Below are 72,089 nucleotides of genomic sequence, written 5' to 3' on the forward strand. Positions count from 1 at the left end.
CCTCATAGTTACTCCTTCATGCTTCACACACATACTGTGTAAAGCTAATATCATCAGCTCCCTCACAAGCGACGTGTTTAACAGAGTCTGTTTTGAACCGACAAACTTTTGCCAGGTGTCCGACCTTTCTACAAACGTGACACCTGTACTTGCAGGACTGTCCAGCGTGTACCCGTTTGCAGCAGGAATATGAAGATGTGGTGTCTCCCACATGACCGGACGTCTGTTTGGTCGTCGAAGCTCGTAGACCCTTAGTTGACTTATGACACGTTTCTCTTTTTTGTTGGCAAACCACGTTCACGTCGTCGTCTTCTTGTCGGCTATAGACAACTCTTGATGACCTGCAGTAGGCTGGAACGTAATGGTTTCCTTGCATGCGAGCTCGATGCTTTTAGCAATGTCACACGTGGCACCAAACGTCAACGTCGTCTTCTTCAACAAGTTGGACTGTGTTTTCCTGTCGTTTAATCCCGCGACGAACCTGTCGCGCAAAGCATCATCCAAGAAATTGCAGAACTCGCAAGTCGGCGGGAGCTTCGTTAGCTCCACTGAGAAAGTGGCTACCGTCTCTTCTTCCTTTTGGTATCGATGGTTAAACTTAAACCGCTCGGCTATCACCACCGGCCTCGGAGCATAGTGACGTTTCAGAACCGCCACCAACACCTCCCAGCTTTTCTCTTTTTGTTTGACCAGATGGAGCGAAGTCTTAGGCGTCTTGTACAGTTTCTTGCCAATTGCAGTGACAAAAGCAGAGAGCCTTAGGGCTTCGCTTACCTTTGTAGCCTTTAGGTAGTGTTCAAATCTTTCGACGCAAGATTCAAAATCTTTGTCGCCACCTTCCGCAAATGGATCGAACCTTCCCAACCCTGCCATATTCATTCTTCCATGCCATGGCCCTGCGGATTCCTTCTACGATGCCCGTTGCAGTCATGATGGACATTCCATAGCTCGTCGCCAATTATGTTTTGGCTTACGGAGAAAAGACAAGACGAGGTGCAGCCGACGTAGCCCCCATAGCGGAACGCTTTATTATCTCGTGCTCTCGTACCATGTTGCACATCGCATGCGTGCGCCCACCTCTTTGCACGTCGCCTCGCGCATTTTATTATTGAAGCAATACTCAAATACAACAGATACCATGGGGCCCTGAGGTGCCGCATCTAATGACAATGCAATGCTAATTTACAGGGCAATCACTATCACATGAGGTCTCCAAAGATAAAGAACTCCTTTTTCACATGATGGCAATCTGCCATTTTGTCGTTAGGTTAGTGGAAACTTCTACTTCAGCTCAACAGTTATGTGCAGTACTGTTTCTACAGAGATGACCAAGCATCATTTTCTGATACAAATTTAGCAGGATCTATTTTCAGGAATGTACTTTGAAGTCGCATTTGTACTTTCCCTGAAAAGTACTTGAAAAGTACTTTAAGTAAAGTACAAGTAAATGCACCATGAATGTAGTGTTGTAAAGTACAATTGATCAAAATCTACTTGAAGTAGTGCTTTAAAGGGACAATGAAGACGATTTTATTTAATTTTTTTAAATGGTGTTTTTATGCTTCTTGGGAACATAGCATGCTGCCCAATTTTTTGTAGACATTTGTGACGCGCATTTTTGTGCCTACGAAAGAAGTAAAGAAACCGAAACTGAACAATCTCCGTTCTCGTTTCTGGGCCTCCGAAAACGGAGGTGACGTAGGGAGTGACGTCAAGTGTGAATTGTCGGTATCGGTAGCATTTAGGAGATCGAGACTCTGGTTACCGCGGTGGGTTATAGCAGCGCGGTGGGGCGGTCGTTTCGCCGAATCTGTCACCATAATCACAATCGACGGCAATGCCGCTTTCGCGAGCGAGTTCGAGCTTCCGTTCAGTTGCCGAACACCAACGGAACGGGAGTACGTGTGTGGCGGCCTCTGCCATCATCCGACGGAGACCGCCCAGCCGGCAACCAGCGGCCCGCATGCCGAAGGACGGACGCGGGGGAGACGCGGAGGGGAAAGCGGCAGCGATCCGGCCGTTCCGGGATCCGGTTTCTCCGCGGACGTCCTCTTTTCGTCGTCAAAGAACACAAAACTAGCGTCGCCCGAACGAATACTGGTCTTCAGTCGACCGTTGGAACAGCCATCTACAGCTACCATTTTGCAGAATCCTTCCAGTACCGTGTTCTTTTTTATTTTAATTTGTTTGCCCATAGTTGTTCGTTGCCCGCTTCGCGTCCATCCTAGCAAAGCAAAAAACAATTAGGCTGCTTTATTTGCGGTTTAGTAACCATTTTCGGTCCGATTTATACTTTTCATGGTTATTCAAGCGGAAAGTAGAACAGTATTCCTAAAAAATCGCGAACCAAAACGTGACCGAGGGCACGTTTCTCGTTTCGACCAATCGCTGACGCGTCTCTTGTGACGTCGCGCTTCTTGGCCCCGAATCGGTCACGTAAGCTCCGCTTCTCCTGGCTTCTCCCGCAACTCTCGGGGCGTCGCTCCAGTCGATCCCGGTACGCTTATTACCGCGACTGTTTAATTGATTTGCGCGGCATAGAAGCGCCGGTTTCGGCTGAAATTTGGGCAGCGTGACATGAGACGTGCCTGGAACCCAGTTCAATCGCCAAAAAGATGTCCGAAATTGCCTTCATTGTCCCTTTAAGTACAATGTACTTCAAGTACTTCCCAACACTGACCCCTGCTCACGTACAAAGGAAGAAAACCAAACACATAATTCAAGCAAAAACCAAGCCAAGTCACAAACTTGGTAATAACCCTGACCATTTGCTTGCTTGTTTTAGGCTTTCCTTCATATGATTTTTTCTACCTTCAAAAATACTAACGACTAATGGCCTATTCACCCGGGGCATATTACACCCGCCCAGTGCAGTAAACTCTTTCCACTTAAGTACACGAAAGACTGGCGGGGAGAGAAAGGAAGCTCCCCTCTCCCCTCTAGCCTTCCGTGTACCACGAACCACACTGCACCGGTGCGATACAGGCCCAGATGAATTGGCCATAAATATAGTTACTATGGAAGCTTTCTGTTTGTCCTTCGTCCCGTTTTCTCCTTGCTCCAGGGTTTTGTTTTAAAGTCACGATCGAGGCGCTTTTGTTCGCTCCGTTGAGTGCTCTTCCACCGATGGACGGTGCACTGCGAAAAAACAATACCCGCAAAACAAACACCACATAGAATAAACAAAATAAAAGCAGATTGCCATTGAAACGCAAAGCATTTTTAACAGTGTAGTGCTGGGTAAATGGTTATTTATTTGAACTGTTTTGGAAATGGTATGGAACATCGATTAACCTTCTTGGATGTCCATGAAGTGTTCGATGGGCTGTTGAGTGGCATCGGTGTGGCTTTTTTTACATGGGTGTTTCACCGGTGGCTTGGTCTGATGGTGCAATGGAGGAATCTGCTGAAAAGGCTGAAGACATTGTTGCATTTTAGCACTGTAATCCTCTGTGGGAAGATGCAGAGAAGCCTCTCCAACGATGCATAGGAGGTGTCTGAGTGAAGCGTACTTGGCCACCACTACCTTGTTTGCGCACCTCAAAAAGACGCAGTCCAGCAGAGTTCCAGTGGGTGCGGTGGGCATTAATGTCGCCTCCGGCTAAGTGCAAGCGAGACTTCCATCATGAAGTCTGGGAACGGCCTGTTGACGATAGCCATGTTTTGCTTGCATGTACTCCTATGGCGCAGGGGTATGATGCCCGGCTTATAATGCACAGGTGGCATGTTGAAAACCCACCTCCAGTGAAATTGTTTTTTAATCTTTTTGTTATTTCTATTATGTACTGGCACCTGCATCGATACTCTTCGTAGGGTTACAAATACACCGACCGACCAGCCCATGCCTAAAGTGTGAGGGGTGCTCCCAGAAATCCTTCGCATAAAAAGAAAAAATGGAACACAGTGCAAGCCGATGCTTTTATTGCAGAGAGTTGTTCGGATTTAATTCGATAGCAATTATGCTAGCCTAAGTGTTTGCCAGCAGTGTCCTGAGTGGCTGGTTTTGACCAGCTGCATACATGCAATTTCGAAAATGATTTTTTGTTTTTGTTTTTGAGCTTGCAGTTGATGAAGGTAATTGGCTAGGGCAAGATTTACAAACCATGTTATTTAGCTTACTGATTACCAGCTTGGCTTAACTCAAGGTTTAATATTTTTGTTAATTCTGTCATTTACACGTGCTACTTTTACATAGGCTTTGAGCTCTCTGAGGTCACATACAATAAATAAATAATTAGGCATATAGCTATATGTTTTGCAGTGGACACATGACACTGTGGTAATAACCTAAATGAGAGCAGCTGGGTTTTTGTTTAGAAAAAGCATGGTGTGACAATAGTGAAAAGCTTGAAGGAAGGTGCAGCAACTATTCGTTAATCAATAAACAAATATTCGTTGAAATTAACTGTTTGTTTTGAATCTGCTTCGAAGTGAAAATCCACTACCCACTATTTTCGGGAGAGGTGGTGCCAAGGTAATCCTTGTGGATTAGCTTGGTAGAAAAACAGGGGAAAGTAGAGAGAAGAGGTCTTTGGTGCAAGCTTGGTGTTGAAAGATAAGTCACAATGGACACAAAAGAGACTTTGAGGGTGCTCAATCTAGGTCGCTGCAGCTCAATGGAGCCAACAAGATCTAGCTTCGTTGCTCGAGGGAGTGCAATCACTCGCATGACCACGGGGTTTCCTATTTTACTACCAAGAAACACTCAAACCGGGAATCTGGAAAGAGGTGGATTACACATGCCTAGAAACTTAAGAATGTTATGAAAAAAAAGTGTAAATTATGTGAGTGTGTTTGATCTTTTGACATTAGATTGGTGCACAACATACATTTGTAGGACGTATGAATGTATCCTGACAGTGAAGAGGACAAAGAGTAGACATTAAGATCTTAGATGATAAACCTAACATGCTGTGAAAGTGCATATTATTGATGATGTGAGATACTTATAAATTAAAAGAGCACTTTCATCTATTCTGTGACCGAGCAGAAGAATCCATTCACTGAAAAATGTGGCAGACTTCGAGATTTTTCAGTGCAAGACAATCCGACTGGCAGACATTGACAATGACCCAGGAAGAAGCATCAATGTCTGCCTGATTGAAACTCTAAGAATGCCGGAATTTTATTTTAACAAATAAATGACAAGCAAATCACTTTGGATACCCTGAAAAATAAATACTTCAAAGCATGGGAACCATCCTGCAAAATCGTCTGAGTGGTGTTGCATATGCCCACCCCAACAAAGATATGAAAAGGGGCGAGTTCGAAGAACTTTGCCGTCAAGACTAGAGAAGGTGGCAATAGTATATCTTGAACCCAAAATTCGAAGATTGAACCAAGGGGTTTGAAGTTTTTCAGGTTTGACAATTTTCAAACTAGTTGAGTTGAGAAATTTGTATCATTTTTGCACTTTCGAACCTGAGAAATTCAAAGGTTTCACAAACTTCGAACCACATCAGACGATTTGAAGACATATCTGATGCTATTATAGGCTGTTTATCAGAAGTGCGGGCGAAGCCAATGCTACAAGCATGTTGCCCTGAACGACACCTAACTTCATGAGCACGCAAACCTTAGAAGGCTTTACTACAAGCGAAAACACTTCTCATGCTGATCATTCCAGTGACGTTGTCAAAAGCGAATGACACTGTAGTGATCCTTGCACCGTCGAAAGCACAATGACTTCGTAAAACCACATTTGTTTGCTTCCTTGCTACGATAATGTGGCCATAGGTCACCGCTATCATCAACTAAACCGTGTAATACTGGTGCAGCTCCGCACTCCTTCGAAGACGCAGCTTGGTAAATGTTTTTCATTGTAGTTATAAGTAATACTTTGTGAAGTTAATTGCTTGCCAACAAATTTCTTCCGCAAAACAACACATGCTACAAAAAAGCACTGCGGCTGGTGGAGGGGACAGCTAAAGCGAATGATACGAGAGCCTAACGCCTTCATGTCTTCCAGAAAATCTACAAAATCAAAGATGTCAGGGTTGCAAAAACTCCTTCTTTGTAGGAGGTACTAATGCTGGTGCTAACTAGGATGCTGAACATCGGCGCTTATGACACGACCCTGAAATACAATGAACCGTTCACCCCAACAGACCTTGACGAGATAAACCTCTTTTGTCATTAGCCCACGACTTGAAAGGAGTTTGGAGCACCCTCCCTTCAGGACCACTGACCCTGGACTGATCAAACTTGTTAAAAGTAACCAGGCATTAATATTTTTTTTTGGTATTGTGACCTTAAAGGAGCTGTGCAACAATTTTCGAACGTTGATCAAATTATTATGGGGATTAGTCTCTGTGACTTCCCCAATATAAAACTGCAAATGATTTTCTCCTGCTTTACTTAGTATTTATTTAAAAAAATCAAAAGGATTGTAGTTCGTGGTACCTCTTAAGTCTTACATTGCCTCCCGAGTCACTTGCACGACGTCTGGAGGATGCGTCAAAAAAGATTGGAGTTTGTGGTACCTCTCAACTCCTACATTGTTTTCCGAATCGAATCACTTGCACAATCACGTCACTGGGGGACGCGTATACTTCCAGTTGTGGTGGCTTGTAGTATGGTACGGTCAGTATGCTGGTCTTTAGTGACATCACTGCCATTGGCGATTGCTGTCCTGCGATGGCAACACAAAGCGACATGAGATAGGGAAACCGTTTTCAAGCACCCAATCTACAGAACGGAGAGGAGAATCACCACAGCGCATATGGCGGCCTACCAGAACGAGCATCCGCTGCAAGGCGCAAAGCGGACTATCGTAAGCACAAGGAGGTCGCCATCGTAAGCATGATCGCCGAACTCCCAAAATTGCTGCTTTGGCTCAACCCATTTAACGTTTCGGGCACATGCCATGTCTTCAGGAAAGAAACGCACTTAAGTAGTATGCATGTACCACGCGATGCAAGAGTAATCCATACGGCGTTTATTTGACAGTGTCAAATAGAACTTGTCAAATCGAGCAAAAAAGGCATAACTTCAACAGACTGGTTCGGCGGGCAAAGCACTACCAACTTGCACACCAAGCACATTTCTTGCAGCACAACCGTCGACCACTCCACAAGGCGATAAAACGGCGACTATCTTTTCTAATCCTGAAACGAGTGGTTTGACTCTATTAGCTCGACGAAGAAGAATAGAGCTGGAAAACGGTGAAACGCGGGGTCATTCTATTCAAAGAGCTCCCCCCCTCGCCCCCCTCCCCCCTTTTTCTTTTTACGACGATGGCATCTGGGCGGAATACCACTATATTCACCTCTCATGTTTCACTGGGAGGTCGAAGGATGCGAAGCCTTTGGTGTCACGAGGTAAGCAGTGACAGTGGAGGTTTTTGCTAATCGGAGCAAGGAATGGTTCTGTCGACTCCAAGTAAATTGAGTAAACAATGCCCTTAAAATGCCATACATATAAGAATGATACAAGGGTTTTCGCGATTTATTTATGCCCAAACAATGTGATTTATATTAGATAAGCTTATATTTAGCAGAGGTTTGCATACTTTGCACCATTAGGCTATGTTCCAAACATTACTTAATCTGATCAGTGTTAATCCTCCGGCGGGTCAACTCACATGACAACACAGGTTGCACAATGCCGGACGCAGGTAGGTTGGAGTCGGATCGAGTAAGGTCATCCCCCACCGACGTCACGCTGTAGCTTCCAATGGCTGCCAGTCGTGACTGCAGATCAGGAAAATTACTGCTTTTTTGCTTTGCGATTACTCAGTGGAATCGCAGTATTTTAGAGGAAGGCGATGCTTTTCATACCTTTGTCACATGATAGATGGCATAAAAATGACAAGATGCGAATTATTTCAATGTTGAAATCGTTGCACAGCCCCTTTATTTTGCGGGTAAATTCAAATTTACCGAAATTTTACCGGTAAGTGTTTTTCGGATTTTTGGGGATTTATCTACAAATGCAGAACCCCAGCTATAGCATAAACTAGGGTTACTAAATGTTGGTACTGGTAGTGTTGTGTTTCATTTATTGATGAAAAAAAATGCCAGGCTAATTGGGAGTCTCCTAGGCGAAGGCATGTTTCAACCTGGCTGGGAAGGGTGGTGTGGAAAAAAGGGGTAGAGAAAATGGACCGAAGTGGTGCGAGATCAATAAATTCTAGTCTACAGTCCAATAACACAAAGCTGTACTAATTTTGGTCCATGAGAGAGCTTTCTCCGAGAAAAGTTATTAGAGCTACAGGCCGCACTTTGCTCTGAGGGCCTGAAGGAAATGTCAGGTCTTTTAGCGTGGATTGCAAAAATCCACCTTGTTGCAAAGTGTTCGTGAGGTTCTTCTGAGAGGAGCAAGGTCAGGAACGGGGGGGGGGGGGGGGGGTGGGGGGGGGGAGGGGGTAGAAAACTGCGAGCAGACCAGAAATAGGTGTTCTGCTCCAATCTCTGTTCCTTTACATGCTTTTTTGGTGCGTCGTTCATTGTTCCCCAGTGGTGAAGAATGGCACATGTTGATGCAGTTTGAAGTGAGTGTAACATTGCACTATCCGCACACTTCAATATGAAGTGTGGTACTGGTGCAGGAGGCTGTCGTATTGCAGTGTCAGGATGTGGTGTCGTAACTGGATAATGTCCCTGACTATAGTCAGTTACAGGTTAAGAAGGTAGCGGCAAATGCCCCTCAAAGGGAATCAGATATCCCTCCGCCACCTCCGCATCCAATAGTGTCCCACCGTTTCCGTGACGTCGTGGCCAACGCGCGAGGAAGGGCTTGCCTTTCTGTACATATTTGCTTTATCTTTTGACTTTGACATAGCATTGTGGAAGGCACGAGAGGGAGATTAGAGTTCTCCCCCACCGACGGAAACAAATACGACTTTTGGGGATTAGCTTCCCCCCCCGATGGATACAAAGGCTGCTTTCAGGGGCTCGGTTCCCTCTCCGATGAATACAAAGGTCGCTTTTTAAAAAAAAGTGGGATCGTAGACAAGTTGGAATCCATTGAAGCGGAACAAGGAGTGTTTCCAGTGAACTCTTCTTTCGACTGCGGAGAGATTTGAAACGGGCGCATCACACTTGTGGGAGGAGCTTGTCCTACCTTCTTGACTTGTAACCGACTATAGATGTTCAGCCTTGATTAGCCTGCAAAGGAAGGAAGACTGTTGGGGAGTCATCACCGTGGGCTTCTGCCTCAAGAGCATCGACAGGCTCATTGCCCCAGATTCCAGTGTCTACGGGTATCCAATGAGGATAAGCTTCCAGCCGTAGTTTTCAGATTGTCAGGCCTTAAATGCTGCCATCCTTCCAGAAACTCCCAAGCTTCGTCTGAGAACCATGTTGCGGCACAGTAATCATAGCTTACAAATAGCATTGCCTTGTGTAGTTGAAGAGAAGTGCGTACAGTGGAGCATCTGCTCTTGCACAATCTCTTTGGTGTGCTCTTCTGGACTGTGGAAGCGCTGGTTTGTCTCCAGTGTTGCGAAATGGGCACTCCCCATTCCATTCCAATTCCATTCCGAGGAATTAGCGTATCCGACAATTCCATTTCTTTCAAGTCCTCGGAATAGAGACACTGGGCACATCTCCACTCCTGGAATGGCTGAACTCCACCATTTCATTCCTCTAATTCCTAAACTGAAAAAATGGCCAATGACAGCAACATAGTTACCGGAAAAAGGCAGCATAGAGCTGCTGACGTAATCGAATGCAGAGACGACTGCAAAAGTATGCAAAAGCTCCCCCAAAGCACCCATTCTGTTAAGCCGAGGCGTGGTCACACTGAGAGCTTTGTGGCACTTGGCGTCACTGCAGACATTGATCGTGCCATCAAGCGTAAAAGGCTTGCGGGTCCCAAAAGACGCCAAAAATTAAAGCCACCCATTTTCTTCGCAAACGGACTGTATAGAACAGTGTCCGCGCCAATTCCAAGGCGCCGCCACTGCAGACATTGATCGGCGTCACTGCAGACATTGATCGTGCCATCAAGCGTAAAAGGCTTGCGGGTCCCAAAAGACGCCAAAAATTAAAGCCACCCATTTTCTTCGCAAACGGACTGTATAGAACAGTGTCCGCGCCAATTCCAAGGCGCCGCCATGTTTATCTACGCTCGCGCCACCACGCGGAGAGAACTGGCAGGCAGGAGGGGGGGCTGCGTTGGCGGCGTTGCTTTGGGGAGCTGGATGCGGCAGGCTGTCCGAATGCACCGGCACATCGTGAACGATGTCTTCACCAGAAGCCTCCGCGACCCGTTCTTCAACAGATAAGATGTCGTGAACATTCGAGAACCCATCTCGATCAAGAAAACAAGAGAAAACCTTTCTTGTCTTAAATGTTCTCGGTGTCTGCTGACCCTTGACATCCGCGTTTCAGTCCGGGTTCATTGCGTAGTAAATATTTCGCTACCGCTTTCTTGTAGCTTTCAAATCCTTGATTGTTGGCTTCTTGAATACGACATTACATTCGTGGCACGTTTGAGACCGATTTTCGCAATCTGCTTGCCTTTCTGCGGCAGCGCGGCTATGCCGAGCCGAAATAAGTGGAAGGCGTGCACTTGATCGAACGCCGTTTTAGCGAATGAAAACGAGACCACGACGTTTCATCGAATGACTAGCGGATGGGTCTAGTTACATAGACAGCTCGGATTAGCTTTTTTTTGTAATGTGGCGCCTTGTCTGCCGCTGCGAAGCGGCGTAAACGAGGGCTCCGAGTATGTTAGCACGCGTCCCCTCACACACACACACGCACAGACACACACTGCGAGCGTCTGGGTTCGAAACTATTAATTGCCAGTTCTAAAAGATGGTACTTACTTGAAGTGGGAGCTGGAATTCTACGAGGTACCAGGAGACACTTACTATCAGGCAACGAAGCACGGTGCCTGTGGTGGCGGAGTCTAGGAACGCTACTGATTAATATTGTGACAGGCGATCAGTTATGATAGCAGACGAAACTTCGACTCGTTTGTTCAGAAGTTCGCGGTGATATTTTATTAGCCCTCGTTACAGCACACCAAGGATCTTAGGCAGTGAAATTCACATCACGCAGGCTCGTCCGTCGTAGTCAAATGAGCGCAGTCGACGATGAGGTGTAATGAGCTACTAAGCTTCACAAGGAAAATGCGCGTGAGAAAGAGTTTTGAGGAAGTCCAAAACACCGACCCAGCAGACGCACGTACGTACGTTTACTCCGGACTTCATGAACCCGACGGCGCAAGATCTAAGAGCACCGCCGCCATCGCCACCCGGTTTTCTCTGCACTTTGCGCGACGACGGCACTGCAACGGAGGGCACTCGCCTCGGCGTTAACAATCCGCGAAATAGATTAATTTTCCACTCTTGAAGCCATTCCAAATGATAAATGAAAATACCTCGGCGTTGTTGAGCATCTGACGACACAACCAACACAACTGTGCCGCTGGCTGCGTGAGCCTGACACAACTGTGCCGAGCGCCTGCTCGGCACCGTTGTTGCTCGTGAAGGCCTGCTTATTTGTAGTTGAGACGATGATTCCACATCTTTCGTGGTGCTTGCAATAACTTCGAAGGGCAGGGGAACCTTCTCACGAGGACGTTGAAGACACTCAACACCGGAGCCACAAAAGCAATCGCACAACCCGTCGCCATGTTTGCTTCTTCGTCACTCGCGGCGCGGTCAACTCGTCGCCAGATGTTTTCTGGCTTGGCTAGATGGAAACCAACAGCGGCAAAGTGGCGTATGGACACACAGCTCTCACATTACGGGCACTATGCTCACATACCGCGGTAAACAGGACCGATGCCGGCGAAACGGCAGTCGGCACACCAGCGAAGAAGCCCTCAACGGGAAGCGGCGGCGCAGGCCAACGCAGCCCCCCCTCCCCGTGAGCGTCTGGGTTCGAGATTATTGTTCGCTTTTGCTCCTTGCGGTCGAGGCTAAAAAGAGCACTTCCGGACAAAGGTCTATAGACCGTTTTATCGTGGGTAGCGCCATTTTGAGAGCGAGAGAGAAAAGGGGAAAGGGCTACCGGCGCTTTCCCCCTTTCTGATTGTGTAGAAAGAGTAAAGGTCCCGGATGAAGAGGCTTGGCCGGTGTTGGGTGTCTGCTGTGCCCCAACTTCTTTCGCGCTTTCTTTCCTGTTTTAGACTCACAAACTTAAATAGAGCCACGGGCTTCGATGGCAACAGTCCCCCGGTCATCGGGACACCATTGCTCGGTCATAGGGTGCACGAAAAACGACAGAAAGCGTCGAATACCGCCCAAGGACCTCGTGGCTTGCATGGAATTCGGCAAGGCACGTGCGGCTGCAATGTTTTGAAGCTCCACCGCTTTCCGCATGACTGGAAATGATGAACCATTCATAAATTTTTGCTTGCAATAGGCCCATTTCAAGGCAGCCGTTTTTAGTAATGAACAAGCGATACACGAAACGGGAACCTCAATTAACTTTTGTAAACACCCGGAGCTGCTACATATCGTTTTGCTGCGCTGCTTTTATCTTGCGTGTCCGTGTTCTCATATTTCATTGTGGATGAACGACGAAGACGTTCTAGATGTGCTTATATCGAACCGCAGAAAGCCTCAAAGCAGCCACGAATTATTTTACTATTTGATGCAATATTTTGAGTACTAACCTCCAATTTCTATCACTGACACGTTCGCTGCCGCTGTTCCCCCCGTTGCCGCACTGGCGGATGCCATGACTCGAACAAAAAACGTACACACTGTGCTCGAAGACGCAGATCGCAACACACGAGTCGTACCCTGGAACGACTATCCAGCGCTTCAAAGCGCCCAATCAACGGAAACAACCGAAAAAAACCCACCAGCGGCACTCCAAGGAGCGCTTTTGCCGGCTCTCAGGTATCGCACAGGGGATCGCTACTCAGGAAAACCGATAGAACTACCTTTTCAACAATTTCTAGCCTCACCCGGCGGCGGAAATAAGCCTTCAACTAAGTGTTGGAAATGATAAAATCGAGTCAGTCACAACTGCAAATTATCAATGTTAAGATAAATTCAGTTACAAAATTTTACAAGCTGAAACAGCAATTATAACGAGAAAACTGGCACGCACCTTGCGAGCGTACCCCATGTTCATCGGCGGTACAGCGTTCGGTGCGCGCTCCATTCACAAGCTGTTCTGAGCACAGTCGAGAAGATGGTGTTGAGGAAATGTCTTTTCGGTTTACGAACGCAACCCACTGTCGCCACGACCGGGGTCATGTGGAAAGCGATGGAGCTTAAAGACATTGCAGCCGCTCTCGCCTTGCCGGATTCATTGCAAGCTACATAGGTCCTCGGACAGTATTCGACGCTTTCTGTCGTTATTCGTGCACCCTATGACCGAGCTATGGTGTCCCGATGACCGGGGAACCGTTGCCATCGAAGCCCGTTACTCTAATTAAGTTTGCGAGTTCAAAACAGAAAAGAAAGCGCGAACGAAGTTGAAGCACAGCAGACACCCAACACCGGCCAAGCCTCTCATCCGGGACTTTTACTCTTTCTACACAATCAGAAAGGGGGAAAGCGCCGGTAGCCCTTTCCCCTTTTCTCTCTCGCCCTCTTTCAGTAAAACGGTCTATAGGCTCCTTGCATTGACGTCACATCGCACACATTTGCACACCAAGTAAAAGGAGGAGAGGGAAGCTGCTTTTGTAAGAATTTTGAGTGACGGGTTAATCTTCTATAATCTTCTGGGAGGAGAATAGCGACGCCTGTGCAAATCCGGAAGGCACAAAGGAGGGTCCTGATAAGAGGGGAGCTCCTTCTCCCCCTCTTCTCTGGAGGGTATCGGAAATGACGTCATGTGCAAGGAGCCTATACCCTCCATAGATACAAGGTTAATGAGCAGTTTGTTTCATAAGGCCTTAAAAGGGTGCGGAAACAAAAATTGAAATATTCAAATTTCGTTCGGAAATGAGTCAAGCATGACGGATAATAAACCGTAAATGATAATAGCACGTTTGTATTTTGAACGACTGGCGATATTTTTCGTTCCAAACGCTGCACTCGAGGAAGCGTTCGAAGAAAAGCGAACGGAGAGCGCGATGCGTCCTGGGATATCCGGCACAAGCAAAAACAGAAAGAAAAGATTTCCCGCGTTCGTGGAGTAGCAAGGCAGGCGTGGTTATGAGCTTTGCCCTTGGTGGCGTTGTCAGCGTTGTGGTGGCGTCAGCGCGTTACAACCGAGCGGTTCGAAGTACCCGTGGGGTGACGAGCGTGTGGCTGGCCCAAGGAGCACGTAGCTTCCACAACACTGTCAGCTTAGGGCTGAACGGGGTGGGGAAAGCAACTTTTGTTCGAGTTTTGAGCGACGGGCTAATCTTCTAGGGGGAGAGTGGCTGTGTCCGGTTGCACGAACGAGGGTCGGAGAAAGAGGGGAGTCATTCCTTTCCGTCTTCTTGGACCGTTTGGTACAATGCGCGATTTGCGAGTTGAGGAGGAAAGCTAAGAGGGAAAATGTTGAAATGCCAAAGAGCGGCGCTGCTCCGAAGGAATCTGCTACGTCACAACTATGTAGCAGATTCCACAACGTTGCTAGACTACCTCCCAAATAGGCTCCGCATGCATCCACCAGGTGCACATTGAAGGTCGTTTATTTAGCTTTAAAATTAGTTTTGTTGTTCCTTTCAACGGAAGACTGGTGTTTTTGAGGTTAGGGTGCAACATGCAACACATTCAAGCTAGAAAATGAGCGCTGGAATTTCGTTTCCCTACCCCTTTAAAAATGTCTAGTTCGTGCGTGGCACAAGAAGAACCCATCTTGCTCTCTGCTTCGAATACTTGCGCAACAGCACCGCTATTGCGCTGTTAGAAGCGACGCCGGGTAGACCTGCCTCAAATCTCCATGCACTGCTGCAAGAACAGAACACTGCTGACAAAGTGCAATTGGTATACGGCACCACCAGTTTACAGTCCTTTCTGCTGGCGACGTATACCGATTGCACTTTGTCAGCGGTGTTCTGTTCTTGCAGCAGCGCATGGAGATTTGGGGCAGGTATACCCGGCGTCGCTCCTAACAGCGCAATAGCTGTGCTGTTTCGCAAGTCGTCCGAGTATTACTCAATCCAATTCGAGTTACTCCAGATCGGATTCAGTAATCCGATTCGGAGTAACTCAGATTCGATTGTAGACGGACAAGGCGCCAGGAATGACACCTTGTCCATCTACAACACTACAGTTTTGGTTGCTTCACGGAGGGCATGCCATTTTCATCCTCGAAATCTGGAGGCACCATATTATGAAACCCATGGAACCTGCCTTAAATCGTAAACTTTTATATGTGGCCTATGATTCTTGCAATTTCTTAACATACGCAACACAATTTTTTATTTGTGTTCCACGCAGAGACCAGAAGATCGGCTGGGTTAAAAGCAGGGAGTTGAACCTTTCATTATTATGATTTGGTTCTGGTTCAGTGATGCTTTTGAAATAATGGTTCGGTTACCGGTTCCATCAAGTGCAAACCCGTTCAAACCAGTTCTTGAAAAGAAGTCCACAGCTCCCAGTTGTAAAGAAAAGGCGAGTTCAACACTGCATCATCTTCATTAAAATAAATTAGGTCATCAGAAGCTGTGCTGCGGAAACGAGGACAGAAAAACAAACATAAGCTTAATTTCGTTTCGCCATGTTGAATTTAGACCGCAAACACCGTTCTATAAGGATACGCTTGAAAAAACCACCAAAGTACAGTTCCCACATGTGAAATTAACCAGCCAGCACGCACAGTGACACATGACGGTAGCACGTACCATACTCACAAACTGCCCACAAAAACAAAACACCGCAGGACAAACGTGCCAACAGCCATAAAATTTTTGTTTTTATTTTGCTGTTTATGTTTGCTTTCTTTTTCCTTAAAGAATGCTGCTTAGAAAATAAAATAAATATACAGACACACACAAAGAATAGCTATTTAGTCTCTTGGCCTACCGTCAAATACCAGGCAAGCGCCCACTCAAAATTTAGAAATAATTACGAAAAAATGGGGGACGGGCGCTTGTCCGGTCATAAATTTTACATATAAATGTACTATGCATATTTTCGCAGATCTTAGAAATTTGGATATGAGCGCTTAATGTGGAATGGGTGGATGCGCGGTATTCCGCGGTAGTTAGATATACTCCGTTTAACCTTATGATGTACCGCGATGGTCGTTACAAGCTACACGAGCCAATCCATAGTTTGTAGTTTGTCTTGTGACTTTGCGCTCTTTGCGTCGCTCCGCGTAACAGGAAGGACAAGTTATGCCCTCCGAGCTGTGAATTGGCTCCAGTGGCTCATAGCGTGCCTTGCGGTCCATCGTAAACTGAAACGAAGTATAGCAGTGTACGCCTCCACTCCGACTTGTCAACGCCAATTTGTGATGCACATAGACGTGAAACATATTTGTTTCATTATTACTGAGCTGTCTCCGTGCCATCACTGCCGTTTGTTTAGTCACAACTGAGTAGCTTGCCACAACCATCGCGAATATTTAATTGAATTTGTGCCGCCACCCGCAAGAAGGCGCAGCTCCGATTTTATTACGCTGAACTGTTGCAAATGAACTGGTAACCGCCACACGAGGTTATGGTTCTGTTCAATATCAGATTGACTTCGGTTAGCTTTGTCCTGGTTTAGTTAAAAATAATAGTTTTGCTTCGGTTTCCGGTTTGGTTCGACACCCTGGTTCAAAGCTGCATGCTGATCGCGCACGATTACAAGAGCCGCTTTGTCGTGTCTCGTGGCGCCAGGAACGACCCCTTGTCCGTCTACAACTATGCAACTTTGGTTGCTTCACGGAAGGCATGCCATTTTCATTCTCGAAGAGGCATAAGCCAGTGAGACAATAAAGCCGTCAGTCCCAGTTGCACGTCAATAAAGCCGAGCAATGATGCTGTTTCAAGAGCCACTTACCATGCGCTAGCGAATCGCACCATCAGCCCGTAGGCCCTAGATGAAAATAGACACAGCTCGCATAAGAACCGAGCCCATTCCATTCCCACTCCACTCTGGGCAAAGGGATCTAATTCCATTCCCATTCTATTCCGGGGTTGCAAAAGTGCGGGATGATTCCGTAATCATTCCAACTCTGGAGTGGCAACTCCGCAACACTGTTTGTCTCTACTAAAGTTCTTTTCTCCATTCAAAGCTGTTCTGTGACTTGCATCTTGCTGCCCCATTTCAAGACTCATCTGTGCCAAGGCGGGGGCCTAGCATTTGAAACACAGCACCAGCACAATCACAGTGGGTAAACAAGCTGTAGTAAGCTGGTGAGTTGAGCTAGTTGGTATTTAGACGACATGGTAAAACAGTGCACAAATTGGGAGGAAGAGAAAGGGACAGGTAGAATGAGCTTTCGTTCTACTGTTGGAACTCTTTCGTTCTGCCTGCCCTTTCCTCTTCCCCCCAGCTTGCGTGCTGTTTTACCATGTCGGCAAACAAGCTGGCAATATTCTTTTGCAAACTACAGGCAGCTCCTGATGACATGCCTGCTATCTGAAGCCTCAATGTGAGGCGCTTCTGGGAGACTTATAGGGCAACTGCGGTCAAAAGTCGAACCAAAAAAGATTACTGGTGCCATTTTAGTGGCACAAAATATGATCACAGCTGAAATATTTATGTCAAAATGAGGCCCCATTCCCCCCTCCCTCCCCATGGGGCCGATATATTAAAGATGTACCCTGCTGCTCCTTAGCGGGATGTCAGCAAGTTAGCTTTTAGTTAGGTTACACTGGGCTGCCATGCCACTTTCGTGTCGACTCACCTTCTCCCTGCCTTTTCGCTGTTGTGTAAAATGAGAATTAAAAGCGACCACGGACTGAACATTTGAGCCCAATGCACACTTTGATGACTCGGTGCTCAGAAGGCAGTGATCCTTCCTTCAGTTAGTGAGGGAAGTTGGGAATAACTGAAGGGGCCTACCAAAGTGGGACCCAGAGGACGACTATCTACTGTCACTGACAGTCTTCAGTGTGAGCTATGACAGTGATTGCACCTTTCCAGTCATGGTGTCTTGGCTCCTTTGGACGCCAGGATTGCAAGCTGCCTGCAGGATGCCTTTCTGGCCTCCTCAGTTTTTTGAGAGATGTTGCAATAGGCTGGCATTCTTGCACAATTCTTACGAATTTGATTTATTGTCTACATGGCATGTAGTGTCTCAATAAGTTCAGTAGATTCTAAGCGCCAGCATGTACATTCTGCACTCTTCAGCATCATCATCTTTGTTGTCAAGTCCCGTATATTGGAACACTATGTTCAGTGAAATGTGCTGCAAAATAAATTGTGAAAAGAGGTCTGACTGTAATCCACGGTTTTTGCGTCACCCTGGTTCAGCCCCTTGGCTGCGGTCCTAGGCTGAAGCTAGCAACTTGCTGGCGATTTGTATGCAACTTTGGAGAGGCAGCTAAACCACAGTGATTTGCCAGTCACTTCACTCCTACCATTGGCCTAGCAAAGGCAGCATGAAGAGGAAACTTTTTTGCTTGTTTTTGTCATTCTAATTTGCTAAACCTCTAAAATAATGCGCACTTCTGGTCACTTTCAGCGCAAACTTCAGACTCGTCCAAAATTCATTACAGGGCCCTTTCCAGTGCGCACTCTCAGAGCTGCTGGTGCGAGCAGATGACTCGGCCTTGTGGTTCATTCACAAGTACTGTCGCATAAATCAGACCATGACCGGTTTTATAGGGGCGACCAGGTCACTCTGTGTTTCCCTATGGGAGGCGCGGGCGAAGAAATATCACGTGAACAGCTTGGAGGGACCGAGTGTTCCGCTAAGCGCCGCCCTAGCTCAACACCGAAAGCGCAGCGGCCGCTATGGGAGGCAATGGGAACGTGTGGAAATAACGTTGGTTTCAGATGATTTCTGTCACATTTAATAGGCAGGCGCTAATGCTAGCACATAGTGTGTATATAACAGGTTAAAATGAGTCGCTCTATTATAGTTTTCTCGAGCAGATTAGTTAGTATTGTGAGCTAAGCATCAGTAGGGTGTATGAGTGTACAGGATGGTGCATCCAGTCCGCCTGCTGGAGCCCACTCCGTGGTCTGAATAAAAAAATTGAGTTAGATGCTCCGCAGGTGAGCCGTGACGTTCTTGGTGAATGTTCGAAGTGAGACACTGTCGATTGGTAGTGAACTGGTGACTGGCGGGGGGGGGGGGGGGGGAGGATTTTTAAAGTTGCGCTGCACGGGGTGCAAAGAAGTTCTAGTAACGAAGCATACGGGTTAGAAGGGGCTGCAGTCCACCAGTGCGAGTACGCCGCAGGGAAAAGGCAAAAGGAAGCGAGAAGTCCCGTAGCGGAAAAGTCGCTAGGAGCCGCGTGGTCGCTACTTAACGTCGATGTTGAAGCGGGTTCCTGCTGACTGAACAGAGGAGGTGCAGTGTTCGATAGGATGGTGTTTGAAGGCCTCATAATAGCATCATAATAAGGCCTCATAATAAGGCAGGAAGCACGACATTGCACCAACTCGAGGGCGGCAACAAGTTGCCTGGTTGCCGAATCCCACACCGAGCAGCGAAACTCCAGGACGGGCAACACCAGTGCTGTGAACAGCAATTTGGGCACATCGGGCCTGGCTCTTCTTGTGGAGCGAATGACGAAGCCAAGGAGTCACATTCCCCCGAACACGGCGTTTTGGATATAGCGATGAAAATCAAAATGCTGGTCGATAATGACATTTAGGAGGTGGATATGCGTTGTTCTTGGGCTCTTCACTCGGTTCAGGAAAAGTGTTGGAGGGGTCAAGGTTGGCAAAAGGCAGTGATGTGGGTAATAGCGCATTTGGTTTGAGTTTAGGGGAAGTTTGTTGTCATTCGACCAGAGAAGAATGTGATATAGATCGGCTTGTAGCTCTTTACCGAACGTACAATCGCAAAAACGATGAAAAGAATCCTTACAATACACCCGATTAACCTCAAAACGTCGCCGTTTGTGGAGCGGACACAGAATACACACGCGAAAGCGTCTGCTAGTGTGGTGAGCTACAGAGCCAAAAATGCAGTGGCGGTTCAGCGAACTAGAGAAAGTACTAAATAAGCAAAAGCAAATGCGGCGCGCTCGCGCTGCCTCGGGTGACTTGGTCGCCCCTAATAAAGCCGGTCGTGAATTAGACACTCCATTTTATTTTAAAAGCTTCAAGAGCAACCGCAACATTTTGAGGGCATACAAAGCACGTGCGCTCGCGAAGGCAAAGCGACGTTCAAGGCAACATGCTCGTGCTTGTAGCATTGGCTTCTCTCGCACATGATGAAAAATAAATAGGTAAATAGGTTGAACATGATAGGTATGAAACAGGGGCGGCTACAAGCCGAGTATGAAAGGTGCCTCGGGTTTGGTCGCTGGAGAGCGAGTTGGCTGCCGCGCGTTCGTCAAAACACGTACTTACCTTATCTTCGACTTCGCTGACACTTATTTAGTTAGTTTCCCAAACTGCTTACTTGCTCGACAGTGGTGGTCGCACCCCGTGCCAACCCTCTTCAACGTTCCGTGCTCTGCTCATAACAGATGCTACTTACTCTACACTTCACTGCCCCCACACTTGCCCATAGCATGATACAGGGTTTTCGTGCCTCAGACCTCCGTACTTCCGTACTGTTACTCACTCTAGTACACCAAACACCACCGGCGTCAACCACTCTTGACAATCACCACGGCGCTCCCCGCAAAGCCCGCCATTCGCCAACAAATAGTTCACAAAACGTTCTAAGCGCCACCAGTGGTTAGTTTTCTTTTCCTTTTACGTAGTTACATTTCGGGATTCGTTGGCACACGAAATAATTATCCTAGCATATATTTGAAACATTACTGAGACAGCCTTAATTTTAAATTTAATCAAGCTATAAGAGCTGTCATGTCAAGGCTTCCCCAAAGCACAAAGCCCGTAAGATTCAACCTTATCCGATCCAAGCAATTTCAGCTTAGCCATGCTTAGCTCCGAGCGTGGCCAATGCTACGGGTGGGCCAATCTAATGTTAACGGTAGGACGCGACTGCGGAATCTGCACAGAGTCGACGACAGACATTCCGTCTGCTGTATAATTAAAAATGCCATTTGGAGTCATGGAATAAAACTCCGGTTCAGTGCGGTGGCTGCTGCGCTTTGCGGAGGGCCGTCGCACCGCCGGCACAGAAGGCCGGGGCTGGATCACGGAACTTGATGACGTTCGGTGCACAGACGGGTCTTCCTCTCTGCCGCAGTGCCGTCCGGAGTCCACGGAAAAAGCGCGTTGAGCGAGCTCTCTGGGTAGACTGCCGCGGAGAGAGCAGTGCGCTCTCTCCGCGAACGCATAACAACGGCAAAAACATACTACGTCCCTCCAATTAATTGCATTGGAGTACGCGTTTTCCCGGTGCTCCGCCGACACCGCATGCTTTTGCCTCTGACCTCCGGCTCGACACCCGATTTTGACCAGGTTTTCATCGGAGAGCGCTTCCCGTCGGCGGCGGATCAACTTTTCGTCATTTTCCCAGCTCCGATGTTCGTTGAACTTGGCGGCACGACTGGTACGACGCGGTTTGAGTACGCATTCATCGCGATCTCGCGCCTGACGCCCAAATGTGCCTTTGTTCTTATCTTGCGTTGTCGGTGGAAATTAGGAAAACAGAAAACCAAAGGATGTCCAGCAACTTGACGAGGAAAGCGTCGAACTTGAAATCCACGATTCGGCCGTTGAAAACACAACATCACGCCATAATCACGCGGAAAAAACGGGAAAAAAAAAGTGTACTGTTGCATTACTGTTGCCAGCAGGTAAGTGTTTTTCGTCGAAGCATATTCAATAATATATCATGAAGAATGTGGAACATCATTTATTTCCTTTCTTTTTTGATAATTAGTTCTTAGCAGGACACAACTGAAAAGTTGACACACAAAAAAAGTAGTTCTAAAATTTTACTATTACGAACTGCTGCGTGAGGCGAACGAAACTAAGATATAGCGTCTCGGTGCAATGAGCTGGGTGCACTGATACACCTAGAGGTTTTTAAGGGAGAGGAGGCAGAAGGAGGGTGCTCATGGGTCGGTGTACAAGTACACTGGCTGGGCAACGGAGGGTGCGTCTTCCATGGAAGGGGTGCATGTGCACCCGATGCACCCAACTACACCCTTTTTTTCTTAGAGTGTACAGTCTGTAACATATGTTTAAATTAATAACAATAATTTAAACTGAATACTACAAAAGTGGTGTGTATTAATGAGCAAGACACAAATGAAACAGATGATATCCAGCCAAGAAATGGTTAACTGCATTGGGGAAGTTCACTTTTGCAAAGTTCTTATTGAAAAGCTACCCATAAAGCACATCTGGCATGGCAGAGTGAGCTACAGTACTTCTTCTAGCCAGCCCAGAACCACAGCACGATACTATGAACAAGACGGGAGCATATGAAATCAGTGGTATAGCAAGGGGGGAAGCTTATGGGGCTTCAGCCCCCCCCCCCCCCCCCCCCCAAATCCAGCCGACCCTTTTTCATAACATGCATTTTGACCTGACGTACTTCCCCCTCCCCCCCCCGCACCCCCAGTCATAAACACGTCAGCCTCCTCCCCCCCCCCCCCCCCACCTACCAAAAAAAATCCTATCTATGCCACTGTAAGGAAGTTCCCACTTCACATAGCTTGCAAAAATGTAATTCTAATGTACATGCCTGAAACTCAGCAGGCGGGTAGTTCCAAGACTTTATCACCTGGTCTGAAGCGCTGGAACTAAACTTGGGTGGAAATTGAGGGTTCGGCGATGAGTAGTTCTTTTTTGCGGTAAAACAAAAGCATTTTTTGTATTTGTCTGTGCGTGGGATGGGGTGGGTGGGCGAGGACACCCTTTATGAGTACATAACATCAGGTGATAGTAATATGCTATACACACAATGTCGTGCACCGCGACCGGAAATGGCTATGCAAAGCGAAAGTTCGTCTGCTTCTAGCACAGGGGTTGTGATGATGTCAGGACTCTGAGCTTTTATTGGCTGATCGAAAAAAACATTGGGTAGACCTCAAGGCGTCTAGCATCGAGGTCTACCCGTTATCTCTTCCAATCAGAGCCAATCGGAACTCAGCGTCGTTCCGACGTCCCCGCAACTCCTGCGCAAGGAGCAGGCGACTTGCTCTCTGCATACGCACGATGCGAAACCTTTTGCTTCTCGCCAGGTTTACGGGCGAAAAGGGGGGCGCTTGGGTAAAGACACCCCAGGGAATCACGAGCGAGCTTTTAGCAAATTCAGAAATTAATTATAAAAAAAAAAATAATGCTGCATATAAAATGAATTGTCGAAAAGGGCTGCCCAATGTATGGCGTATCTCTGTGGTAATGCGGTTGTTTCCCACGGAGCGGACCCAGGGTCAAATCCAAAAATAATAGGTGTTCTTTTTTTAGACAACATATTTTCCTTTACAACTAGAGCTGCAAAACTCAAATGCGTTGTCCACAAAACGTCTCAAGACGATAGGGAGCCAAATATTAACTAAGAGTAAAGTTAAATGCACTACGTCGTGCATCTCGACTGGAAATGTATATACGCACGACGCGGAGAGGTCGTGCAATTTTGGTCGCCCTTTTAGGACGGCGCGTGTATCACTGCGGAGCGCATTAACCAATCCCCCCGCCTGCGTTCACGCCGCTTTGCTGCGACAGTTTGGGGCTGCTAGTCACAAACCTCTGAACCCCTTTGGCCCACTGTACACGCCGTCTAGCCGACAACTCAAGCCCACTGTCTCCCATTGCACTTCTGGAAAGGGAGTCTCATACCATTTAGTTAGACAGTTGTTGCCGAAATTTCGCTGAACAAAATGGTATGTGACTTCGTTTCCGGAGGTGCATCGGGTACAGCGGGGCTTGGTCTACCGGCTGGACGCCGCGAAGCGGCGTGTACGACAGGGCCAAATGGGTCAATAGTTTCGTAATTAGCAGCCGCATATTGTCGCCGCGAAGCGGCGTGAACGCAGGCGAAGCAGCGTGAACGCAGGTGTGTTAACGAGCTCCCCATTGATACACGCGTCGTCCAACTCTCGGACGGCACTTGTAGGCGCGCTTGGAGTGCCGTCGGACGGCACTGTAGAAACAGCCTTTTTATTACCACTCCAAAAGTCAGTAAAAAAGGCATGCAAAATTTCTGGTGGCCGCTGAAACTTCAAAGCCCTGCCCGCAGGCATTTAACATGAAGCAACTTACCCGAGGTCAATTCATATAGGTCGCGAAAGTGGAGCAAACAAGCGGCCCAAAACCAATCGCTAGCGTCATCACCCTGGAGGCCGGGCTACCGCAGCGCGACTATGTTTTGCGCGGCCAAACACTAAGCTGATAAAATATTAAAGACACACTTTCAGTGTCTTATATAGTTGACTTTAAATCAAAGTATTATTTATTAATAATAACTTAGTTTAAACATGTTTAGAATGGTGAATTTTTCAGGTTATGTTCAATATGTATTATGTTGTGCATACTTGTTGCGACATCTACAACGTCGCTATTTTTCGCCGTCGGCAGAAGTTCGCAGTCCTGATACACCTCGTGTTTGCATTGTTTGCGTTCGCCAGTGTGCCTATATTTCTGTAGCTCCCGTCGAACTTTCACTTTTTGCAATAGTTTAAAACGACTTCGTGGTCTTAAGTTTTCCCACGAACGGTCTGCACTAGTTGAATCCTATTGCGCCGTTCTGTTGCTTTTGTCGTCGAGCGCCGGACGGGCGCGTTCAAGGCTCTGTCGTCGGGACGATGCGCCCGCCCCATGTAAAGAGGCGCTGCGAGGTAGCGCGATGCCCAAGTGATGACTGCACCGCTGGCATCACACTCCATCGTTTTCCTGTAGACGCTGCAAGGTGAAGCTTGTAGCAGCTGTGTCCGCTGCAACTATGTGTGATGTCCTAATGTCCGTTGTCCGGTGATGTCTGGTAAGCTCTTGACTTCTTCTATGGGCCCTCATGCATGCTCATTTTGTAATAAGCACCCGTTGATCGAGTTTTTTTTGGGCCCAGTCTCCGTTCCAAGCTTCGCGAGACGAAACTAATCTTAGATATTAGTGGCGGCTTTGCTTGACCTCTGCTGAACGGCTGCGTGACCCCAAAAACCTAATAAGAAACAATGACTGAACATTTCAGTTTTAACGAACTTTTATAATATGGTGTGAATAACACTAAAACGTCCTTTCTGCTCGAAACGTGTTTGGTGTCGTCCCTCTAACGTGCTGGCGACTATCAGGTCTACTTGCTGTGGATGTCGTGCTCGGGAATCTAGTAATGTAACCGTCTGCGTTGTGAACCCATCTAACCTCACGGGCACAGAGGTGTGCTTCGCGCTCATGGCGTTCGCTGGACCCAGACGGGAGACCAAGTACAATGATGTCTCTAGTTTATCGCTAATATTATTGTGTAATCTTTTCTTTCTTAAATGTCCACTTTAGCCAAGGGTATGTAAAGTAATACACTGCTTTACATTCAGGCGGAGGGTCTGGGTTGAGTTCTGCCGGAACACAAGCCTACAGAACAAGACACCACAGCAGCTGCGGGAACGGGCGGTATGCTCCAGGCACTTCAAACACTCTGCATTTCTTTACCGAGGAAGGCTGCGTCGTGATGCAATACCAGCATATTTGACCACTGAGGGTGAGCACAAAATATTGTTTTCATTATTACTGAGAATAATAATGACTTTATTTTACCATACCAGTATGGTGGGAGCTGAGGAAAAAAGCTGTGCAAGCACCTTGACTAGTCCTCAGCCCCCCACAGGTACACAGCATTGGGGAAGTCATACACAAGAATTTATATAATACAAAATACTTAACAACAAAAAATTAACGAAACAAGAACAAAAGCAAAAATCTTCTAGCTAATCAACAGCAGTAAGGATTGTTTAATTATAAAGAAAATAATCCTTAAGCGCACACATATTGGAAGATTCGACATCAAAATTAGAGCCCATAAGAGTGTTCAGTAATGTTGGCAAGGTTATTTTAATCATTTGGAGGCCATAATCTGTTCGTGACGTTTCTACTGCCCAAACATCGGAGTGACGGGTGGAATATGTTGCAGCTTTTTTTCGAAGTGATGATAATGACAATAAAAAACTGTTTAACTCGCGACATTCCTGTTTACACTTTATGCTAAGTCTAAAAGCATAGTGATCGAATATCTTAACTACACGCAGCTCTCTGAAAAGTTGGTCTTTTGACCAACTTTGAAAAGATGAGCTTATTCAGAAAGTATTTTACATGCAGATACAGGGAACTTTTTTAGTGTACATAACGTGTGTGCTTAACTTTGCATAGGTGCCGGAGATGCCGTCCGGAGCAGCAGCCCTGGCCAACTGACTAGTGTTATGATCGGCCACCCAGAGAGCAGGCTCGGCTTCCTGGCAGCGCCATCGACCACCCCTCGAGTGACCAGTCTCGGGCTCCGCACTCTGGCGCCGCCGAACATGCCGACCGACGCGGCGTGGGTGGGGTGCGGCTTCCGGGCGACGCCGAGCGGGCCACCCGGCACAGCGGGAGCTGACCCCCCTGACACCCCGCTGAGAAACGGGGGCCCGCTTCCTCGGCCTTCGGACCGGGTGTTTACCGACGATGGAGACAAGTGGAGACGTTTGGGTCTCGGCGTGTGATCGGGAGAGCTGCCTCTTCCCGCGTTATTCTGGGAGACGGGACGAGAGGGATGCTTGGTCCGGGGTGTGACCACGTGGGAGGTCCGCGTCCCGGGAGACTGCAGAGACGTCCCGTGGTGACGAAAGTGCCCTTTCCCCTCGCGGGATCTTGGACAGGGACCCCCTCGCCACTTCAAGGAGGCTACATTAGCCGGTGCTCGGACTCGTAAAGAGTCTTCCCTTCTCAGACACCAAAACTGAAAGATGACGATGTAAATATTCCTGTATATAAACGTCTTCTCCTCTCAGTGAACGCTCCTCAGTATCTTCAGAGTCCACGACGCTTGGAAGTGGGAGCATGCTCGGCCCGGTATCGTAACACTAGCGAGGGCGAGCCCACACTGGCCAGCAGCAGTAGCACCGATGGGCCCACATCATCACGGTGTCACGCGCACCACACTACAGAAGAAGGTAAAAGCAATTGCATATTGGCGGAGAAGTGTTGCAGGCCTTGTTTCTTATATATTTTGGAACTGTCGTTAGTAGACATCTTTGGGAAACATGTAAAACATGTATGACCATGTTTTTAATCTGTAGTCCGCTGCAACCTGAGAACGAAGGGCGAGGGTAAGACGGGCCGGGGAGGAGGAAGCAGACGGAACGCTAAAGAGAGAAGGTTTTCCTCTCTCTTCTCTAGCGTTCCGTCTGCTTCTTCCTCCCCGGCCCGTCCTACCCTCGCCCTTCGTTCTTAGGTTGCAACGGGCTACAGCTTGTCACATGCCGCAGGAATTTCCTGAAACAACACAATGACTGATGTTTTTGACATATTTTTTAATTGCCTCGTCATTGCTTTGCAGATGTGGGGAGCAGTCTCACGGCTCTGACCTCTGGCACGAAGACTAGCCCTCCAACCAGAGTTCATGGTAAGTTTTCATAGTGTGCGTTGTTTAGGACAGTCTTTGAAGATTACTTTGTTGCGTAGTACTTGACCAGTCATAGCTGGTTCAGCTTTTTGCAACCACTCTGTCACTTTGTTTCCTTTGTTTTGTTTTTTGTAGTGGATCACACATACGCGATGCAAGGCGCGATGGATGGACATGGCCCGCCGCCTGGAGGAAACGATGTGGGGGCACCTGAACCTTCCCCTACCGATTATGATGCGTCGGTGTCTTCGACTTCTGCGGTTCCTCACCAACGTAGGTGTCCGTCATGATGCACAAAGTTTACTTGTACTTCCACATTTTCTACAGTGGAGGCACATTGTTTATTTCATTATTTCTCGAAATGTTTCATAATTGCTTTTGCTTTCCCCTTGTAGGGTCCTGTGCCACCCGCACCGAGGGCAAGGGGAAGATGGACGTGTTGAGGGCCAGACTTCGACAGCTTCGGAAACATAACAAGAGACTCCAGCAACGACTGCAGCGACGGCGTCATATGCTGACTGTCACTGAGATAGTTGAAAGTGTACGTAGCCTTGTCTCTCCAGCCATTGCTGCCCTTGTGGAAGGTCAGCTGAAGATGACCAATGCGAGCAGGTTCGGTAGGCGGTGGTGCAGCCGGAACAAAGCCTTTGCCTTGGGCTTCTACTTTCACAGCCCTAAGGGTTACCGGTACTGTAGGCAATTGTTGAGGCTCCCATCCGTTAGGTCGCTACAGCTTTGGCTTCAGCGTGTTCCCCTGAGGGTTGGTTTTTACCCAGAAGTTTTCAAACTAGTCAAAAGACGTGCAGCTTCTTTTTCACCAGAAGACAAGCCATGCATTATTGCCTTTGACGAGATGCACCTCACGAAAGAGCTCTCGTACAACCCCTCTGTGGACAGGTTTGAAGGGCTCGAAGAAAGTAACACTGGAAGAGGCCATAACCTTGCAAACAAAGCTCTTGTGTTTATGGCTAAAGGCATTCGCACGCCATGGAAACAGCCACTTGGCTATTGTTTTGCTCATGGGGGAACACCTGCCAACATTTTGCGTGACCTTCTTTTCCAGTGCCACAATTTGCTTGTGAAAGCCGGCCTGGAGCCAGTAGCTGTCGTATGTGACCAAGGCAATCAAAAGGTTGATCTTTTTAATGGCCTTGTTACCCCTGAGAAGCCCTACGTAACTGTGAATGAGAAGCCACTTTTTTTTTTCTATTTGATGTTCCACATCTGCTAAAGTGCTTACGAAATATTTTCTTCAAGTACAATTTTCAAGTTGGGGACCACACGTTGAGAAGCTCTTTCCTCAGGGAAGCTTACGAAAAAGACAAACAGCTTGAAATCCAATCCATGCCAAGGCTCAGTGAGAAGCATTTTAATTTGACTTTTGCCTCCAGAATGTCAGTGAAACTAGCAGCGCAAATATTCAGTAATCACTGTGCTGCTGCAATGTTTGCCATGGTAACTTTCCAGCAACTGCCAGTTGAAGCTATCAACACGGCCCGGTTTATTGAAAAAATGGATCGTCTTTTTGATAGCTTGAACAGCTCACAGAAACGCGGGAAGAGTGCATATGTGTCTGCAATGCACGAAGGCTCTGTTCACAAGGAGTTTCTGAAAGAATGCTTTCATATGTTCAAAAGCCTTACCGTTCTTGGGTGCCCACGGCAGCCTGCTTGCATTCGCGGTTTCTCCTTGACCATTCGGTCTATTATGCTGATTTGTGAGCACCTGACATCTGAGTATGGTTTCAGATACCTCCTGACTCGCCATCTCAACCAAGATGCACTCGAAAACACATTCTCCGTAATAAGGTCAAAGTCTGGTGCGAACGCCAATTCCTCTTGCCGGCAGTTTCAGGCAGCCTTTAGACATCTCCTAGTTAGCAACTTGTTTAAACTGTCTGACAAGAGCAACTGCGAAGAGGACATGGCAACTCTTTTAGCGGCTCTTCCGGTTGGTTTCTCAGCTCCCTCAGCTTCACTTAGTCTAGGAAGCTCACTTCCACAATGTGCAGCTGACCTCACATCCTGTAGTTATCCCACTTTATTATCACTTAACAACATGGTTTACTTTGCTGGATGGCTTGTAACAAGGTTTGTCATATATCACACATGTCAAAACGTGACTCAGCAATGTGAATTGCAAATCAAGAATGCCACTTTTTCTGATGACAGCCAAGTGTTGTTGTATTTGAGTGTGAAAGGAACGGCTGAAGGAGGCTCTGGAAGCCTCTCGGAACCATCACCTTGCTTTGTTTTTTTCGTTCAAGCTTGTGAGAAGGTTTTTGTGGCGTCAATTGACAGTCTTGTTTTGAAAGAAGGCGTTGGGAAGGCGTTGTGCATCACTCTTCATGAGAAGGTCGAAAAGCTGCTGACACTCTGCAGTGAGGATGTCTATGGTAATTTATTTGCTTTGTTTACAAGGGCGAGGCTGCGTTGGTTCGCCCGTAAAACAAATACTGAGCTCCTTGATGCAGCTGCGAGACGCAAAACCCAGCAACGAGTCCAGAGGCTGTGCAGATGAGACAACACTTGCGTTATGCCCACAGGAAGTCCCTTTAGTTTGTCTTACGTGTTGCATTCAACGATCACGCTGGCATACCGGATTGTGCGAGTACATACCTCTAAATTATCACACGCTTTGCCGAAACTGTCTACTGCGATGACCAAATGAATCTATCATACTTTAAATAAAGTGTAAAAGTTTGTTTCGCATGCTCAGACAGTGCGATCAACGTATAGGTTCAGCTAGATGAACTTGAATTTTCAATGAATCAATATCAAAATTTCAGTGTCACAGCAGGCAAAACTAATTTTTTCGTTCTAAGTAAAACATGTTAGATTCATTCGACCCTCGCTGTATAGTGCTAGATGACGTTGCTCACTGAATGATGGGACAGGGTGTCTACCAAATCACTTATTCCAAATTTCCCAATTTTCCCAAGGTTTTCCTCTCTATTTCGATAAAATGTTGACCGTTACTTCGGTTCAGGGAGTGCCTAGTGGCCTGCGCTGCCTAGTGACGTGTCGGGCAACGTTATTCAGTGCAGCGGCACCACGTGAAATCCTTGTGCAATCATCGGGCTTCGTTGCCCGCTGCCGTTCCACTTTCGCTTATCATTTTTACTGATTAGGAACTTTTTTACGGTTCCCTTTATATTACCCTGTTCTTTAAATATAATCCGCCTTACTTAAATATTTTAAGTTTTCCTGGTTGGTAGACACCTCACACACCCTGTGCATTATTGAAGAGTATGTGAGAAGAAGCGTTGACCTCGATGTTTTCTTGTGCAGTGTGACGACTTGAGACATAAACCTGGATTAATGTTTGGTTGTGTGAGGTATACAAAAGTATATCAAACTGCGATGAAAGGTAACTCAGTGAGTCAGTATGGTGCTAACAATTTGCCACAAAGCGAATTATTATCCTTTTTCTAATGCTTTCTTTCCTGTAATTTTGTGGCAGTTTCCTGCGTACTAATCCTCACATAAATAGCCAAGCTGTGGAGCACAATATGTGTGTGACGAGCGCATGTGCTATAACGAAACGTCTCAATTTTTAATCTCTTGAAGCATTAATTCATGTGGACATTAAAATGCAAAAGACATGCATAACCCCGCACCTCCACCTGTGATTGATATAGTTAAATCTTGTTACGAGCTCTCAACGTGAACAGTGCAAGATAAATGCGTAAACGTGCCTCTCGTTGAGAGTATTAAGTGCGTGCATAGAGTTGTCCAGACCTTATTTCACTTCGTTTTAATGCCATATCTATCTTCAAGTGTTCAGTGGTGCTGTTGTAAGTTTTTATATAATAAACTGTGTAAACCAAGCTTGTGCCTTTTTGTCTTTCTTGGCGAACAAGCCGTTGTTACAATGATAAGTACGCCTTCAAAGGCGTGCTGTAACACACTGCTTAGTTGAAGAAGATAGTAACTTATTGGTGGTTCCCAGAACTGATAAAAAACTGGTTCTTTTGGAAGAGGGATTACATGGGAGTGACTGATACAAACAAGGCTATTAGGCGTGAAGCAAGGTTTGAAGGACGGTAGCAGGCATGAAGTACATCTGAAAAACTTCAAATTTCGCGCCACCGGCAAAAATCATTTAAATTTCGCGCCGAAAACAATCGTGACGTCGCAATCTTGAGGAAAATGCGTCATATCGTGTTTCTTTGTTCCTTTTTAATGAAGCGTCACTTCCTGTACGTCACGGGCGAGCATGACTAATGACAATGCCGCGCAACTAACAGATGGCGCTGCGCCCCATGAGCCGCCATCTTTTGCGCCTATGGGCTTCTATGGAAGCTTCGCTACCATCTATACATATACCTTGACTTACCTCCGAGTTTGAGGATCTTTTCCTTGTAGTAGCCGCGCTGGGTGCCGTCCTCGGCCATCCAAAAGACCATCTTCGTCTTTTGATGATTAAATTCTTCTACGTCCTCTGGCGTAAACCGCTTAATTAACGAAATTGGAACTATATCCCTAGCAAAAATAACGGCTTAAAATTAGTCCGGAAAGCGAAATCCGGACTAAAATCATACCGGAGTCACACCGGAAAGGCGGCTTCCGGTTTGCACAAACCGTGAATTTTCAAATCTGGTTCAAAGTCAAATTGGAGGAATTCCGGAGAGGCAAATTCCGGTTCGCTCATTCCGTGATTTTCCTAATCCGGTTCAAAGTCAAATTGGAGGAATTCCAGACAGGCAAATCCCGGTTCGCTCAAACCGTGATTTTCCTAATCCGGTTCAAATTCAAATCGGAGCAACTCCGGAGAGACAGATTCCGGTTCGCACAAATCGTGATTTTCCTAATCCGCTTCAAAGTCAAATTGGAGGAATTCCAGACAGACAAATTCCGGTTCACACAAACCGTGATTTTCCTAATCGGTTCGCACAAACTGTGATTTTTGGAATCCGGTTAAAAGTACAATTGAAGGAATTCTAGACACACAATATGCGGTTCGAACAAGCCATTCCTTGCCAAATTCGGTTAAAAGGCAAATTGGACAAAGTCTAGACCGAAGAAATCCTGAAGGTTTCCAGCTGAACGTAGAAGTAAAAACCAAAGAGTGGAGAAAAAGAGACATACACTGCTGGACTATCAACCATTTACTGAAATTCTTCCTTTTCCTTTTCATCTACCCTCATGAATTAAACTATTTATTTACTGGAATTTTTTATTTTTTATTTTTCATCTACCCTCATAAATTAAACGAATGAGATCCCTGGGGTAACTTCTTCTTCTGTATGACATTTGGTAGCTAGCGTTCACATCTTCCTGATTTGGTTCCCCACTTGGGGCGCTCCCAGAAGATACAGTTTTTCTTTCGAAAATAGCGTTATGGAGGCGGCACTCACACAGTCATCCCCGTGCGCCTCAATAGTTAGAGATTCCAGGATTTCCCTTGCGAGCTGGTTTCTGTGCTTTCCGACGATGGTGATGTTTTCGAAATCAGGAGCACATTGGCATACTCGGCAATGCGCCGGAGGATGGCCACCTGACATTAGTGCGCCAACGGAAGCTGCATGCTCCCTGGTGCGGTCGTTAATACACCGCCCAGTTTGTCCAATGTAGCTTTTGCCACATGACAGCGGAATACGGTACACAACTCCTTTTTCGCACGGGGCGTACGTTGTTCGGTGCGCGGTGCCACAGGTAGACCTCGGATTTTGATCATTCTTAGAATTTACCTTACGGCACATAGCATAAGCCTTGTTGGGGGCTGAGCATACGACCTGTACGCCTTGTCGCCCGGCGATCTTTTTTAGGCGATGCGCTATCCCGTGGATGTATGGCATCACCACAAGAGGTTTGGGGGGCTTTTTTTTCGTTGGTTGTGCATTGGTTTCCTATTTTTGCCGCACCTTCTTGCAGAGGGTCTCGCATACCGGTATTAGGAGTGTACTTGCGTAACCAGAGTCCTGAAGCCTACAGAGCTGTTTTTGAAAGCTACGGCCGACTCTATGGGGGCAAGATTTTTGTAATTCCGAGGCGAGAGCTTTGGTTGCCATCCCTCGTTTTACAGTTCTTGAGTGTTCGGAGTTGCTTGGAAGGAATCCTTTACATGAGCGGGCTGCATACATCCAGCACACATGGGTATTTCTGAACTCCAAGGAGAGATCCAGAAACCGTATGGACTGGTTTGCTGGAAGTTCCTGGGTGAAAGATAGTCCTGGACAGCTGTGTTTAAAGGTGCGTAAAACAGCATCTAAGCACCCGTTGTTGGGCTCGTCTGCTTCTGAATTACACAGTATGAGAAAGTCATCCACATACCTGAAAATGACCTCGATGCGTTGATCTTTTAGATTTTCTTGGATATTCTTACCGCATGCTGCAAGGTACAAATCGCACAAGTATGGGGCTACTCGGGATCCTATGCATACTCCACTTTTCTGTACATAGCGTTGCTCCTGGTGTGATATCACAGTCGCTGTGAGGTAGATTTCTAGAAGCTCCAAGAAGCTATCGAGGCTCATACCAGCTGCATTCTGGAAGCATTGAAGGCCCTGCTCCTCGATGGTTGTTCGGAGGATCATCAGGAGAGCGGCATGGGGAATCGAATAATACATGTCCGTGATATCTAAGGAGAACCCCAATACTATTTCACATCCTTTTTCCTGAAGAAAGGAAATCACTCGGTCCGAGTTTGGTATTCTGAAGGGGTCGTTTACTTTAACTTGTGCTAGAATCTTCGCCAAGACCTGTGACACATTACTTTGCCACGTGTGTCTCTCTGATACTATGGCGCGAAAAGGAGCATTGTTTTTGTGTGTTTTTGCCGAGAAAAAGACACACAATTCGCCTTGTTGCGATCCTCTGATTTTGGTGATGAGGCTTCTGCATTGCTCCTTTTCAAGTAATTTGAGGATGGCTTTTTTTGCTGATAGAGTTTGTTTTGGATCTACTTTTTTGAAGTTCTTCGTCATGGCTTGTTGGGCTTTTTCTCCATACGACCCCGCATCCAGGGCTACAAAACCTCCCTCTTTGTCGGAGAGGCACAGCCTTTGCGGCGTAGTTCCTGCACCGTTGAGGCAAATGTCATATTTGTAGTGTCCTGGTTGCGTAAGCTGGCCAGGCATTCAAGTCCCTCATTGATGATTTGCGATGATGTTCCCTGAGGTGCTTTGGACGCAATTTCCCTTACCATTAGGACCTTATCGATGGCGTCTTGCCTTGGTGGGAGGCAGAACTTAGGCCCTCGTTCGAGCACGCGTCGGGCAGGTGCCGAAAGAGATACGTCCCCGATGATCTGGAGCGGCAAGCTTTTTGGTGCCGTCGTAACTCTTCGTGCTAGATGTTGTTTCCATGTTGGGAGGAAACACATCTTCCAAAGGTACTCCGTGGTGTATCTTGTCACTGTGATGTGGTTTGAAAAAGCGTTGGGGCTGAAAGATTTCACCCTGAGAAAATCAGTGAGAATGCGTACTTGGCGCCATGCCTCTGATTTCAGAATCTTCGAAACTCGTTGGGCATGCCCCTGTGATGGCTCAATGAAGCCGAAGAAATGCCGTACCTCGTCAAGAAGTATCTTCTTTCTGATGCTGCGGGCGAGCAACCTTGCCCGGCAGATGTTGGTTGCAATGAGATGACAAAGACCTTGCGGGTGAAGGAGGTGAAAATAAAGAGAAGATGTGCTCAGAGAACTAGAAAGATACCGGCGCAGCTCCAGGCAGTCATGAATTATCTTTCTAGTTCACGGGCGACACGCACACGGCGTGTCGGCCGTGTGCGTTTGAACAGTTTGAATGCCTGCGTTCACGACCGGCTAACGGTTAAATTTCCCGATTAGCCGTGATGCGTGGAACAGGCCTTAGTTTTAAACGTGTCCGAAAAAGACGGAAGCGACTGTGACACGTGGAACTACGTCAAATCAGCTCAGCAGCCAAGATCATGCAAGGGATCCGAAGTAAGTTTGTTTCTTTGTTCGTTAGAGCTAGCTTATTTTCTGCGTTCAGAAGGCTTGTTATTGTCTGTAGATCGCTTGCTTTTACCACTATTATTAATTGTGCGCGAATGGCGTTACGCGAGACTGTTTTTCTTCTTTTTTCCCCGATGCAGAGGCTGTACTCGCTCAACGTCCATCAGTAGTGGCGGAAGTCTTTGGGAGACGGAGGGTGGCGGGGTGGGGGTCAAGGGCGGAAGAGGAGGGGGGTGGGTTGATTGCCTCCTCAGCCGTATTGTTTACTGGTAAACAAGAATGTCTGGAAGCGCGCGGTGCGGTGCCCCTCCATCGCCGACGCCATTGCGTGCGGAGAGCTGGACCCGACAAAAAGCGGCGATTGATTGATCGAGCAAGCCCGTAGCTTCCACCTCCCAGTCGTTTCCAAACAATTTCATTTTCGCGATTCGGAATCAGAAAAGGATTGCCAAAAATTGGTGCCGCAATGAATTCACCCCACGGTTATTGATGCATAGCATACCTCTTTCGATCGCAGAAATTTGTGCCCCTGAAATAAGTTTTGACACCGGCACTTATACATCGCGAAATGTCGAGCTCGAAATATCATTTGCTGTACACGTGTTTTGTATGATCCAACGCACGTGCAACGAATTTCAGACTACCAGAAACACTCAGGCTGCTTTAATTATTAAAGCATTTACACTTTTCATACGGCTGTTTTTTAGAGGCTATCAAGTAATAATTACAAGATTCTAGGGAAATTTACAAGCATGTGCTTGTAAATTTCTAGGGTGAGGCGTTACACATACCTCACCCTAGCCCTGATTTTTCGTTTGGTACTGACTTTAGCGAATGGTGTAAGTTGTAATTGTTTTTAGTTGTTGCATGATTGTAGTAAGGTGGTGAGCTGGTACTAATTGAACATCTTGAAAAATAGTTCGCAAAAAGTCAAGGAGAAAGGGAGAGTAACACTTAGACCTCATGCGAGCGCAAACTGAACTCGCATAAATCAGAGAAGGGAGAAATAAAAATGTGGTAGGGCTCGAGCACAGGCCCAAGTGGAACGCGCTGATTTACCTGTTAGCAAGAGCCAATTACAAAAAAAAGAGAAAACAATTTTTATGTTAGGAAGGTAACAAATGGATGGCTAGTACATAAAGAGAGCTCAATTTTTCTCTAAAATCTACGGTGGATTGTCACCTACCTATGCACTGTTTACATCCTTAGGAAAAACGTGAATAATTAGGAGATACTATAAAAACATAGAAGAGAATTATTTTATGCTTTTATTATTCGTAGTATGGGTGAGCGATTTGTCCGTACATCCGTCTGTTACCTGAGCTGCCGAGGAAATTGTTTTTACAGTATTATGCGTATGGGTGAATTAGCACGGCCCACTTGGACCTGTTTGAACTTTTGCTAAAGCTCCTAACGCATTCTTTTTTTTTCCTCTAATTTATGTGTGTTGGGAGTCTGCACTCGTATGTAGTGTATGTATTCCTCTCCTTTATTCCTTGTTTTTTGTGTGCTATATTTCAAGATGTTCAATCAGAATGAACTGAACACTTTAATACATGGAAAATCTGTTGCTAATTCTAGAGTGTCTATAAAACAATCTACCTGACATCTTTGCCTCACGCCCCGGTTCCTGAAGCTCACATTCTCCGAGTACAGCCTTTCTGATTTCTCTCATCCTCTTACTTATTTTCTTTTTTATTCAATAGATTGAGTTGCGAATGTGCGCCAGTCTGCGTCCTACGTGTTCCTGTCCTTTGGTCCTTGTCTTTTTGTGCCCCTTTTTCAAGTTGGTCCATGATATTTTTTATCATATATTCTAATCTGTGTTTTCATCTTTTTACTTACTGCAGCCTTTCCCAATTAGACGTTTGCATTCACTTTCGCCATCCTGATGTGAGTGACCTGATGCGACACAAAATGACAGCCTCCGCAGCTGAAGTCCTGGCTTGATGGAAGACTGCCAAGGCTGGTCATGGTAAGGTGCTCTATATATTGAGCAATATAATAGCAACTTATTGCTGCTAAGATTGCTTTTAACACAGACTGTATTTATGGGCTCGCCTTTAGCAATTCTGTTGCCACTCACGTGGAATGAAAGCCTTTAGGAAAATTGCGCATTCCATTCATAAGCGGAATGCTGAGTTTACAACAGAAGTGCGTTGCATGGCCTTGCGTTGGGGATCAGCGGCCGACTGAGCTAGCGCACATCAGCTCGGAGCACATAGAACAAAAGCTTGCGCTGTAGAATTCAGGGATCCTGGGTTCAATCCCCACCCTGGCCATTTTGATCTAGATAAGCATCGTACCGGCATGCGGTCGTGTATCACTATTGCGTGGTGCAGGTTCAAGTTTCCAGGCTAGCAGTCATACTGCACTGGCTAAATTGCCCATCTACAGCGAGCAACTCGTCGCTACTTTCAAATGGCTCACCAACTACATGCTGTATAAATATCCACAGAACCCCAACAGAAGTGCGTCACTACTTGCATCCAGTGTTGCTGTGTGTTGTATCTGTATTTTGTATTTGTTTATTTAGTGTTCCCAATAATGGCTGAGCCTTCCCATTGGTGCGCTTGTTAGTAGCAACACACAAACGCGAACAAACGGCGAGAGTGGTGAAGAGCACCACTTTTGCCGCTCGCCACCGCGCCCACTGGTTTTCGGAGAGGTTTGCAGTGTTAGTCTTTGTGGTATTTGGTCATATATCGCATATGGACGCAACCAGGGCTCTGTACCTACAACTCAACACTTGCAAGACTTGGGGGAATACACCCTGTAGGTGCTCGCACTTTCAGAGTCATTTTAATGTTGCAGAAATAATAGAATGGATTATAATGCAATTAAATGCAAAGGTGCAAGCGAGCTGGACAAGAATGACGAAAATAATCCCTGGAGAAGGGGAACAAGAGGGACAAAGGACCAACACAAATCTCCAAACACAGCTACGTGACTGGTGAGCGACCGAAAAAATCCGCCTGGTCCGGGTATCCATTAGAGGTGGAGCGCTCTACCAACTAAGCTAACCAGGGGTTAGACGTCAGTAGAGCAAACGGGTTTCATCAGCTGCCACCAGTCTAACACCAACAGGGGTGAAGCTCAGGAAGACAAGCACACGCGCTGAACTTACAACTCTCGTGTATTTGACTACTTCGTTCTTCTCAACGTCTAGATTGACTTTTCAGATCGTGATAAGGAGAATAGCACAAAATACAAAGAAAAAAGCAAAGAACAAAAAAAAAAAAAAAAGAAACGGGAAAAAAACGAAAATAGGAAGCCCTTAAAAGTCATCCCTCTCCCTCACTGCTATCCTTAAGATAGAAATTGGAGCTTCTTGGTCGACAACACAATAGAATGACTACTTACACACTTGTTCTTCAGGTGCTCTATTACAGCATACACGGAGGGTATCTCCAAGGAGAAGGGGTGGGATTAAGTAGAGAAGCTAGTGCTTCTCTCTATGGTTACAGAGCTGTCCGAAGTAAGGTCAGAATGGAGAGAGCACCACCGAGTTCCGCCTGGTCCTGAACAGCCACGAAATGAACACAGAATTCAAAAGAATAGTAATATGAAGAACCTAGGCAAGTAGCCACACGTTTTGAGTTCGCAATGACATTTGAATATGATCAGAAATATTCCTGCTTTGCTCAAAATCGCCTAGTTTACACACTATATTGGTGATGTTTAGCACAGCAGGAATATTTTTTTTATCAGACTTAAACCTCATTGTTAATTGAACAAATATGGCTGCCTGTGTAAGTCCGTGTTTTTATTCTTTTTTATTTGTGTGTTCATTATTTCAGGTTTTTCTCGTGATTTAGTCCCTGTTTTTGTTACTTATGTGTTCATTATTTATTTATTTCTTCTTTTATTAAGTTTTAGTTAAAGATATGATGCCCTCGTCATTTTCTAGTCCGGGAAACGGTGGTGACATCGTCGTGTTCAAGGAGCAGTAATGACCTTTCCATCTTGTATTGCTTCCGGCAAACAATGGTGCCTTTGTGCGTGTGTGTGTGCGATGTGTTGATCACAAGGTAGTGTTGACGATTGGGCTAGTTGGTCATTCATATTAGCGGAAAACAAACAGCGCAAGGACAAGGACAGAGTAGAAGGCGCTGTGTGTGTCTACCGCCTTCTACTCTGTCCTTTTCCTTGCGCTGTTTGTTTTCTGCTAATATGATCACAAGGGATGATTTCGGGATCGAACGGAAAAACAAGGCCAGCGAGGAGCGACTGGGGGACTTTGAACATTGCACGGTGCAAGGAAGGACTTCAACGACGAGGCTAGCAAGCAAGCCCTTGTCAAAACTGATGTGTTCGACCGGAGAGTTGAATCAGGACTTGACCCTGTGAGTAAGAATCAACGACTTTGGAACTTTCGTATAGTTTACAGCTTAATTGTGCTTTCCTTTTGTTTTATTTTAATAGGTGTCTGTGTGCTATTACATTTTTAGTTTATTTTAATGATTGTCCGTGTGATATTACGATATTTTTTCTTGAACGGCAAAAGTGCTTGTTTGGAGTTTTGGCACTTTTATGTATAAAACTTTTTTTGCATACCATATTCTCTGTGCTCCCTCGACAACCAACCCCGCCAAAGGGCTGTGATATTCCGACGTCGAATGACATCTTTCCTAACTAGCGATCGCCTGCATTTTATCTTTGTAGCATACATATTTGTCGGAATTACAAATTTCGAACCAGGCCAATAACGATTGGTCAGTGGCCTATTCTGTCGATGTATCTACATAAACACACGTTTGGCAGTGTGGGATAGCAGTAAAATGTATAATTTGTGGATATTCATAGAAATGCATTATATGATCCCTTGTCTGGACCTGAAAGTATCGTACCTGCCCCATGGCAATAATTTTAATGTGATGCAAGAAGGAGCATCACATGAAAACTGCTTTATATGGGGTGGGTACCCTATTTTCCAGGCCCAAAACACGGGATGATATTGTCACGGGTGGTGACCAAAAACAACAAATAAACAGGAAGAAATAAACGTTTAATGCGGCGAACTTGTGCCAAAGATAAAAGAGAACAAAAGATAATAACAGAGCGTCGCGGGCGTCGAAGTCGGCGTGGCAGCAGAGTCGAACGCTGGGGCGAGACTGACTCCTGCTTGCCAGGCGGAGCCGCTTTTGTACACGCGTTGGCTTCTGGAGCATTCGATATAGAAGGTTCGACGCGCAGAACATTCTAACCTCGAATCAGCTAGACGCTTCTCGAATTCACCAGAACATCACATTACAGTATAAACAAAAATGCGTAGCCGCGGCCAGGAATCGAACCCTAGCCATTCGCGTGGGAGGCAAACGCGATAACCGTTAGGCTACGGCCGCGCTGCCTACCTGGCGCGCGGCATTACTCCCCCCTTAAAAAGTGCATCGCCCCGATGCAACACAAAACAAAGCACATAAAAAGAACGGCAAACTAAAGAGTCATTTGAAACACATAAGATCCAGAGCCCTATCGAGCGTAGTACAGCTTCAGGCGCACGACGTGGACGACTTCAGGTCGTGGTGGGCGGCGTGATGATGTTCTTGTTCCGTCGGGCATCACCTCGTAGTTCAGCTCGCCGAGGCGACGAAATACCTTGTATGGTCCAAAGTACCGTTTCAGCAGTTTCTCACTGAGGCCGCGGCGACAGATGGGCGTCCACACCCACACCCTGTCTCCGGGCTGGAAGTGAACGTCCCTGCGACGAAGGTTGTAGCGGCCCACGTCGACGCGTTGCTGGTCTTGAATCATGAGTTGGGCGAGCTGGCGGGCTTCTTCGGCGCGTTGAGCAACCGCCTGGGCGTCGTCGCTCTCATTGTCAGATGGCTCATGGGGCAGCATTGCGTCCAGCATGGTCGTTACCTTCCGACCATGTACCAGCTGGAAAGGGGTGAATCTAGTGGTCTCCTGAACCGCCGTATTGTAGGCGAACGTGACGTAGGGCAACACCTCGTCCCACGTCTTGTGCTCTACGTCGACGTACATAGACATCATATCGGCGATTGTCTGGTTGAGTCGCTCGGTCAGCCCGTTGGTCTGCGGGTGGTATGCAGTAGTTCGACGGTGGCCGGTGCCACTGAGACGAAGGATCTCTTGCGTCAGCTGGGCCATGAACGAAGATCCACGGTCTGTGATGAGGACTTCAGGGGCGCCGTGCCGGAGGACAATGGACTCACTGAAAAACTTGGCGACTTCAACAGCCGTGCCTGCTGGAAGGGCTTTCGTCTCGGCGTACCGTGTGAGATAATCGGTGGCGACGATAATCCAGCGGTTTCCCGACGTTGACGATGGGAAAGGGCCAAGTAAATCCATTCCGATCTGCTGGAACGGCATAGACGGGGGAGAAATCGGATGCAGAAGTCTTGACGGCTTCGTTGGCGGTTTCTTGCGTCGCTGACACTCGTGGCATGATCGAATGTATAGGTGAACGGTCTTCGGTAGCCTCGGCCAGTAGTACTTTTCTCGAATCCTGGCGAGCGTCCTGCTGTAGCCAAGGTGTCCAGCCGTTGGGTCGTCATGGCATCCTTGGAATATTTCGTCTCGAAGGCTGGCAGGAACAACCAACAGCCATGCTGTGTTGTTGTTGACGAAGTTCTCCTTGTACAGCACCCCTCGTTGCATGGAGAATGTATGCAGGATTTTTAAGAAAGCACGGGGAACCGAACTCGCTTGTCCCTCTAAGTGCTCGATGAGCGCTCGCAGTTCAGGGTCGTCTCGTTGGAGTGCTGCCATGTCGCTGACGTCCAAAGCGCCGAGGAAACACTCATCGTCGTCGTTTTTGATACAGGCAGGACCGGCCTCGACAGGAGCTCTTGACAGGCAGTCGGCGTCATGGTGCTTCCGGCCGGACTTGTACACAACGGTCATGTCGAACTCCTGCAGTCGTAGGCTCCACCGGGTGAGCCGTCCAGAGGGGTCTTTCAGATTCGCGAGCCAGCAGAGCGACTGGTGGTCCGTGACCACCCGAAAAGGACTTCCATACAGATATGGGCGAAATTTTGTTATTGCCCAGACGACAGCTAGGCACTCCTTTTCCGCTGTAGAGTAGTTCCTCTCCGCCTTAGACAGCGTCCGACTCGCGTATGCGACGACTCCCTCTGCCCCGTTCTGCCTTTGAACAAGCACCGCGCCAAGTCCGGTGTTACTGGCGTCCGTGTGGATCTCTGTATCAGCGAACTGGTCGAAATGGCCAAGAATCGGGGGCGTCTGGAGTCTTCGTTTCAGCTCATCGAATGACCGCTGGTGTTCGTCTGTCCATTCGAACTTTACGACGTCCTTCGTGAGGTGCGTCAGCAGTGCGGACAGCTTGGCGAAGTCCCGAACAAATAGTCTGTAGTAGGCACAAAGTCCGAGGAATCTTCTCACGGCCTTTTTGTCAGACGGCGGCGTAAATGCAGCCACGGAGCGGGTCTTCTCGGGGTCAGGGAGAACACCCTTGTTGCTCACGACGTGGCTAAGGAACTTAAGTTCACCATAGGCGAATCGACACTTTGTTGGCTTGAGTGACAGGCCGGCGGTCTTGATGGCTTGATGCACGGCTCGAAGTCGTTTCAGGTGCTCGTCGAAATCTCGTGAAAATACCACGACGTCGTCGAGGCAGACGAGGCAGCTCTGCCATTTCAGACCTGCCAGCACGGTGTCCATGACACGCTGGAATGTGGCTGGCGCAGTACAAAGCCCGAACGGCATCACTTTGAATTCGTACAGTCCGTCGGGAGTGACGAAGGCAGTTCTCTCCCGTTCGCGTTCGTCGACTTCAATCTGCCAGCAGCCACTCTTCAGATCCATCGACGAAAAAATATCGGGAGTGGCGGAGTCGGCCTAACGTATCGTCGATGCGGGGGAGCGGACAGACGTCCTTCTTCGTCACAGCGTTCAGTCGACGATAGTCCACGCAGAACCGCAGGGTTCCGTCCTTATTCTTTACAAGGACGACTGGGGACGCCCATGGACTTCTTGAGGGTTGAATGATGTCGTCGTCGAGCATTTCTTGGACTTGGTCCTGAATCACCTTCCTTTCCTTTAAGGAGACTCGATACGGCGACTGGTGGACAGGGAGCGCGCCGTCGTCGGAAATAACGCGATGTTTCGCCATTGGTGTTTAGCGAACTTTCGACGACGTGGCAAAACAGTCACGGTATTCAGCGAGGAGATCAACCAGTTGCCGGCGCTTAGGAGCTGGGAGCTCGGGGTCAATGTCGATCGGCGGCGGCGGCGTGCTGTTCTGTTGTGACGACGAGGTTTCTTCGGAGATTGCGGTGACCACGACTGGCGCCTGAAGCTCCTCAATGTGGCCCACGTTGGTACCCTTCGTTAGGTGCTGCGGCTCCTCTCGAAAGTTCGTCACAAGAACAGTTGTACGTCTTTCTTGGAAATCCGTTACGCCTCTTGCGACACCAATTCCTTTATCGAGGAGCAGTTGGACGCTGCCTTCCAGAAGAGCTTCACCGTGCATGGCTGCGTCGGCTATAACGGTGACGAAGACACTCGACCGCGGCGGTAGGTTCACATGGTCGGCGATAACTCGGATCGCGGTTGACGTCGTGTTGGTCTCCACCGGCGGTAAAGCAGGTTTTCGCAGCGTCAACTGGTTGGCCCCGAGGTCGATGACGGCGCCATACTCGCAGAGAAAGTCCATTCCGAGGATAACGTCCCTCGAACAGTCTTGCAGAACGATGAACTTCACAGGGCACGTTTCACCGTAGATTTCGACGCGAGCAGTGCATCTCCCGACTGGCGTGATGAGATGTCCTCCGGTGGTTCGTATTTGGGGTCCATCCCATGGCGTCATGACTTTTCGCAGGCGGCGAGAGAGCCTCCCACTCAAGACTGAGTAGTCTGCTCCGGTGTCCACAAGTGCCGATGCGTCGTGGCCGTCGATTATAACGTTTAGGTTGTTGGACACCGATGCAGGGACGTCGTTGTTGTCCGTACCGTCGAGAGAGTGGGAGCGCTCCGTCGTTCTTGGAGGCTCTTTACTACGGTCGTCTTCGGCAGCGCCACCTCCAGGAGTTGCCGCACTTAGTTTTCCCGGCGACGCAGGGGAGACACGCTTTCTCGGTGGGGTCGTGACACTGGGGACGCTGAACGTCGTGGCGATGGGGAGCAGGCTTCACGGCGGAGAGACGACACTGGGGAGGGCGAGCGTCGGAGGTACTCCTCGATGTCGCGTGGGCGTTCCCCGTACCTCGGGCGTGGGTCGTTCGGGTGGAACCCACGCAGGCCCATTTGCCGGTAAAGACAACGGCGGTAGATATGGTCGGCCTCCCCGCAGTGGTAGCAGATGGGTCGTCGATCCGCTGTCCTCCACACGTCGGTTTTCCTTGGCGCCGGCTGTTCTCGGCGGTCGTACTGACGTACTTCGTCGTTGCGTCGGGGGTACGCCTGCGGTGGTGGGTCTCGTCGTGGCGCCACCGGGCAATGTTGTGCAGTTGGCGGCGGTCGTCGGGCCACTGCGGCGTATGTGATTGTCGGCTCATCGGCTGCGGCCACGTTGGCAGGAGTCTCCGGTTGAATTGCCCGCTGAACTTCTTCGCGTACCACTTCGGCTATCGACAGCGAAGCCGGCTGGTTGGCAGCAGGCAGCAGCTTCCTGAGCTCTTCCCGGACGATGTCGTGGACAATTGCGCGAGGATTTTCAGCGCTGATGCCGCCCTCGTCGAATCGGGAAGACGTCAGCGTCGAAGCTGCAGGCGTGCCGGCGAGTCGGTTGTAGTGGGTGACTCGGATTGACAGGGCCCGCTCGATGTTAGTTGCCTCGGCGACGAATTCATCGACAGTAGTTGGTGGGTTGCGAACAAGGCCACCGAAGATGTTTTCCTTGACGCCGCGCATCAAGACTCGCAGCTTTTTCTCTTCAGGACCGATTGGGTCGGCGCGATTCATGAGGTGGAGAACGTCTTCGACGAAGCTTGTGACGCTCTCGGTCGGCCCTTGAGTTCTCGCTCGCAGGAGTTCTTCGGCACGCTGCCGTCGGTGCTGGTTGGCAAAGGTCCGTCGCAGCTCGGCCTGGAATTCTTCCCACGACGCAATGGTCGCTTCGTGGTTCTCGAACCAGGTGCGTGCCGTTCCTTCCAGAGCAAAGTAGACGTTCTGAAGGCACTGCTCCGGTGTTCATCAGTTATGGCGGGCCACTCTTTCGTAACGTTGTAGCCAATCTTCAACGTCCTCGTGGATCTCCCCGGTGAAAGGCGCCGGAGTCCGGGGTGCGACGGGCAAGTATACGACGGCAGAAGCGGCCGCGATCTCCGACTGGTTGGCCATCGCCGTCTTCTTGGGCCTCGGCTTGTCCGGCAGCAGACCGCACTCAGGATCCTCTCCCTTAATGCGGCGGCTGGTCCGAGGTTCAGGTTCCGCGGTGAGTGGTCTTCTCACCAAGCCGGGAATCGGACTTGCGCTGCGGGCCCTTGGAGGGGAGCGCTGCACGGGCATGCGGTACCCCGCACCTCCACCAAAATGTCACGGGTGGTGACCAAAAACAACAAATAAACAGGAAGAAATAAACGTTTAATGTGGCGAACTTGTGCCAAAAATAAAAGAGAATAAAAGATAATAACAGAGCGTCGCGGGTTTTGAAGTCGGCGTGGCAGCAGAGTCGAACGCTGGGGCGAGACTGACTCCTGCTTGCCAGACGGAGCCGCTTTTGTACACGCGTTGGCTTCTGGAGCATTCGATGTAGAAGGTTCGGCGCGTAGAACATTCTAACCTCGAATCAGCTAGACGGTTCTCGAATTCACCAGAATATCATATTACAGTGTAAACAAAAATGCGTAGCCGCGGCCAGGAATCGAACCCTGCCCATTCGCGTGGGAGGCAAGCGCGGTAACCGTTAGGCTACGGCCGCGCTGCCTACTTGGCGCGCGGCAATATAAAGCAGTCTATACATTGTATATGAAGAGTTGGACAGATATGGCTATATCCATCCGGATACGATCTGAATATGCACATGTGGTCATATCTACCCTATTCCTTATATATCCATATCTGTATTTTTTATTAGAAGTCTATATATGACATTTTTGTAAGGGATGGCCTGTAGCATCAGCTGCAGTACATCGGAAGGTGAAGCAGTAGGTATGTCACTATTAAACTATTTCTATTATATTCCGGTGTTACTTGATACGGTTTAATATACGGTTAGACCCACTCCGGTGAAGCTCTACGGATTGGCCAGATACGGTTCTGCTTCCACTTCGACCAATTACGGTTGGGTCAATTACTGGGCATTTCCGGTTCATGTTACGGTTTCTAGAAATCCGGTTTGCTTAGGGGCCCATATGATGGTTTGAAATTCCGGATTCATTCCGGTTTATTTTTAAACCTTTTTTTTTGTAGGGTAGCTCTGTGTTTGTCTTCGTACCGCACGTACGCAAACATGCTCACGATTAAAAGGCGAACAAAAAGTATATATTATAAAGAAACATATATAAAAAAAGAAAAGAAGACACGTTAATAAACACAACTACGAAATGAAATCCCCGAATATAATATCTAAAAACTAAAAAAAAAAAAACACTTACTGAGCAAAAACAAGAAAAACCGTGACGCGCGGCAAGTTTCGAGACGAGCAAGCAATTAAAGGGAGGGACGCGTTGGGTTTAGGTAGCCATAGTCATAGCTGTAGCCAAAATTAGCCGTAGCTAATGTTGGCTGTAGTCAGTTAAAAATAACAACCTTCTTGAAGTAAGAGTAAGATATCTTGTGGAATTTGAAGTTCCTTTAGTAAAAAAAAACCCTTCGTGGCTATATCTTTGCAGCGCAGATGTTCGTTATAAACAAATCAACTTCTTTTAATACTCATTTCTTAGTTTCAATTTCCTGTTGTCGCAGTTTCTGGACCTGCCAGTCAGGTCGTCAGAGGTCTCATCAAGTCACCCGTCGCGCTCGTTGCTGAACCGCATCTTGTGCTCTGCTGCTTGTTTGCGATCGCTGATTTTGACTCATTGCGAAACCTCGTTTGTTTTCCCGTTCTCGACTTTCTTGTCGGAGCACCTCGTTTTGTGCTCTTGTGCTTCGTGTTCTCGATCGTTGGATTTCCACTCATCACAGAACCTCGTTTTCTTTTCTCGTGAATTTGACCTCGATTGTTTATTTGCACTCGTCGGGGAACCTCGTCTTATGCATCTTCTTCTCGGTGGTTTACTTTGACTCGTCGCGGAACCGTGTTTTGTTTTCACGAGTTCTTTGTTGACTCTCGCCCCACCTCGGTTTGTGCTCTTGATTTTCTGGATTTTTGACTTTCATCTTTGCATCCCATTATCTAATTATCAATACAGGCTCGTTGCGCGCCCGGCTCGCCCGGCTCGCTTTCTTGACTTCGCGCCGAAATGAGTTTTTGTTTCGTATGAACTCCTTGCGGCGAATTGTTCAGCGTAGTCGCTTCGTCTCCGTTCTTTCACGATGGAAGAGGACGGCCGACCGAACCGAAGGAAGAGATATATCGCAAAAGGTTAAGAATACGTTGTGCCAAAGTCTACGCTGCACTACCAGAAGACAGCGCGGATGTCCACGTCTGCTCCAAGTCCGGCAACTTCACCGAACTTGTCGCCCGAGCTGACTCGCTGTTCGACCTCGAGCACCGACGCACCCCAACAGGGCACGCCAGCATCCGACGTTGACCTGACCGCGTCCGATGAGGAACAGCAGTGGGGAGGAGGTGAAGGTGTGCACTTGCTGTCAGACTTCGAAGGAAGCATATCGGAAGACAACAATTCGTCGGAAGATGGCCCCTTCACGTCGGAAGATGACACCTTCGCGTCGGAAGATGACACCTTCGCGTGGGAAGGAGGGTGTCCACGTGACTTTGTGTCCGTCACCACGGACGATGAGCTGATGGAGCAGTGTTTCGCCCAGTTCGGCACTTCGACCCTACCCCACTCGAGCACCACCACAGCATGTGCCGTCGAAATGCTTATGTTTCTTGTTCACGCCCACAACTTTACGTGGACTGCGTTGGATGACATCCTTAAAGTAGTAAACAAAATGCTTGGACAGGAGGAGGCTGCTCTTCCAGGTACTAAATACCTGTTCCGAAAGTTGTGGGCTCGAAAAACTTCGGCTGTATCAAAGAAATTTTTCTACTGCGAGAATCACAACTGCACTGGATTGTTTGAGCCTGAGCAGTCTGAGAAGTTAACATGCGCCATGAGCCAGGCCTCTGCTGATGGTGATGCAGCTCTCAAAGCTGGGAGCTACTTCACGATCCTGAATGTGCGGGAGCAGGTTAAACATGTCATATCCAAAACCAAGCAAGCTCTCAGCGAACACCTCACTCTCCTTGAGACGCTTCCGGACAGCCCAGACGTGAAGGACATAACCAGCGGTTCTGCGTACCGGAGCCTCAAAGAGACCGGCGTGCTAAAGACGGGTGACCTGACGTTGGCTGTCAACACCGATGGGAGCCCGGTGTTCAAGGCCTCCAACTCCTCAATCTGGCCACTCCAGTTTACGGTCAGTGAGCTTCCACCCGAGAAAAGGTTCACCAACACAACGCTCGCTGGATTATGGTGTAGGAAGAAGCATTCCAACATGCTGCAGCTCATGAGCAAGTTTGCCGATGTGTTGGTGGACGTGGAGCCAATTCAGTGGACGTGCGGAACAGTCAACCACACTTCAAAAGTGCACCTCCTCTGCTGCTGTGCAGATGCCCCTGCACGTGCAGCTGTGCAGGATCACGTACTGTACTCTGAGTATTTTGGATGCTCCTGGTGCCTGATCAGAGGAGAACACATTGGAGGTAAGCTGATAGCAAGGCTGTCCCTACCTTTCGTTATTTGTTATATATTCAATTCAGCATGCTGAGATTGAATTAAATATATTTTATTTCATAAGCCACTGCATTCATCTCTCAAAGAACACTTGTTCTGGATACAGATTTCGCCCATTTTTGCAGCTATTTTTGCGTTTAGCTTGTGTTTCAGCTGTACACTAGTATGCATTTCTTTGGAGCATGAGGTATGGCTTTTCTCTTGAAAAATGATGTTAGCCGACAATCAGAATCAGTAATTAAATTATTTTTGTTGCAGGCTGCATACGCTACATTCAGGAGGTCCCGGAGCCAGCTGGGAGGACAACAGAGGCGGTGGCAAGGGACGCCAAGCTTGCCGAGAGGTTCCGCCAACCTGTGGAAAGCGTTAAAGGGGCATCTGCCCTCGCCGGAGTGCCCAACTTCGACCCTGTGTGTGGATACCCAGTCGATTATATGCATGGTGTCTTGCTGGGGGTCACAAGGCAAATAACGGAGCTGCTTGTAGCGTCTTCAAACTCGGAGTGCCGGTTCTACATTGGTAAGCTTCACAGCTTAATTACGGTTCTTGGCTTGAGGCTCTACTGCTGTGTGCACACTGTATACTATCTCTTAATCTGACAGGGCAGCTCAGTCATCTATGCATGGCATGCATGAGCACTTTTAACTCTGGCTCTGCTGCATGACCAGTCTTGCACAATTAATCTTAAATTATGTTATTTTTACTAGCTTGATCTTGTGCAAATGTATTGCAGACCAGAGTGTCCGAATATTGCATCCATGGTAAGCTTTCTTAAATTGAAGGGGCCGAGGTGTTAAAACTCAACAAAGTATACTTGGCAAATAACTTTTGTCTGTCTTTTGTGGCTTCAGAAATTCCCTGCAAGCTGAATTACATTGTCTAAATGTATGTCAAGGTAAATTGAGACAAAGAAAGACATCACAAAACATGTGGCAGGTAGGTAGCCAACAGGGAACATATAAAAAGGGGGCCTGGCTTTAGTTTTGCTGGTACTTCCTCTCCCCTCTCTTCCATCGAGGGTAATTTCCCCTGCCCATCCCCCTCCTGAGCAATATCCTGGCTATGTGCTAGGATATTGCGTAGATTTTATAAATCCACTTTAAAAATATATGGTTTGCCTAAGCAGCTGTTTAGGAGAAGAGTTGGGCCCAGCTACTATCTCCTGCTTTTTGGTTTGCCCTCCATGCGTAATGCCATGCTCCCTATCGAACCGCCACGTTTCGGCCTGGAGTATGAGGTAGGAATTAACTATCCATCTGGTGGTTGCGCTATGCATCGGTTGCACGACAGAGGGACATCAGCCCACAAAGCCCTACTGCAGAGAATGTTCTGTTTCACAGAATGGCTACGGCATTTTTTCTGCACTGTGTATGTGGTCTTTCTGCTTCATTTTTTTGTATATGTAGGAGGTTATGGTACTGCATAAAGCTGGGAGATGTATTCTCCTCGCCTCTATTGCCCTGTCACTCCTTCAGCACTCTTCTCTGAGGCAGCACCTCTGTTGCCATGCCTACCGTCTAAACTCTCCCCTGTCAATTCATGAAAATTGGTTGATTTCTAAAAATAAGTTAAACGAACTAGCAAATAATTTCATCCCCTTTTTCAGTTTCCACGCAGATTAACATAAACCGTGGTTCACTAAACGCCTCAAAAGATTAAAAAACAGAAAAAAACGTCTTTTCCGCTCAGCCAAGCTGTCGGCTGGCCCTAGTGCATAGGAAAAATACTACGTGGCTGAGGATGCATATTTAACCGCAATCCGAAACGCCAAGTACTTTTTTTCCACGTGGACCTACCATATATGTTGATTAAAAACGGCCGAAAATCCTGGCAAGTGATAAACCCTCAGCAAAAGCATACTGTTGCCATTATCAATGAATTGGGCGAACCTGTGAATGATGCTGAATGTGCGAACGTTTTCAACACCGCGTTTTCATCGGTTTTCACTGCAGAATCTGATGTGTCATTTACAATGCTCCCTGCAAACACCGAGTATCCAATGTCTCCCGTCACTTTTTTTGCTGATGGTATTGCGGCAGTAATCGATATCATTAAACTGTCATCATCAGCCGGCGTAGACGAAATTAATTTCAAATTTCTAAAAAATACTAAACACATCTCTGCAGCATATTTGTCCTTGTTATTCTCTCAGTCACTTTCTACAGGTAACATTCCGGAAGACTCGAAGGTGGGAAAGGTCGTTCCGGTCTACAAATCAGGTAATAAAGAATCCCCATTAAACTACCGCCCTATCTCTCTAACGAGCGTGCCTTGTAAAATCATGGAACACGTCATTTTTTTCTCAAGTCATGCATTTTCTGGACTCGATCGACTTCTTCCATTCTTCGCAGCACGGCTTTCGTAAAGGATTCTCCTGCGAAACTCAGTTAGCCCTCTTTCTTCATGATCTGCACATTAACCTCGACTCCAACATACAAACTGACGCCATATTTTTAGATTTTTCAAAAGCATTTGACAAAGTACCTCATCAGCGCTTGCTACTAAAACTTGCTCAGTTGAACTTAGACCATAATATCTTACGATGGATCAAAGAATTCCTTAACAACCGCTCCCAATCTGTCCTAGTTAACAACCAGTCTTCTAATCTCATCCCAGTCACATCGGGCGTCCCCCAAGGGTCTGTTCTTGGTCCGCTTTTATTTTTAATATATATTAATGATTTACCGCAACATTTATCCTGTAATATTCGCATGTTTGCAGATGACTGCGTAATCTACCATTCCATCACTAACGTATCGGACCAATCTGCCCTCCAAAACGACCTTAACTACGTGCTGCAATAGTACGACCGTTGGTTAATGTCACTTAACTCTACTAAATGTAAAGTTATGTCCTTTCACCGCCGCCGCCATCCCCTTTTCTTTCCCTATACCATCACTACCACCCCCGTAGAATTAACCGAATCATATAAATACCTTGGTGTCAGCCTTTGCAGCGATTTATCTTGGCGTACGCATATTACTAACATTACCTCATCTGCTAACAAAACCCTGGGATTCCTTAAACGTCAACTACGCCACGCCCCTCAGGAAGTCAGACTACTTGCCTACAAATCACTAATAAGATCAAAGCTTGAATATGCATCCGCCGTCTGGGACCCTCACCAAGTATACCTCATCAACGCACTCGAAGCAGTCCAAAATCGCGCAACTAGATTCATTCATTCTTCATACTCGTACCATACCAGCGTATCACCCCTGAAACCTGAATCAGGTTTACTTAGTCTCGCTTGTCGTCGCCGCATCGCCACCCTCTGTTTGTTTCACAAGTTATTTAATTCCCCCCTCTGTATCTCACCTTACATCGTACCTCCCACACGCATATATCACCGCACCAGTCATCCTCTCCAGGTTGCTCGCCCACGCGCTCGCACTGTCACTTTTTCTGCGTCATTCTTCCCCCGAGCAGCTCCAGACTGGAACGGCCTTCCCCACCACATTGCTGCCATCACCTGCCCATCAATCTTCTTCGAAAATGTTACCAATCATCCCTCATCCTGAAGACCAGCACCAATGTTTGATTATTTTTGTAACCCCCCCCCTTATGTAATACCCCCTAAAAGGGGGTCTTTAAGGTAATAAAATGAAATGAAATGAAATAGCTCTAGCCCAAGCAAGCTGGCAACCAGAGATGCTACCTCATTAGAAGTTATCAATTTTTGTGACTTGTTCTAGTGGCTGGCAGACAGTACACAATAAGTAAGATTCGGTTTGGATACTTTAAGACGAGTTAGACAGGAACTTTTATTAATATTTATCGGACAAGCAAGAATGGTAAAAAGGGGAGCTTTAATGATTATAACGTTAATATAGGACAGAATTTCTTTCGAAGCGTAAAAATTCTGACATGTTTAGTGCTTGACCTTACCATGCCACTGATGGAAAGTTCGTGAAGTTGCTATATTATATTTTGCACATCCAGGGAATCCAGCAGTGCTCGGTGCGGTGAACCAGCGGCTATTCAAGATCAAGCCTCCTCACTGCATCACCCGGCTCTCTAGATCCATCCTCGAGAGGGCTTTCTGGAGAGCTAGTGAGAGGAGGCTCTGGCTGCTCTTCTACTGCCTTCCCTGCACTCTTGGTGTGCTGCACCCCCGCTTCTGGAGGCACCTGGCTCGGCTTGCGGAGGCTGTTCACCTCCTGCTGCGCATGGAGATCAGCCCGTCTAAGATTAATCATGCTGTTAAGCAAAGAGTTTGTCGCACTACCTTGTGCAGTATGAATTACTGCAACCAATCATTCTGCTAACATTGTTCAAGAGGTGATGTTTTGCACTAGGTGAGCAGCAGTGACTAGGCCTTCTCTTATCTTGGTGCTGTTAATCCAGGGCTGGTAATTTAAGCCTCGGTTTGGTCGGACAGTTCGGGGTATTTTTTACATATTGTACGCATTTTTTTTTTCTTTTGAGTATTATGTTAAGCCTAACCATTAGCTTTCTCTTTTCTAGCTTAATTCTTTCTGTAATTCATCTCAAGTTATAGTAAACTTTGAAAAATTTAATTGTCCTTTCCAGGTTAATTTGAATATACTCAGGCTTCTAAATTGTTTGTTTCTTACATGTGCAGCATTTTGTACATCACAGGCTGGGTTTGATAGCACATATTTGCGGCATAGCTTTTCATCTTACTTAGGAAAGCATTCACACTTTGTGCCCCTTCATTTAACCATCAAAGTTAAACCAGTAAAAGATCCTGTGCGATTGCAGATGCCACTGGCGCAGCACCTGCTGCAACATGTCAAGCTTGCATCCAGCAGCGCAGTTGGCTTTTTCCGCATGAAGAGTGACAACTCTCATGGTCTTAAACAAGCGCTGAAAACTTAAACTGCTCAGACCACGTGTCAATACAAAGAGGTGTGGCTGGCACCTTTAACATGGTCGTGTGGTCCCAACCTGGCACTGCATACACTCCAGACGCTCAAACTATAACATAGGTGGTGTGCAGGCACGTAGACGGGGGGGAGGCATGGGGCCCGGTCCGCCCCCCCCCCCCCCCCGAAATCTTCCATTTTGCTGGGCCTCCTCTCTCCCCTCCCCCTCATACAGCATTTCGTTATGGGCGGGCCCCTCGAATCAAAATTCTGGCCACGTGCCTGGTTGCATTCCAACTTCCAGTGGGTGGTTCGGTGTGGCCTAGACATCCACTGGTGCCACTCCCGTGACTCGGTGCGCCATCACGCGGCTGCTTGGCTGCAGTGTACTGCTGTACTGCGCGCCCTTCATTGCCATATATTCATTCCGTGCATTCCATGCCGATGTGTTGTATCGGTATACCTGCATAGGCAGTTCAAAAATCAAGAAGCTTTTAAAACAAACAGGCAGAATGCCACAACCCTACTGGTACAGCCGACAGAACCTGTAGCAAATCTAGGTATTCCGAAATTGCGACTGTTTTGTCTTTGCCAGCGGTAAGATGCTTAGTTCTGATTATAAGTTGACCCCTCCAGTTCAGATTTAGAAGAAACTATAAACGGTTCCACCAATAATCATGTAAATATGGCATACATATAAATTGTTACTACATCGCACACCACCATTTTCTATGTTCTTTGCAGAACCGCTGCTCAAGAAGTTTGTGGCGCAGGTTCCTATCCTCTACGGTCAGGCAGCCATGACCTTCAACATACATCAGCTCCTGCACCTGGCCAACGCAGTCCGACGCATGGGGCCGCTCTTGGCCAACTCGGCATTTACGTTCGAGTCTGGCAACGGCCAGCTTTTGCGGCATGTGACGGCAGCCAAGGGCGTCCCTGGGCAGGTGATTGAGCGCGCGATGATGGTTAAGGGTTGGACCATGTCCTGAGCCATCAGCTTCTGCCCCAAGACACTAAGGTCTTCTGTAGAAAGATTTTGAGCTATGCCCACATCAAGGAGGCGTCTTACACGCCTGGGGCCTGCCTATTGGGCAGTGCCAAGCCTGGACTTGACTTCTCTCAGGATGAAGTAACTGCCCTGCAGGAAACTCTCAGTTTCTGCCCATCACCAGTGATGGAGCATGAACGCCTGATCCTGGCAGTGCAGCTGTGCCATAGCATTAAGTACACGCGAGCAAAGAGGAGAAATTCCTCTATCATTCAATGCAAGGATGGTCGGTTTGGTGGAATTTGGCGAGTACTTTATCTACGAGATGAGGATGAGTGTGTGATCCTCTTCAAAGAGCTTGTGCGCAAGGAGTCCATCTTGCGTTTTCCAAGACACATTGTTGAGATGGTGATGATGCCAGAAGACATATTTATGGCTGTGAAGCCAGACGGCGTGGCCCAGGTGTGCGTTGAAGTTAACTTTGTGCAGGATGGAGCTCTATATGTCTGCTTGCTTCCCAACAGCATTGAGCGTGACTAAATGAAGTCTGCCACCAAACACCATTGGCGCCCGCCTGTTCAGGCTTGCGCCCTCGTGGCGCCACCACCTCTCATCGGCATGTGAGACGCTCTTCAGTTCCGCAGGCCCGCGTGGGCTCTGCGCTTCTTTTATTTTGACGGGTTCGCGATTTTTGGCGACGAGCGATTTACAACAAAAGAGACAGGACATTAGGTGCATGCAAGCGTCTGAAAACAGGTAAAGTAATCCCTCGATATGGAGATCGCTGTTATCGAAGTTCAACGTGGTCCCGACCAAGATGCACGCATTTTTAACCAGATTACTTGAAGTGTATCGGCGGCCGACCAAGCCTGTTACGAAGGCCGCGGTGCCAAAAGCAGGCAAACCTACAGGGGGGCACACGGAGACCCTTGCGTTCCCTCCTTGCTCTCCACCGAGGCAAAGGTGAGACTGGGAAAATGGCAAACAAGAAAACGAAGTAAGCGGGTGATGGAGGGCAGATTGTGTGGGCGGTGGAGAAAAGCTCACCGGAGAAAAGCTCACCGGAGAAAAGCTCACCGGAGATAAGCTCACCGGAGAAAAGCTCACCGCAAAACCGGCAGAAGCGGAGGGAAGCTCACCGGCCTTTGAGTGGATGCAATGAAAAGCTCACCGATTTCTTTTTTTTTTTAATTTAGCTTGATTCTGCGTCAGACCTGGCAATTTAATACAATTCGCATTCGTCACTTCATTAAAAATATATGTCCTCTTTTTTTAAAATTCTTGAAGTTCATTGTCCATATTTACTAATTCCTCAGAAATTAGAAATCACCGATTCTGTAAATTAATGAAGCCGCAAGGCCGAAAGTATAAAATTAGAACATCGTACACCAGTAAAAAAGGCAACAATTTATTGACAGCTGACAGTGCGCCGTCGCTAGCTCTGTCAAATAAAGAGGTTTGTTCTTTGCGAGCTAATATGAATAGCGGTGTGTGAACCGTTTCAACTCCTAATATTGTGTAGTGCCTAATAGATAAGTAGGTGTTTCTTGATGTAATCAGTGTCGGCTACGCTTTTTCTTTTCTGTTAATTTCACTAACAAAACTTTAGTTGCGAGAACAGTTTCGTCGTGTCGTGTTTGTTGTCTTCACTCCGTTCCCGTCGTTTGAGCGGTTTTCATCATGTATAACGTTCACCAACTCGCCCTTTTCGCTCCCTTACAGGAGACAACTTCTTATATACGAGTAACAACGGTGCCAGTGTGCAGCTCATCCTTGCCCGTTTCGATCTATAGATGAGCTACATACGGAGATCCGCATCGCAAACACATGACTGCCCGCCAGCGCCACTGACTTTGCGGAAAGTCAATATTGAATTTTTTAAAAGGAGCTTTGGGAGCTGTGGGTGCGAGGCGTCAAGAGTTTCCACAAGCGTAATTTCCCACTAATAAAAAACATATATAGATATTTTTTTAAAATAAAATCTACATTTAACGCGCTTGTAAATGCATGGGAGTGGTGGCTGGTGTGACCCGACGATTCCCGAGTAAATGCGGAACACTTGTGTGAATTTGAGAAATTTTTATTTTGGTTCGTTTATCTTTGGAACAGACAACTACTCACTGTACACTGCAGTTGTCTGTAGTTTACATACGCATCCATTCCCTACCAATACGCTTGTATGTCAGTGAGTAGAGCGATAATACTAGTATCACACAGTACGCATATTTTTTTTTGCCTTTTTTTTGCATGTGATGTGCATAGTGGTTTTCAGAGGCCCATGTAATTTAACTGGCTTCTGGAAGCACTCCAAAGCTCGCCATTTTGTCGAGGTAGTTCATGACGTCTTGGTAGGTGGGAGCTTGACTGCTGATAAAGGAAGCGAACGCATCCTTCTCGGCGTGCAGCAGAAGGTTCACACCCGGATGTACTAATAGCCTGCATCATCTGTGAATATAACAATAGATCGTTCCACGTGGCTTTCTATTCTTGTAGGGTAAGCGTATTGCACCACGAATCTGGTCACTTCGTCGAAATTCCATTGGTCTCTGGACAACTGGAAAGAGGACAATTCGTCCCGATTCGCAGAATGAAGAATGGGGCGAAAGTCCCCGTTTGTCGAACTGTCGAAAAGAATTGATTAGGGTTGGGTATGTAGATTGCTGGTGACAGTGGGGGTCAACAGTGGAACCTTTCTTTCAAAAAAGGGAGGATGACAAATGCAGCTCTTAGAATTGGCAAGGGTCCGATAGTGAATCGTACCCGGGTTATTCAAAATGATAAAAGTAGGGTTCTTCGTGAGTATATTCACTCGCAACTCTAGCATTATGGAATTTGGGAAGACCGAGCGAGGGGCTGACCTCCTGATGCCGTGGTCATACGTGTACTTGTAATGTACGCATATGAATAAATAACGGTCGCACTGTCGCAGCGGCTCTGTGACAGAGTTAGAACCAGTTGAAATCCGATCGCAGCCTTAGTATGCTACCTGGGCGCGTATCGGTGCGATTGCTGCATGCCACGTGACCAGGAAAGGCAGAAACGACGGAAGCCAAACCCTAAAAAAGTATTGTAATAATTATTAATATTACCTAGTTGTTGCTTAATACATGGTTCACTGCGACAGCAATCGCTTTGGTGGCCGAAGCATGCGAAACTATCGTCGCGATAAGCGTCAACGCACAATCACCGGACAAAAGCTCACCAATTGAGGAGATTAGCTGCACAAAGGCTTCATGGAAGGAACGTTGTATTCTATCACTGATTTTGATATGAGGATCGAATTTTTGTTTCTGGGGACCGAGAAGTCCAATAAGAAATGTCTAAAACTTTCACGTTCGTTCTGTAAAAAAGAAGAAAAAAAAACTGAAATTTAGAGTAATTACACATACTACACCGACTTCACCTAATAATAATTGTAATACTAAAATTCAATCAGGCGCTTTTCTCCCATGAGAGGGACATCATCTTTGCGAGACTAGGGACACGAATAAGAAAAATACAGTAACTCGTACAATACGGAAAAACGGTGGCTGAGGACGCTCGTGGGTCCCACATTTGTTTCCGCTCCAGAGGTGCGACCTTCTAAAATCAAACGCGTGACAGGTTGTCAATGGTCAACGAGTTCGGTCTTTGATCTTGTAGCATGTGTGACCTTTTAAACATCTTTTTTTTAAAATTATAGATATCATCTTTATATTTCGATATATAAGACGAACAATAAATGAATTGTTGTTGGGATTTTATGAAGTCTACAAAATATACGAGCATAATTTTAATTTAATATCGGAGAATTCACAGGGGCAACGTCAGTGGGACAAACTCAGCGGCATACCAAAATAGCCGTGCATCAAAAATCCCGGTACTGAAAAGCCCGGTGCCGAAGCGACCACATACCGAAATTATCGCTTACCGATATCTCCGCACCGAAATGTCCGGTTCCCCATTTCATCGAACGCATTTTTCACCGCCGTAACTATCAGTAGTCCTACAATTCAACAAAAAAATGTGTTCTAAATTCTTTGCAAGGTTCATTCTATATCCGTTGGATATTCAGGTACGTTGGACATTCAGGCCCATTGGACATTCCGTCTCGGTTGGATCTTTAGTCTCGTTGGATATTCAGGCACGTTGGACATTCCGTCTCGATTGGACCTTTCGTCTCGTTGGACATTCAGACTCGATGGACATTCCGTCTCTATTGGATCTTTCGTCTCGTTGGACATTCCGTGTCGCCTGTCACGTGACCGATTGGATATTCAGGCTCGTTGGACATTCAGTCTCGTTGGATATTCAGGCCATAAGCGCAAGTCAGGGTGGTGGGCTTACCTCGAATTTTAAAAATTCAACCTCTGTTTTCGTCAGCAGGAGGGAAGGGTTTGACACGTTGTTTTTTGCTGTGGTCATGGCGAATGATTCTATGATTTCCCTGCCAAATTTGCTGTCATGCCCCCCCTAGGATTTTTGTTTCATCAAAGAGGGGATGACAACGCAAACACGAACGGGCATGTATGACTATGGGATGATGAGAATCTGGAGAGGCCTTAGAAACTTCGTTGTGATGTTCTCAGAGTCTGTGATTGGTGCATCTGCCGGTCTGTCCTATGTATTGATGGCCGCAGCTCAAGGGGATGGAGTAAACTTTCTTCTCTTTGCATGGAATGAATTTCTTTTCGTCTTTAACAGTGCAGCCAATCGGAATCCGGTTGTTGTTCACTTGTTGATAGAGTTTGTTTAAGACGCATGCGGCACGAGAAGACAACATTCGTGTCGAACTTTGAGGCAATGGATTTTATCCGGTGGGCTGAATCGTGTACGTAAGGAATGACGGCGAATCGGGCTTTCTTTTTTGTGGCTGGTGACTGGCGATCAGGCCCGCGAATCATTCTTTCCATTACTGATCGGACAAGGTCGACGGGAAACCCTGCCTTGACGAGCCTCATGTGCTGCAATTTGAAGCTATCTTCTGAAAGATGACAGCAAGACTTCGTGAAGGATGAAGATTACAGGCACCGCGTTGTTCCGCATGCACTTTTGGATTTTCGGCATTTACAGGTTTGATATTTTAGGTTTTAGGCAGACATCATTAGGTTTTTTTAACTTTTTTTTTAACTTTTTCCTGTTCTTCAAGTTCGTAAAGATTTTAAAGAGACCATGAAGGCAATTTAATTTTTTTTAAAAAGAAGGTGTTTTCGGAAGCATTGGGGTCCTGGCATGCCACACAATTTTTTCTAGAACGTTGTGACTCTTATTTCTGTACCTGCAAATACATTTGCGTAACCGAAACAAACATTCAGATTTCTTCCCTTTTTCGCCTCTGGAAAGAGAAGTGACGTCAGGGAGCACTGTCGGCATCGGTAGGATTTAGTGCACACTCAGTGTGGTTCCCGTGGTTCGCTCTGGTGCACGGCGGTCTGTTAAGAAAACCTGGAGGAAATGGACGACAACGCTGCGCTCGCAAACGAGTTTGAGCTCCCGTTCAGCGACCTCACGCCGACTGAACGGGAGATGCTGCTAAGGACGCCAAACTCTAAATTAGCGACCGATGCAGCAATGCACAGCATTGCTGCATCGGTCGGCAGTTTATGCAAACTAACGTCGCCCGATCGACCGCACATCTTTAGCCGACCTTTCGCGCAACCTACTACTACACATAAACGCGGCATGATTGGTGAGACACCAGTTCGCAAAGCGAACACGAGACGACGCACGAAACCAAAACCAAAAGTCCGCCGCCCCCGGCGCTCGTACCTCTTTTTCTTTTTTTGTCCATGGTTGCTCGATGCTGGTTACGCGCCCGAAGTAGCAGTGCGGGATGCGTTCAACCAGTGACAAACGGAGGGATCGCTTCAGATTATGCTTTTACACACGGTATGAAACCTATTAATTCCCAACTACAACTTCAAAAGATTATCCAACGTTCAAATAAACTTTTTTCATCACATCTCACCACCGAAATCGAAACCAAGAGCGCGTCTATCGTTTGAACCAATCGCCAGACGAGGATCCCGTTGTCGTCACGCTTTAGTTCACCTTTCTGCCGCCGCCTCGGTGGGGTGTCAGGCATCGTTCCCGGCGCTCTTATTACCGCGCCTGTTTGCTCGATCGGTGCGGCACCTAAACTTCTGTTCGGGCTAGAACTTGGTCAACAGTATCTGAGACGTGCCTGACATCCATTTCAATTGTCGAATAATACTTCGAAACTGCATTCATGGTCCCTTTAAGTTAGGCTTTCTTTGCCTAGAGAGTAAGCCACAGAAACACTCGCCCGCAATTATTAATTTGGGAGCAATATACCCAATAAGCTTAACAAATATTACAAAAAGGACATCCTTTTTACAATGCTGACGAATTTTAATGATAATAAATTGATATATGTTACGCATGATCCAGCAGCCCTATGAAAAAAAATATCGGTGAGCTTTTCTCTGCATACGCTCAATGACCAGTGTGCTTTTCTCCGCATCCGCCGGTTTTGCGGTGAGCTTTTCTCCGGTGAGCTTATCTCCGGTGAGCTTTTCTCCGGTGAGCTTTTCTCCGGTGAGCTTTTCTCCGGGATTCAGTCTGTCCAGATGATGCGCTCAAAAGGAAATAATTTTTTTTTCCTTTCTGCTTTCTGAAATCCAATTCAAGATGACATTTATTTATAAACATAAAAATCAATAAAACACATAGCGTCATTTTATTTAGGCCAAACAACAAAAAGTGGGAGAGGAAAGGCAATCACTCACTGTAGCAAATAAATCGTATGTATGATACGGGTGCACCACTGGGAGAATATCACAATATTCAAGAATGTGAACACCTGTTACCCGGTTTCAGTTTTAAACACGAACCCTCAACAGCATGCTCGGAACCACCTACTTAGAAACAACTTGCAAACAATCGAAAAAAAAAAATAAAAAAAAAAAAAAAACGAAGGAACGAGCACACGCGCAACGTTTCACTTGTCGAGGTTGCTGTGTCGAAGAAGCAGAACATCGGCAGCATGGGCGGATTCGCACTGATTCGCCTCTCGTAAGACCCGCTAATGAGAAGTCTCTTTCCTCTTGTGCATTTGATGCTGGAGTGTACAAACTGCGCTGCAAGAGTGAGGTACTGAAACTCGCGCCGGCGCAAGTTTCCGCATCACTCACCTATTCACTCTAGACTCTGCGGTCACACAAGTTTATGGGCCGCATCCGATCCACAATCTGCCGAAATCTGAATAATGTTTACCTCCACCCGCCAGTTTACTGCGGAATCCACGGATCATCCGCGGGTCATCTGCGAATGTGCTTGGTTTTATTAATGGAAGGCTCTAAGATTTAAAGATGAGTAATAAACTGTTAGTAATGACCACAATAAGAAAGTCCTAGTTCCGAATCCCAGGTAGCACAAGCGATGGGGCCCATGAGGGGACCACGTGGGCAATGGACGCTCGGGCCGCCCCTACGAAACCCACGTTGGCCCCACATGGGCGTAGCGTGGGCATGCCCAGTATGAGAAGCCCACACAGGGCCACGGTGGGTACCACCTCGGATATGCGAGGACAAAGTTGGGCACAGCGTGGGCATGCCCAACTTGGGCTACCCATGCAATACCATCATGGGTCCTACCTCGTCGATACGGGGGCCAAGTTGCGATGATATGGGCACCACGGCATCAGACTCTGGGCAGGTCCAACTTGGGATACCCGTGGAAAATCTCCGTGGGTCCCACCTCGGCCGTGCGGGGGCCAAGGTGCGATAATGTGGGCTGCTTCAAGCTCCCAAGTTTCAGGATTTAATGCTAAAGGAGATGATTATAACCCACTTCAGACGGCGGACCCACGTCCGCCACAATAATGCCGGTGGTGGCTGTAATTAGGCTTATGTTCGCAGTACAATTGTCGCGTCTGTTCGTTAATAACGCAATTAGCTCTATTTGGAAATTAATTACCCATTTATTTTCCATAGCTTAGGGCAGAATGAGATATCTATTTCAGCAAACGTTAACTCTCAACGAGAAAACGAAAGGCGCAAGTATTGATATGTTCGAAGACATGTCTCTGCGAAATCTAGATTTCTAGATTTTGTAATACAACCAAGTCGCGCAGTTATTTTATTAAGGAATAAATAAGGACGACGTTTAGTTTCATATTTACGTCTTTTTTCGAATTAGTGCAGACTTACTTTTTTACAAGTCTTTTTGATACAAATTGAAAGTGTCATAACTCGATGTAGCCTTGCAACTGAGCAACTAACTTTGAGAGCTTATTCCTGATGAACCTAGCACCACAGCATAAACATGTACGCGAAAAAAGCGATTCAGAAAAAGACAAGAGTAATTTTAAAAGTGATTTTGTTATGATAATTTTTCTCAATCCATTTAAGGTAACTTTTCACGATTATAATTTTTTATAAGCTAACTTAATGTTTTGAGTATTGAATATCATTTCAGCTATAGCAGACAACGCACACTCGTGCCATCTGTTGCTTGTATGAATGAGTTGGCTTGGTGGCGGCGTGTCAAGAATGCATCTGAACTTCTTCGTCCACGCACTACAAGTTGCTGCTGTCTCCACCTGCACGGTAACTACGGCGCTGTCGAAAACGTGGCATAGCGGCAGCATTTCCAGGCCATGGAAGTACTAGATCCCATCCGGGGATCTTACTGGCGTCGTTTCTCCCTGTTATGCGCACTGGAGGGCCAACTGGGATCATCGAAAAACATACACAGCGACACCTACAATTTGTACCGACACTATAAGAGCAAGTTTCCAGTCCTCCGTCTGTAGTGGGCTTGGTGGCGTCGTGTCGAGAATGTACATAAACTTCTTCATCATCGCACTAAAGGTAACTTATGAATTTCCTATTAGTTGTTATAGAAGTGATAATCATTGTCTTATGCTGCCATTAGTGCTTTCTGTTCTTTGTTGGACTTCGGAAATTATATCATTTTGTTATATTGCGGGGACGGGGAGCAGAATCCGGGACCTGAAACTAATCAAGAAAGGCTCCGAAATTATTGCAAGGCTAAAGGGCGCTTTTCGACGGTGTTCGGGACGTAAACACCAATCAAGAAACCCTACAGTACAAATTTGACTGCTTCGAGAAAAGGTTAACACAAATTGAGACGTCCGTTGCTACTTGCGCAACTGTGACTCAAGACTACAGAAACTTGAGGATGAGCTTGCGTTACTACAGAGATCTGTCGACTTACTGATCGCCAAGAATAAGGACCCAAAATAACAGGTCACGTGGAAATAATTGTGTATTCTTTGGTATGCCCGATTCTGAAAACGAAACTGCTCAATTATTATTAGACAGCCCTTTGTTCTCCGAAAAACTTAAACTGACAATCACGACCATCTAGCGTAGTCACAGACTTGGCCGTATGTTACCGAAAAAATTAGGCCGGTTATTTTAGTCATGGATTTTGGAGAGAATCAAAGTATACAAAGAAATGCCAATAAACTAAAGGGCAAACATGTATTCATTAGTCAATATTTTTCTCCCCGTGTTCGTAATGTCCGAAATTTGATACGGTCGGCAACTGCTGATGACAGGAAAAATGGAGCAAAATTTGCACTTTGACATACGGTGTATATTGACAACTTGGTATTGGTGTACGTTGTCAATATACGGTGTACATTGACAACGGCCGATATTCCTGGTATAATAACAACGCCACCCCTGTCCCTTTCATTACACTTGTCAGTTCGGGTCGTTAAAATTGACGCCCGACTAATAAGTCTCTTCGTATGCTAATTGAAAAACAAAACTGATATTTTTTGCCTGTTTCTATGTACTCGCTTCATGTAATCACCTTAACCAAAACTTGGTTGAATGACGCGATATCCGATAGTGAATTCGTACCCCCTGGGTACTTTGTAATCCGCCGTGACAGGCACTCGAGTAGGGGCGGTGGTGTACGATTTCTTGTTAAATCGTATCTTAAATTTCTTGTCCTTCCCGATCCTCCCTTATCAGATTGTCTCTGCTGTAAAGTGCAATTAGGCACATTTGTTGTTGCTATACGTGTGTTCTATCGTCCTGATCGGTCGCACCCAGAACTTATTTTAAACGTTCATGATTATAAATTTTCTTCGGGCCTTACTAAAGCAAAATTTACTCTAACCGGCGGCTTTAATGTACCCGGAATAAATTGAAAAAAAAAAAAAAAAACTCTCAGTCGGTGGCAATGATAAAACAGTTTGCAATGCGCTCCCGAATCTTGCAACCTCACATGACTTGACACGAATTGTTACCGAACCATATTCTCGACCTGGTATTTATTATAATTTTTTTTATCCAGCATGGGGGGTATAATTCTGAGGTTGTAGATGGGATTTCGGATTTTTGTGCGTTTTTGTTAAATTTAAACCTCAAGCTGAATTATCATGGTTTCCAGATAAGTCAGGTCTTGGATTTCTCTAGAGGAAATAATGTTGTGATAACTGACGAACTATGTGCAGAGTACGATTCTTAGTTGTGTGTCCGCCTTTTTTGTTCGTCTCTGTGTGTGTGTCCGTAAAACGTTCAGCTGGCACTTTAACAATCATGAACCAACTAGCTCAGCTTCAAGGCGTCACACGAGTACGATTCGTTTTTCAATATTAGCTGATTAAGATGATGGAGACATGTTATTACAGCGCTTTTAGGTTCCTACGGTTTATTAAACGAAGCCTAAAACATACCCTTGGCTTACCCGTGAGCGATTGCAACTTTCCGTTGTATTAAAAGACGCCGAAGATCGAACTTATGAAAATAAACATGCCAACATTGCGGAATAACACCGCCTACGCGAAATCTTCCGTGTTTTGTTTAGATGCAATCAGCGAAGGAATAGTGTTTGACGGCACTTCAACAGAGCACATCAGGTCAAATATTTCCAAAATTTGGAAGTCCATTTTACACCCAAAAGGTCAAACTAACTTTGATATAAATGGGGCGCAAACCAACGATTGCTGCTGCTTACAATGACTACTTGAGATCTTTGTTTCCATGTGGTAATGGTTACACTCCAGTTTTTCCTCCCATAAAAACTACTAGTGAAATTTTTGATATTTGTTTTACGATTCCCCGGGGCCTTAACCTGCTCTTGAATCTCGACTCGAGAAAGAGTGGTGGTCCTGATGACATCCAAAATGCATTTCTTAAACATTACTTCTTGTGGTGCTCTAGGAACTGGACTATTGTCTTTCAGAAATCAATAGATAGTGGCATCGTTCCTTCGGGATGGAAAGGTTGCTAAAGTGTTTCCAATATTTAAAGCTGGAGATAGTAAAATAATGAGTAAATATGGACCAATAGTCGTGACATCGTCTTCCTGCAAATTAAAGAAGCACGTTTTTTTATACACATGGGAGAATACCTTGAACATAAGAGCACCCTGACTTATCTCCAGCACGGTTTCTGCAAAGTGATTTCGACGACATCCCAACTTGTTGAATTTTCCCATGACATTGTTGAGGTTCTAAATTGAAAGGGGCAAAATGGATGTTGTGTAAATCGATAATTCAAAGGCACTTGATAAGGCTTGCCATAGTTAGCTTTTATTCAGACTAAACGTCATAGTTGAAGGAGCTGTGCAACGATTTTAACGTGGAAATAATTTGCAGCTTATGCTTTTGGTATTGTTTGTCACAAAGGACAGAAAACATATCTCCTTCCTTCGAAATGTTGCGATTCCGCGTGTAATTGCGAGGCAAACGTTAAAATATTTCCTGAGCTGCAGCCTCGAGCAACGGCCATGAGAATCACGCGGCGTGACGTCAGAGTGGTACATGTAAGAAAATAGCAAGTTTTGCCGCTACCTGTTCGGCAAAAGGGAATTTCATTAAAAATATTTTGGTTTCAACATAAATATAAATGCGACACAAACCGGGTATCAGCGACAAAAGTTATACGGTGTTTCAGTGTCCTTATCTATCCGAGGTCAACAAGACCGACAGCTCTACCTGATACCTCCTTTCGTCATGTTGATCGTGCTGTGCAAGCATGTGGTCACGTGGTCGCGAGCGGGTTAGCGGCTCCATTGAGAGAGAGAGAGCTTGATGGAACCCCGCGCGTCCCCCTTTCACGTCACAGTGCACATGACTCGGAAGATGGTGAAGAAGCTGAGAGGTGTCAAAAGCCCCAATCTTTGTCATTAAAAAAAACACAAAAAACTAGGACATGCAGGGAAAAGCGGCTTTTCGGTCTTTAAAACACTGAAATTGCTGCACAGCTCCTTTAAAAGCGAGCAGATTATTAATTGGATTGCTAATTACCTTTCGAAGAGGACTCAGCTTGTATCGAACTGCTAGGTCAACTCATTAAAAGTATCTGTAAGTTTGGGAGTATTCCAGGGCCCGGTTTAGGAGCCATTACTTTTTTGTTATATATTATTGACGTAGTTTAAAATATACCAGTTAAAATCCGGCTCTACGAGGAGGATTGTATCTTATATAGGGAAGTTGACTCAGTCAGTGACCAGATTTTGGTTCAACAGTCTTTTATGCCAGTCATGCCAGTCATGGCTCCTGGAGCCATGACAGGCATATGGAAGTTAATTTTAGCAAAAGTGTATTTATGTCATTTACCAACAAAATAATCTTTTGTCACATGATTACTTCTTCGAGTATAAAAAGCTTAAACGAGTCTTTCAGTACAAGCACCTGGGCGTCACGCCAACTCATAATTTTAGCTCGACGAAACAGAGATATAATTTGCTCTAAGGTATTAGGGCACATGGGGTATAAGAGGACAACGCTAAGGCCTGCTTCTAAACAAAAAAGTTGTAAGGATACAGCGTACTAGTACGACCATTTCTTGACTATTGTTTTATCGTTTGGCATACTTACATAATAGTTGACCTAAATAAACTGGAAACCGTCCCGAGAAGTGCAGTGCGTTTCATTTATAATCAGTATGGTCGTGGGTTTTCCCCATAATATGAAAGGGAACAACTAAGCCTTCAGCTGCTCTCTTCTAGGCTAGTGATAGACCGCTTAAAAATGTTCCATCAGGTTGTTAAAAATGATTATCGCATCCCTTTTCCAGTTAGTCGTCATTTAATAATCACGTTCCTGTAGAAGTCGCCTTCACCCCAAACACTGTCCCATACTTCTGTTCAATGGTCTGTTTTAGATGTTCTTATTTTCCTCTCTCCTTTGAAATCTGGAATAAACTCCCGGGAAGTGCTAGAGAGAGTACGAGCTAGGAAACGTTGTACTATTTGAGCGTGTTGGTGCGTTTTAAACTTTTAGAAAGTGGAGACACACACATATCGTCCCTTATATGTCTCCACTTTCTAAATGTGTAGGAAACGTTATTTGTGAGATTAACATCTTGTGAAATACGTTCGATGTATTTGTTGTGCTTTCTGTATTTATTCCTAAGGGGACCACAACTGTTGCAATAGTGCTTTTACGCCGTTGTATGTCCGGAGGTCCCGTCGTCCTCACTTTTGTATTGAGCATGATATCGCTTCGTGTCTCATTCCTGATATAACCTTGTGAAAGGTTGCAGTACTTCGAAACAAATAAAATAAAATAACCAGTTCTATATGATGTTCCTGAAGACGAAACAGATGGCGCCACTAATCCTCGTGACAAAGTTGCCAACTCTGCGCGTTCAATTCCACTGTGTTGCTCTGTTGTTGTTAGAGTTCACCCAGCCGTCTTTTTCCCCGTCCCGGCGGGAACAGCGGACTGCGTTCCCGCAGGGGATTTCGGGAACGGTTCGGGCCCCAAATCGCGCAGGCCGGCGCCGAAAGGAGCCGAAGGACGATGCTCTACGTTTCCGGCGTGCTGTCCGGCGCTGGCATGAGACAGGGGCGCCCGAGTCCCGCCCCGACGGGGGAAGACGAATCCCAAAATAGGCAACTTTCGCTCAATCTGGCGGATTCTCAAAAGTTGGGCGACCATGGACACGGCCGCGGGATTGACCGTACCGTGCCACAACGACGAAGCCAACGAAGCTCTTTTCCGGAAGGAGCGGGACGACGCGCCCGTTGTTCGATGTTTACGACTGGTCAACAACGGTCCAACCAAAAATTGGATTTTCCACTGAGTTGCTGCTCGAAACGGTTAGGCCACGTCAGTTCCTTTACAAAGACGCAAATGCGATTTTAATGCAGAACAGTCCAAGGGCGAAAATACGGTGGGTGACCATCAAGGAAGAAATGTGGCATAACGAGTGGTTGATGTAAAATGTACTCGCAGCTGGTACTGTCCTGTTCATTTAGAGATGTAGAGACAAATAGAATGATTTAAAGATAAACTATCGCTATCGTCGACTCGAACGCAAGCTCCAAGATACAAAGAAGAATTGTGACGGCACCGATCGACGCCGATCGTGCGCTACATTTGGTAATTGGTTGTCAAAAAAGGGGCATATAGGAAAAGTAGTCAAAAAGAGGGGGTTACAAGAATGGTGGTAGTGATCTATGAAAGTTGAAAATTGCGCACTAAATTAATGGGTTATATGGTTATACAGGACGCAATCCTCCTCAAAAGTTCGGCACAAATTTTTAAAGGGCCGCAAAAAATTGCTAGGGTAGATGGCGCAAGCTACCACCAAAAATAGAGGTTACAGTCACCAGCATTTATTCATCCATCCATGTGCAAACTATCAAAGCATGGCGTGCGTGCCAAAGGCGGATGTGAATAGAAGCACAAAACGAAATCTGTCGGCCGGACAGATGGTGTGGTTTATCGCATTCCGTTGTCCTGTGGCAACACTACGTCTGGCTGACGGGGCGCTTCCTAAATGATGGGTTTCGCAAGCACAATAACAACGTGCAAAAAAAAAAAAAAGAAAACGGCGGCTATTTTGGTTTACATTGCAGGACTTGCGGTTGTACACCACTGTTAGATGGATATGTAAAAATTTGAAAATGCAAGTCAACGTTAACACGCAAAAATGTAGAAGCCGAACGCATTGATTATTTAGGGAACAGGTGTGTTGCTGTGCCGTCGATTCCGTTATCGGAGAAGGAACTGGTCATGCTCTGGAATGGTTCTTTCATTGATTTTGTCGTTTTGTTTGTTGTCATCTTTTATTTATTGTTTTGTGACGATGGTTCAGACTGCAAATACCGGAACACGAATTCAATAAGAATCAGTTGAGAGCTGTTCCTCGTTGTGTCCTGTTCTCCCTTTTGTCCTCGCCCTTGCTGCGCACAAGAGTGGATAAGAGCTCCAACCAACTCGCACAAGCAACCACTCTTCTTGAATCCACGTAGCCACCGTCAGCAGCTCCGTTGCCACTGGTTTGAACTGTCCACTGTCCCGTTCTCGGTTCGACGCCCTTTCTCGCTGGCACCGGGACGGGGCAAGGAAGCGGCTGTTGCGTTGCCCGGACTTACTTAAAAGCAGATGCCATTGGAAAACACTTTTTTTTTGTACCGAGAGATGTTTGGAGTCTTCATCGAACTGTTTGCTGCCAGAAACAGATAAGTTGATGCGATGTGACTTGTATATAAGAAACAAAAAGAAATAAATTTGCCCCATCAATGTACCTAAAATCCAGTTTTCATGACTTCATTACTGGCGAATAAAACAATGTTCATACTTTGTTTGCAGACATGGGACGAAGGACCCAATAGTTTTATACTGTTACCGTTGCGGTGTAAGCTCAAAAGCTGTTATTGAAAGATAAATCTCTGAACTTTGGATTGCAAGATATATGACACGATCTCAGGTAATTCTAACTAAAGGATAGTTAAACAATCATTTAGAATAAACTAAAATCCCTGTACAAGCTCTTTGCACAAATAACAGCAACCCTCAGCCCAAAAAAATATCGGGCCACTTGTTTTTGCTTTTAAATACACCGCTTAGTTACCGGCAAGATTGCAGTTATTACATGTGTTTACTGCGTAAACAGTGTTGGCACTGTGACGTTCAATGCCGTTGGCAATCATCCTTTATCGTAACATTTTGGCGAGTATTCTTCATCAATAATTCATCTTGGCCGGATAATCACATTATTCGCGGGTTTGTACGTAAGAGTAAACCCTATCTATCTCGAGGCTTCGTTATGCACCTACCCTCTTCTTCCACTTTACATCAATGAATTTATGGAGCAATAACTTGCCAGTCTAAAAAAGTCAGCTTCCAAACCCAAATGCTGTGTACAGTTGGCATTTAAACAAATGAACAAGCTTCTTCCAATAATAGCTCGTTACTATGAAGATAACCCCCTGCGTGCTGCCTCCTTTTCCACGCCTTAGCACGCCCCTCAGGGCCTTCTTATTGGCCATCCGGAAAAAGCGCTGGTGCATTTCTGGTCTAGGAGATGTTGGCCTAACGGGACTTTCCAGAGATGTGGCATGAGTCAGCCAATTATTCTTCCACTCTTTTTATTTGATTTTGGATATACTAGGGGGAGTCATCCCAAGCTTTGTTCCAAATAAGCTAGAGGAACACTTTTTACAAACACGTGCGTGTTAGTAAAAAGGCGACCTCTTTCTCTATGAAAAGGAGAAGATACTTGGAAATATGCAGAGGGCACATCGTTTGTTGCGCAGAATAGCGCCAATAATGTGACGTTCAATAAAATAACAAAATAAATAAAAAAGAGCGGTAAAATGAATCAGAGAATGGGAAAGCAGGAAGAAAATAACAAGGAGGAAGGCTGGTGGTTCAATATGGCATAAGCAGGTGTACACACAGGTACACACACGGACTCGAAGATGGGCTAGATATGTTGCCTTTGAGATTGAATAATTCAGAAGGCGTCTTTTATACGCTGCAGACGAACTTACAACGCCGATTTTAGTACTGAATGCGCAGTTGTAACGTAAATAAGTGGCTGCACCTGGTAACACCATTACACTTTCGCTGCGCGCTCATGAAAGTAAAAAGTGAAAGCTACAGAGTCTGCTCTGTAATTTAAGATGAAGGGTGTATGTTTTATTATACTGATTTTTGCAAAATAAAAAGCAGTTTTACAATTACGTTTTTCCAATGCACTTGTTTACTGATTATGGCGTCATCGAGAGACCTTTTTAACAAGGTTATGGTAAAGGAACTTTTTACGTGGCCCTTGTGCTTGTCATATAGGGGTATAAAAGATGACACGGGACCGGAAACTATAATGCAAGAAAGGCAATACTTTATCAGCAGTTGACATGTCACATATTGTTTGCATCCTCATTCTAGCGCTCCAGTAACTTCACATTGGTTGCCCGTCACTGCGCACGTGACTCG

At 46.6% G+C, this 72,089-nt stretch overlaps 1 protein-coding gene and 1 pseudogene across 1 annotated transcript; both read left to right on the forward strand.

Annotated features, from left to right (window-relative positions):
- The first annotated feature begins 26,952 nt into the window (after positions 1-26,952).
- On the forward strand, positions 26,953-31,241 carry LOC115310004. Its single transcript, XM_029968280.2, has 4 exons — positions 26,953-26,970; positions 27,357-27,422; positions 27,558-27,695; positions 27,818-31,241. Exon 4 carries the CDS (start codon positions 28,767-28,769, stop codon positions 29,940-29,942), a length of 1,176 nt encoding a protein of 391 aa, XP_029824140.2. The 5' UTR covers positions 26,953-26,970; positions 27,357-27,422; positions 27,558-27,695; positions 27,818-28,766; the 3' UTR covers positions 29,943-31,241.
- Positions 31,242-47,744: 16,503 nt separating this feature from the next.
- Positions 47,745-55,471, forward strand: LOC115310007 (annotated as a pseudogene).
- The last annotated feature ends 16,618 nt before the right edge of the window (positions 55,472-72,089 follow it).

The sequence above is a fragment of the Ixodes scapularis genome, unplaced genomic scaffold (assembly GCF_016920785.2).
Source record: "Ixodes scapularis isolate PalLabHiFi unplaced genomic scaffold, ASM1692078v2 PGA_scaffold8__174_contigs__length_109621045, whole genome shotgun sequence".
Classification (NCBI taxonomy): Eukaryota; Metazoa; Arthropoda; class Arachnida; order Ixodida; family Ixodidae; genus Ixodes; species Ixodes scapularis.

Bases quoted from the DNA above. Each gene is read 5' to 3' on its own strand.
- LOC115310004 (XM_029968280.2), top strand. From the start codon at position 28,767: ATGCCAAGGCTCAGTGAGAAGCATTTTAATTTGACTTTTGCCTCCAGA.